This window comes from Salmo salar, chromosome ssa20, assembly GCF_905237065.1.
Source record: "Salmo salar chromosome ssa20, Ssal_v3.1, whole genome shotgun sequence".
NCBI lineage: Eukaryota > Metazoa > Chordata > Actinopteri > Salmoniformes > Salmonidae > Salmo > Salmo salar.
The window spans coordinates 8,119,729-8,191,817 of record NC_059461.1 but is presented as its reverse complement, the minus strand read 5'-3'; the positions used below and the strand labels follow the sequence as shown (position 1 = coordinate 8,191,817).

Genomic DNA, 72,089 nt, shown 5'->3' with positions numbered 1-72,089 from the left:
TGGTGACTTTTTGAGAAGGGTGCAACTGCAGCTAACAATTCGGGGCGTTCCTGTATGTGGACATTCCTGCATCTGCATAAACCCCTCTTTATACTTCCATTGGTCAGTTTGTAAGCTATGACTCCAGTACATAGGTGTGAGGCACGGGCGATCTACTACAGTAGATTGTAGTCATGCACCATAACGTTGGATGCAAACCGCCAATAAACCCCACAGAAGAAGAGGCAGGGGCTTCAACGTTAGGGGGGGCTGGAATTTTGCGGGCTGCAGTTGCACACTATTGGAGTTTTACTGCTGCTTTACCCCTGCTCTCACACACATCCTTTAACACAGTGGTTCTCAACTGGTTTTGCCTGGGGACCCAAATTTGACAATGACAATTGAGTCGCGACCCAATATTATGGACTGTTACATTTTATAATGTTGTGTTGCAGCTGCCTTCTTGGGCAGGTTTCACTTGCAAAATAGACTGTCTCAATTGTGATATTAAATAAAGTCATTACACAGCTAATTTAACTGAGAAAACATTTATTATCAATTCAGCAGAATAAGCCATTTTAATCAGGCGACCAGTTCAGGAGTGGGGTGTACTAAATGATCATACTCAGAACATGACATCAAAACCAGTCCTATTAATGTTCATGAACAGAAACACATACCAGTGTTTGAAAAAAAAAAAAACAGTTTTAATAATCATTAGCAATTTTGAATCATCAATTATCATGACAACCTTAAAGTTTTTGCCCTTGTAAAGTCAGCAACAATAAGTGGTGCAGCAGTATCCTTTCAAAATAAATTTTGGTGCGAAGGTTACCTTTTTAAAATCCTCCCGCGACCCCCCCCCCCCAGTTGAGAATCACTGCTCTAACACACACACACACAATCATACACACCCCACTCTTACATATGCAGCCTACAGTACTTTGAAGCAGTAGCCTATTCCTTTTCAGTTCTTGCAATCAAAATGTGTACATAGTCAATGGTCAAGTTATCATGTTGCTAGGTAACATGACTAGCTAAACAATGTAGTTTGTTATAAAACCCAAAAATACTGACTCCAGAGTAGTTTAAAACGACCCGCGACATGCACACAAATCCTAGGCAAAAAAAATAAATAATACCTTTGGGAATATTAAAAAAATATATATATTTTGTAGAATGGCACATGGTCTTTAGTGATGTTAAAGGCGCAAGCATTGACTGGTATGGCTGCTGTCCAAACTCATAAAAGACACTCTCGTCCACTTACCCTCGCCTTATGCCCTTGGGGGAATCCCCGTCGCCATCTTGGCGGGCGGTCCCACTAATTAGCAACGTTAGCCCCTCAACCCTCGTTTTTATTCGAGTTTGCAAGTGTACAATTATGTTCACTACGGGGCCTGAAACTCCCCTTAATTCAAATTGCAACGATTGTACATCCGCTAAGAAGTCAGCGAAAACTTAAACAACATCAATGGAGAAGTCAACATACAAGTGTAAGTAAAAACTAATGCAAATAAGTTAGAAATGGTGCAAATAATGCACATGACGGCACAAACACGTCTCGTAAAAAGTAAATATGTTTTTATTTGGTTATCTTTTGGAAATTGTAGAAATAAAGCATTTTCCTTCTACAGAAGTTCCAGCTAGGCAGGCTAACGTTAGCTAGCAAATTAATTAGCTAACTATCATATAGTAGGCGTATATTAATCATTATATATTTAAAATAAGTAGACATGCACTCATAATTGACTGTAGTGCGTTTAAAGTCCCCACAAGCTACCGGTGGCTAAAAACACAATCATCGCGGGATGAACGAGTGACGAATTTCCGGGCAAGGGCGGTCCATTTTAAAGATCATTCCTTCCTCTCTCTGCAAGTGTGTACTTGTCCTGATACGTCATCAGAAGGGTCTACTTAATTTGAGGCCAGAGGGGATAGGGTGTCTTAAGTGTTTGGACTGTAGCCTAGATTTGTTCCGTGTTGTGTTCTGCGCTTAAAAGGGGCTGTACGGATAACACGTGCTCTTGAAAGGTTCCATGCAGTGATGAAATGGAGAAGTGATTAACAGGTCACGCGTTAACATGTTATTAGGGCTTTAACGCTATTCGTGTTCATTTGTCAATATTCTTCTTTTTTGTTGTTTTTTAAATCAAAATACTACTCATGTTACCAAGTAAGCGGTAGAGCTTCATATAACACCAATTTTTGCTTTGTAGCACCTACAGATGAAATATTATAGAGTCTCAAAGGAGGCCTGGTTAATGCCAAAATGTCATAAATATACCAACTTTGATTAATTACTTCTCAAGTATGCTGAACTGTTAGTGTATTTCAGTTGAAGGATATTAGTTTGGTAACAACTTATCATGAAATGTCGAATCTCCTGAGCTGTCTTAAGCCCTTGGAGACAGTCAAGCCCCAGACAAGCGGACCACCAAACTAACAATGTAAGAAACGTTCTGTACTCACTCCATACTTTCTGGTCTCCTCTGATTGGCAGGGAAACAGGAAGGGGAAAAAGGGTTCAGAGCCTGATCTATGAAGACCGCAGAGGGATGAACATTGACTGCAAAATACAACAAAGCAAAGCACTCCTATTCTTCAGGGTCTATTTGTTTGTATGGTTATTCTCTTCTCTCTGTCTTCATGCACTATGCATGCCTTGTATACCACACACACACCAACTCCTGGATGTGCCGCACTGCAGAAGTTATTAAAAGGCTTGTAATGAAGGCTGTACTGATTTAAAGATATGTTTTCTGTTGACTGACATCGCAGCTCCTCTTTTGGTCTGGTATGGAGCTTTATTGTTCTGGTCTGCTCCCCGCCTTCTCTGGGGTGATGCCAAATGACAGTTGTGACTTTTTTTTTTCTTTTCACTGCAAGTTAAATAAACTACTTTTTCAGTGTAAAATCATGTCTCCTTTTGTGATATTACTATGTGCTAATGGTACACAAAAGATGTAAAACTGTTTTTGGTGCTGAGGAGAGTTTAGTATCTTTTAGTGGAGCCTCTTCATCACTCATGACATATCATATACAGTCGGAAGTTTACATACACCTTAGCCAAATACATTTAAACTCAGTTTTTCACAATTCCTGACGTTTAATCCTAGTAAAAATTCCCTGTCTTAGGGTCAGTTAGGATCACCACTTTATTTTAAGAATGTGAAATGTCAGAATAATAGTAGAGAATTATTATGATTTATTTCAGCTTTTATTTATTTCATCACATTCCCAGTGGGTCAGAAGTTTACATACACTCAATTAGTATTTGGTAGCATTGCCTTAAAATTGTTTAACTTGGGTCAAATGTTGCGGCTAGCCTTCCACAAGCTTCCCACAATAAGCTGGGTGAACTTTGGCCCATTCGTCCTGACAGAGCTGGTGTAACTGAGTCAGGTTTTTAGGCCTCCATGCTCGCACATGATTTCAGTTCTGCCCATACATTTTCTATAGGATTAAGGTCAGGGTTTTGTGATGGCCACTCCAATACCTTGCCTTTGTTGTCCTTAAGCCATTTTGCCACAACTTTGGAAGTATGCTTGGGGTCATTGTCCATTTGGAAGACCCATTTGCAACCAAGCTTTAACTTCCTGACTGATGTCTTGAGATGTTGCTTTAATATATCCACATAATTGTCCTACCTCATGATGCCATCTATTTTGTGAAGTGCACCAGTCCCTCCTGCAGCAAAGCACCCCACAACATGATGCTGCCACCCCCGTGCTTCACGGTTGGGATGGTGTTCTTTGGCTTGCAAGCCTCCCCCTTTTTCCTCCAAACATAATGGTCATTATGGCCAAACAGTTCTATTTTTGTTTCATCAGACCAGAGGACATTTCTCCAAAACGTATGGTCTTTGTCACCATGTGCAGTTGCAAACCGTAGTCTGGCTTTTTTGTGGCGGTTTTGGATCAGTGGCTTCTTCCTTGCTGAGCGGCCTTTCAGGTTATGTCGATATAGGACTCGTTTTACTGTGGATATAGATACTTTTGTACCCGTTTCCTCCAGCATCTTCACAAGGTCCTTTGCTGTTGTTCTGGGATTGATTCGCACTTTTCGCATGGTGTTTATACTTACGTACTACTGTTTATACCTTCAGGCGTTTGGAAATTGCTCCCAAGGATTAACCAGACTTGTGGAGGTCTACAATTGTTTTTCTGAGGTCTTGGCTGATTTCTTTTGATTTTCCCATGATGTCAAGCAAAGAGGCACTGAGTTTGAAGGTAGGTCTTGGAAATACATCCACAGGTACACCTCCAATTGACTCAAATTGTCAATTAGCCTATCAGAAGCTTCTAAAGCCATGACATCATTTTCTGGAATTTTCCGAAGCTGTTTAAAGGCACAGTCAACTTAGTGTATGTAAACTTCTGACCCACTGGAATTGTGATACAGTGAATTAAATGAAATGATCTCTCTGTAAACAATTGTTGGCAAAAATCTGTGGATACTATACGATTAGAAAGATAAATAATGTAAAACATCACAATTGAAAAATATATGGCACATGGAAACTAAACGAGGGTGGTCTATGGTGATAGGTGGGATGGGCTGAGAATGGCTGAGGGTTGGGATTGAAGAGCTTATGTTTGGTAATGTATTATGTCTCTACTTTATATAAAAAGTACCATGTATGTATATGTAACAGAAAAGCTGTAAAAAAATAAATAAAAAAATACATGTATATTTGTCCTCCGAAGAGGGGGATGGGTTAATGAAAAAAAGAGGCAGGCAAAGGGTCATAATCCAAATCAGAGTCAGGCAGGTACAGGACGGCAGGTGGGATCAGGACAAGCAGGAAGGTCAGAACTGGGAAGACTAAGAAGAGCACAGGGAGAAGGGACAAGACAAACTGACAACAGACAGACAGAACACTCAGGTATAAATACACAGGGGATAATGAGGGGAGATGGGAGACACCTGGTGTGGGGGTGGAGATAAGCACAAAGACAGGTGAAACATCAGGGTGTGACAAATCATTCCAACATTGCCTACAATGGTGAATAAGATACTGAGGTAGACCTATATAAGCAATATAACAATTGAGATGTACAAACTATGGCATAAGGGAATGATGAGCGGATAAGTGGCAAGCCATAATTTCAATTAAGACAATGAGTGAGTAGTCTAACTATTTGTTCAGCACTTTATAAATGTACAGAGAATGAATTCAGAACATGGGCTGTTCTTACAGTATTCTCCCTGTGCACCAAGTCAGAAATGTAGGATAAATAACGGGGGTAAATAAGCAGACAATGAAAGCTCTTGCAATATTCGATGATGACGTTTCACCAAAACAGGCTATATTTCTTAGTAGCCCATGTGTCTCACTAACAGATTACTACACAACATACACTTAGTAGTACTTAGCTACTGTATACATATTTCCCTGGCATATTACAATTTATGCAGCCGTATACAAGACATATTTCTAGACTCAGTTGTGCTGTGCTCACTTGAACGTGGCGCGGCAGTCCTTCTTGAAAGCAAACTTTGGTATTAAACTGGCATCAGTCTGGCATTTTCTGGGTTTCTGGTGCTTTCAAGACAACTGGGAAAAAAAAAAAACAAGGTTGAATCATGGCGTCAGTGAACTTCAGGTCGGAGCTCTTGAAAGACGCCAGAGTTCCGGACTTGGAATTCCGAGTTGGATGACCGTTCGAAACCTATTTTCCCAGCCGGAGCTAGTTTTTTTCTGAGTTCCCAGTTGTCTTGAGCGCACAGAAGTCTGAGGTTTTTTTGAACGCAGCAGAAGTCATGCTGGATTGACAGCATGGCCAATGTATTCAACCTTTTTTCTGGCCCGTGGTGTTGCGTGTATGAATGTTTATCCTTTTAAGCTTAGTAAAGAGGCCCTTTCAGACAGAAGTTTTAAATCCTTAAACCCAGACTTGGACCATACATCCTCTCCACCGAATAGCAGGCAGGGGAAGCAAATTAGTGATTGATTTGCCACACTTGCAGTTAGCTAGGACATCCGGGTTGGCAGAGTGTGATAAAGCAGTGAGTAAAACAAACTTTGGGAGGAGGCTTCTAATGTTAACATGCATGAAACCAAAACCAACATGCATGAAACCAAACCAAGGAGGAGTAGGATAAGGGTACAGCTAAAGGTTATAAGAACTGGTCATCTAGTGCGTTCGGAACAGAGAGTAAAAGGAACAGGTTTCTGGGCGCGGAAGAATAGATTCAAGGCATAATGTACAGACAAGGGTATGGTAGGATGTGAATACAGTGGAGGAATACAACCTAGGCATTGAGTAATGATGAGAGAGGTTTTGTCTCTAAAAACATCATTTAGACCAGGTGAGGTCACCGCATGTCTGGGAGGTGGAAAAAAAGGCCTAGCTAAGGAATATTGAGCAGGGCTGGAGGCCCTACAGTGAAATAAGACAATCACAAACCAAAACAGCAATGGACAAGACATATTGACATTAGGGAGAGGCATGCGTAGCCGAGTGATCATGGGGACCAGTGGGAGGTTAGGCGAGCTGGAGACAAGGCGATTCAGACAGCTAGCGGGCCGGGGATAGCAGAAGGGCCTTAGGGGGACGTTGCAACGGATGAAGTCTGTTGTAGCCCCCTCGGACAGTTACGTCGGCAGACCAGTAGTGTTGGATTGGCAGGGCTCTGTGTAGGCAGTAAAAGGGTCCAGATGTAACAGGGTTATATTGGTGATTCCCCTTGCCACTTTATTGTTAAGCCAATGGGTTTTTGGTTTTGTCTTGCCTTCACCTACTCAACATGGAATCTTATTGGCTGGTTTGCGTAGCTTTCTTACGAGGGAGGATGTTTCAGTTTGAATCGTGCCAGTGAACAAGCACCAAACCAGCGTGCGTGAGTGCAGAGTTGGATGGCGAGCCGTGCATTGCATGACATGCAATTTTGTGCTGTTTCTATCAGAATAAATCTCCATGGCTGGTGCTACAAGTTGGAGTTTGTGTCGATGATTGATTGTACACAACGCAAGAAGAGTATTGTTACACAGGCCAATTGGCAAAATAGGTATTGTAGCCCAAGAAATTGGCTGATGGTCCTCTTCAGCTAACACTCCGATATGCTCTAGACAGCTAGTGGGCCGCAGGCTAGCGGATGGGCCTTCAGGGGATGTCGCGACGGAGGATCCTGTTGAAACCCCTCGGGCTGATTACGTCGGTAGACCAGTCGTGGTGGAATCGGCGGGGCTCCGTGTCGGCAGTAAAAGGGGTCCAGGCCAATTGGCAAAATATGTATTGTAGCCCAAGGAGTGGCTGATGGACCTCTTCAGCTAGCTGGGCGATGGGCCTAGCACGAGGCTAGTTCCAGGCTCACTGGTGCTTGCTTCGGGACAGTGACGTTAGCCAGGGGGTAGCCACTCGGATAGCAGCTAGCTAGCTGCGATGATCCAGGTGAAAAGGATCAGAGTTTGCGGTAGGAAACCGGAGATGTGGAGAAAAAGCAGTCCGGTATGCTCTGGGTTGAATCGTGCTGTGCAGACTGGCAGGAGTTGACCGGGCTAAGGTTAGCTGACGACCGCTTGCAGTGGCTAACTGACTCTTAGCTAGTAGCTAGTTAGCTGGCTAGCTTCTGTTGGGGGTTCCGGTTCTAAAGTATAGAAAATAGCAGATCCATACCACATTGGGTGAGGCGGGTTGCAGGAGAGTATGTTGAAACTGAGGTTACAAATATGAATATATATATATATATATATATATATATACATACATACATACATACATACACGGGACACGACAAGACGAAGACAAAGACGTCTGAACTGCTACGCCATCTTGAAATCAAGGTGAGAAATGCAATTATTTCTTTAGCAGAACCTTTCATGTGAGAGTTTTGGTTCCTCCCCGGAAGACATGGAACGGTGCACACATCCCTGTTCATGCCGTTGGCTGTGTTGGTCAAACTCTGTCAAACTTTTGGTAAGCTAACTTCTGTGTCATTCTCTGTGAATGTTTTAACCCTTACTCGCGTAAACAACAGCCAAGAAAGACAATGATTTGTGTTTCAGTGACGTGCTTTATACGGTTTGGGAAAGGCATTCAATGCTGTCGGAGACTCTGCATTGATGCCATATGATAGTTGTGTAGGCCAGAAAAGAGTATGGCTTACCAACTGTAAAGGTACAGTGGCTTGCGAAAGTATTCACCCCCCTTGGCATTTTTCCTATTTTGTTGCCTTACAACCTGGAATTAAATTAGATTTTTGGGGTGGTTTGTATCATTTGATTAACACATCATGGCTACCACTTTGAAGATGCAAAATACTTTTTCTTGTGAAACAAACAAGAAATAAGTAAAAAAATAAAATAGAAAACTTGAGCGTGCATAACTATTCACCCCCCCAGAGTCAATACTTTGTAGAGCCACCTTTTGTAGCAATTACAGCTGCAAGTCTCTTGGGGTATGTCTCTATAAGCTTGGCACATCTAGCCACTGGGATTTTTGCCCAATCTTCAATGCAAAACTGCTCCAGCTCCTTCAAGTTGGATGGGTTCCGCTGGTGTACAGCAATCTTTAAGTCATACCACAGATTCTCAATTGGATTGAGGTCTGGGCTTTGACTAGGCCATTCCAAGACATTTAAATGTTTCCCCTTAAACCACTCGGGTGTTGCTTTAGCAGTATGCTTAGGGTCATTGTCCTGCTGGAAGGTGAACCTCCATTCTCAAATCTCTGGAAGACTGAAACAGGTTTCCCTCAAGAATTTCCCTATATTTAGCGGCATCCTTCAATTCTGACCAGTTTCCCAGTCCTTGACGATGAAAAACATCCCCACAGCATGATGCTGCCACCACCATGCTTCACTGTGGGGATGGTGTTCTCGGGGCAATGGAGGTGTTGGGTTTGCGCCAGACAGAGTTTCACTTGATGGCCAAAAAGCTACATTTTAGTCTCATCTGATCAGAGTACCTTCTTCCATATGTTTGGGGAGTCTCCCATATGCCTTTTGGTGAACACAAAATGGGTTTGCTTATTTTTTTCTTTAAGCAATGGCTTTTTTCTGGCCACTCTTCTGTAAAGCCCATCTCTGTGGAGTGTACAGCTAAAAGTGGTCCTATGGACAGGTGCTCCAATCCCCAATGTGGAGCTTTGCAGCTCCTTCAGGGTTATCTTTGGTCTCTTTGTTGCCTCTCTGGTTAATGTCCTCCTTGCCTGGTCTGTGAGTTTTAGTGGGCAGCCCTCTCTTGGCAGGTTTGTTGTGGTGCCATATTCTTTCCATTTTTTAATAATGGATTTGATGGTGCTCCGTGGGATGTTCAAAGTTTCTGATATTTTTTTTATAACCCAACCCTGATCTATACTTCTCCACAGCTTTGTCTCTGACCTGTTTGGAGAGCTCCTTGGTCTTCATGGTGCCGTTGCTTGGTGGTACCCCTTGCTTAGTTGTGTTGGAGACTCTGGGGCCTTTCAGAGACAGGTGTATATATACTGAGATCATGTGACAGATCATGTGACACTTAGATTGCACACAGGTGGACTTTATTTAACTAATTATGTGACTTCTGAAGGTAATTGGTTGCAGCAGATCTTATTTAGGGGCTTCATAGCAAAGGGGGTGAATACATGTGCACGCAGCCTTTTTCTGTTTCATTTATTTATTTATTTCACTTCACCAATTTGGACTATTTTGTGTATGTCCATTACATATCATCTAAATAAAAATCCATTTAAATTACAGGTTGTAATAATGTAAAAATAATCAGAAAGACTCATGTGAAGGCCAAATTACAGAGGAGGAACTGCTTGATGCAATTGGGGCCTTTAAGGATGGGAAAACTCCAGGGCTGGATGGCATACCAGTGGAAGTATACAAAACTTTTTTTGATATACTCAAAGGACCATTATTAGCATGTTTTAACCACTCCTATATAAATGGTAGATTATCAGACACGCAACAAGGTCTGATATCATTATTACTGAAACAGGACCCAAATGATATACACTGCAGTGCTCCTCCTGCTCCTCCTTGCACAAAGGCGGAGGTAGCGGTCCTGCTGCTGGGTTGTTGCCCTCCTACGGCCTCCTCCACGTCTCCTGATGTACTGGCCTGTCTCCTGGTAGCGCCTCCATGCTCTGGACACTACGCTGACAGACACATCAAACCTTCTTGCCACAGCTCGCATTGATGTGCCATCCTGGATGAGCTGCACTACCTGAGCCACTTGTGTGGGTTGTAGACTCCGTCTCATACTACCACTAGAGTGAAAGCACCGCCAGCATTCAAAAGTGACCAAAACATCAGCCAGGAAGCATAGGAACTGAGAAGTGGTCTGTGGTCTCCAACTGCAGAACCACTCCTTTATTGGGGGTGTCTTGCTTATTGCCTATAATTTCCACCTGTTGTCTATTCCTTTTGCACAACAGCATGTGAAATTTATTGTCAATCAGTGTTGCTTCCTAAGTGGACAGTTTGATTTCACAGAAGTGTGATTGACTTGGAGTTACATTGTGTTGTTTAAGTGTTCCCTTTATTTTTTTGAGCAGTATATATAAAGATCCAGTCCATTAAAAAAATTGGAGACCTCATACACTTCAGTGTTGTGATGCAAAAATCCTAGCAAAATGCTTGGCGCATAGAATTAAAAAAGTATTGTTAGATATTATTAATCGTAATCAGACAGGTTTTTTACATGAACGATACATTGGAGATAATATAAGACAAGTACTGGAAACAATAGAATACTATGAAATATCGGGGACACCGGGCCTGGCTTTCATAGCTGATTTTGAAAAGGCTTTTGATAAAGTATGAATGGAGTTTATATATAAATGCCTAGAATATTTGAATTTTGGGAAATCTCTTATTAAATGGGAAATCTCTTATAAAATGGGTAAAAGTTATGTGTAGTAACCCTAGGTGTAAAATAGTAAATAATGGCTACATCTCAGAAAGTTTGAAACTATCTAGAGGAGTAAAACAAGGTTGTCCACTATCGGCATATTTATTTATTTTTGCCATCTAAATGTTAGCTGTTAAGATTAGATCAAACAATAATACTATGGGATTAGAAATCGATGGCTTAAAATCTAAGGTGTCATTGTACGCCGATGATTCATGTTTTCTTTTAAAACCACAATTAGAGTCTCTCCATGGCCTTATAGAGGATCTAGATACTTTTGCTATCCTCTCTGGATTAAAACCAAATTATGATAACGTACGTATTGGATCACAAAAAAAATGCAAATTTTAACATTACCATGTAGTTTACCAATTAAATGGTCTGATGGAGATGTGGACATACCCGGTATACAAATCCCAAAAGAAATACATTTTTATAGAAAGTTAGCAAAAATAGATAAGATCTTGCTACCATGGAAAGGAAAATACCTGTCTATTTGTGGAAAAATCACCCTGATTAACTCTTTAGTCATATCACAGTTTACCTATTTGCTTATGGTTTTGCCTACACCTAGTGACCTGCTTTTTAACTTATATGAACAAAAAATATTCAATTTTATTTGGAACGGCAAGCCAGATAAAATTATAAGGGCCTATTTATATAACGAACATGAATTCGGAGGGCAGAAATTATTAAATATTAAAGCATTAGACCTCGCACTAAAGGCATCAGTCATACCAAAGTTATACTTAAATCCAAACTGGTTTTCTAGTAAATTGGTACGAATGTCTCATCCTATGTTCAAGGAGGGACTTTTTCCCTTTATTCAGATTACTCCTGCCCACTTTCAGTTGTTTGAAAAGGAAATAATCTCCAAAATATCTTTATTTTTTAAACAAGCCTAAGAAAGTTGGTTGCAATTTCAGTTTAATCCACCTGAAAAGTAGAACAAATAATACAACAAATATTGTGGTTAAATTCAAATATAGTAATTGATAAAAAAAACGGTATTTTTCAAATACATTTTTAAAAAAGGTATAATTTTAGTGAATGATATTATAAATAGGACTGGTGGAGTGATGTCACACATGCAGCTAACACAGACATATGGAAATGTCTGCTCTACCCAAAATTACAACCAATTAATTGCAGCATGACCACAAAAATGGAAGAGGCAAGTAGAAGGGGAAAAAAGTCATGAACTTGTATGTCAGCCCTATATTAAAGAACATAAATGGTTAAAGAAAAGTGTGATAAATAAAAACATATACCAATTTCATTTAAGGACCAAAAAACTGACAGCTGTGCCATATGAATTGCAAAATAGTTGGGAAGAGATTTTCGATGTACCCATTCCATGGCACATGGTTTATGAATTGATACGCAAAACAAAGCCGGATTCAAAACTTCACATTTTTCAATTTAACCTGTTATGGCTAGGGGGCAGTATTTTCACGGCCGGATAAAAAACGTACCCGATTTAATCTGATTATTACTCCTGCCCAGAAACTAGAATATGCATATAATTATTAGCTTTGGATAGAAAACACTCCAAAGTTTCTAAAACTGTTTGAATGGTGTCTGTGAGTATAACAGAACTCATTTGGCAGGCCAAAACCTGAGAAGATTCCATGCAGGAAGTGCCCTGTCTGACAATTTCTTGGCCTTCTTGATTATCTCTATCCATTACAGGGGATCTCTGCTGTTACGTGACACTTCCTACGGCTCCCATGGGCTCTCAGAAGGCGGCAAAAAGCTGAATCATGGCTTTGCAGGCTCGTGCTGAAAAAAAGTAGCGCGTTTGGATAGTGGCTGGTCACAGTACTGTGAGACTCAGGCGCGTGCACGAGGGGACTCCATGTTTTATCTTTGAACGAAAACCACCGCTCCCGGTCGGAATATTATCGCTTTTTTATGAGAAAAATGGCATAAAAATATATTTTAAACAGCGGTTGACATGCTTCGAAGTACGGTAATGGAATATTTCGAAATGCGTCATGCGTGTGACCCTTATTTACACTTCGGATAGTGTCTTGAACGCACGAACAAAACGCCGCTATTTGGATATAACTATGGATTATTTTTGAACCAAACCAACATTTGTTATTGAAGCAGCAGTCCTGGGAGTGCATTCTGACGAAGAACACCAAAGGTAATCAAACTTTTCTAATAGTAAATCTGACTTTGGTGAAGGCTAAACTTGCTGGGTGTCTAAATAGCTAGCCTGTGATGCCGGGCTATGTACTCAGACTATTGCAAAATGTGCTTTCACCGAAAAGCTATTTTAAAATCGGACACCTCGATTGCACAAAGGAGTTCTGTATCTATAATTCTTAAAATAATTGTTATGTTTTTTGTGAACGTTTATCGTGAGTAATTTAGTAAATTCACCGGAAGTGTTCGGTGGGAATGCTAGTTCTGAACGTCACATGCTAATGTAAAAAGCTGGTTTTTGATATAAATATGAACTTGATTGAACAAAACATGCATGTATTGTATAACATAATGTCCTAGGGTTGTCATCTGATGAAGATCATCAAAGGTTAGTGCTGCATTTAGCTGTGGTTTTGTTTTTTGTGACATTATATGCTAGCTTGAAAAATGGGTGTCTGATTATTTCTGGCTGGGTACTCTGCTGACATAATCTAATGTTTTGCTTTCGTTGTAAAGCCTTTTTGAAATCGGACAGTGTGGTTAGATAAAGGAGAGTCTTGTCTTTAAAATGCTGTGAAATAGTCATATGTTTGAAAAATGGAAGTTTTTGTATTTTTGAGGAATTTGTAATTCGCGCCACGCCTATCATTGGATATTGGAGCAGGTGTTCCGCTAGCGGAACGTCTAGATGTAAGTTAAATTACTATACAAAATTCTTGCAACTAATAGAATGTTACATACAGTGAGGGAAAAAAGTATTTGATCCCCTGCTGATTTTGTACGTTTGCCCACTGACAAAGAAATGATCAGTCTATAATTTTAATGGTAGGTTTATTTGAACAGTGAGAGACAGAATAACAACAACAAAAATCCAGAAAAACGCATGTCAAAAATGTTATAAATTGATTTGCATTTTAATGAGGGAAATAAATATTTGACCCCCTCTCAATCAGAAAGATTTCTGGCTCCCAGGTGTTTTTTATACAGGTAACGAGCTGAGATTAGGAGCACACTCATAAAGGGAGTGTTCCTAATCTCAGTTTGTTACCTGTATAAAAGACACCTGTCCACAGAAGCAATCAATCAATCAGATTCCAAACTCTCCACAATGACCAAGACCAAAGAGCTCTCCAAGGATGTCAGGGACAAGATTGTAGACCTACACAAAGCTGGAATGGGCTACAAGACCATCGCCAAGCATCTTGGTGAGAAGGTGACAACAGTTGGTGCGATTATTCGCAAATGGAAGAAACACAAAAGAACTGTCAATCTCCCTCGGCCTGGGGCTCCATGCAAGATCTCACCTCGTGGAGTTGCAATGATCATGAGAACGGTGAGGAATCAGCCCAGAACTACACGGGAGGATCTTGTCAATGATCTCAAGGCAGCTGGGACCATAGTCACCAAGAAAACAATTGGTAACACACTACGCCGTGAAGGACTGAAATCCTGCAGCGCCCGCAAGGTCCCCCTGCTCAAGAAAGCACATATACATGCCCGTCTGAAGTTTGCCAATGAACATCTGAATGATTCAGAGGACAACTGGGTGAAAGTGTTGTGGTCAGATGAGACCAAAATGGAGCTCTTTGGCATCAACTCAACTCGTCGTGTTTGGAGGAGGAGGAATGCTGCCTATGACCCCAAGAACACCATCCCCACCGTCAAACATGGAGGGGGAAACATTATGCTTTGGGGGTGTTTTTCTGCTAAGGGGACAGGACAACTTCACCGCATCAAAGGGGCGATGGACGGGGCCATGTACCGTCAAATCTTGGGTGAGAACCTCCTTCCCTCAGCCAGGGCATTGAAAATGGGTCGTGGATGGGTATTCCAGCATGACAATGACCCAAATCACACGGCCAAGGCAACAAAGGAGTGGCTCAAGAAGAAGCACATTAAGGTCCTGGAGTGGCCTAGCCAGTCTCCAGACCTTAATCCCATAGAAAATCTGTGGAGGGAGCTGAAGGTTCGAGTTGCCAAACGTCAGCCTCGAAACCTTAATGACTTGGAGAAGATCTGCAAAGAGGAGTGGGACAAAATCCCTCCTGAGATGTGTGCTAGCCTTGTGGCCAACTACAAGAAATGTCTGACCTCTGTGATTTCCAACAAGGGTTTTTCCACCAAGTATTAAGTCATGTTTTGCAGAGGGGTCAAATACTTATTTCCCTCATTAAAATGCAAATCAATTTATAACATTTTTTACATGCGTTTTTCTGGATTTTTTTGTTGTTATTCTGTCTCTCACTGTTCAAATAAACCTACCATTAAAATTATAGACTGATCATTTCTTTGTCAGTGGGCAAACGTACAAAAATCAGCAGGGGATCAAATACTTTTTTCCCTCACTGTATATGGGGGATACAATCTTCCCAGCTCTGCAGATTCTGCTGTGCGGAGGCAGAGTCATTAGATCATTTATTTTGGTATTGTCCATATGTAGCTCGTTTTTGGTCACAGGTCCAGGAATGGCTGAAGAATTGCAACATTTGCCTAGAACTAACGCTGCAGATAGCAATACTGGGTGATTTGAAAAGCCATAGTCAATCAATCAATAATATAATAATTATTTTAGCAAAAATGTTTATTTTTAATTTACAATCAGTAGAAGCTATGTGAATAGAAAGGTTCAATTGTTTTGTGAAGAATCACAGCACAGTTGAAAAAAATATGGCAAATAGAAATCCGAAATGGATGATGTTGAGAGATAGATAGGAGGGGTTGAATGGAGCTGAAGGGTGGGACTAATAACAAGATAAACAATGTAAAACATACGGGGTCTGTAAAATGTTTATAGATTCAGAACTTTTGTGAAATAGCACAGTAACAAATAGAAATCAAACTGGATGGACATCAGAAATAGAGGAAGGACTAAAAACAAACCAAAAATAACTATTGTAAAATAGACTGTGTCTGTAAAATGTGTATAAGATGAATAAATTGAAGGTAAAGCCGAAGTGTTTATTAGTTTACTCCAATTGGGGGAATCGGTGGTAGGGTTTGCGGGGAATAATAATAAAGGTATATTCTTTTAAAAAGTACATGTCTATATAGGTATGTGTATGTATATATGTGTATATGTATGCATGTATGGATATATATATATTTACCCCAAAAATATATGGGGGATTGGAAATGATGCAGACAATTACATTGATGGAAGCAATATTCTTTCTGCAATATTAAGCTGATCCACCCCAATTTTTTAAATTTTTATAATAATAAAAAATGACAGGTTGTAATGCAACAAAATAGGAAAAATGCCAAGGGGGATGAATACTTTTGCAAGGCACTGTATGCACTTTTAACTTTGTAATTGGAATCGAATCTGTTTGATAATGTATTTTAATAAAGTATTCAAGTTTTGATATAGCTATTGCATAAATGAACCAGGGTTGTAATTATGCTTGTGTTTTTCAGATCATTTTGGAGAAGCCTTTGCATGCTCTTTCTGTAGATTTAGTTTGCGTCCCTTACTTTAGGCAGGTAAGGTTTGGGGTTACCTTGGCGGGCAGACAAGTTTATTTTTCTTTGTTCTGCTTGTTGGTATTATTTGTCTTATTTTGTCACCCCTTCCCCCGACAGACCTCCAGGGCTGGCTGTCGTTTTGAGGGACTATTTTGAATAGAAAGCCAGAACCAGTCTTTTGAATTCATGTGTGTACTTTCACATGCCAATAATTATAGCCTAGTGGTTAGAGCGTTGGGGGCCAGTAACTGAAAGGTTGCTGGATCGAATCCCCGAGCTGACAAGGTAAAAATCTGTTGTTCTGCCCCTGAACAACGCAGTTAACTCAGTATTCCCCAGTGGGCCGTCATTGTAAATAAGAATTTGTTCTTAACTGACTTGCCTAGTTAAATGAAGGTTAAATATTTAAAGAATATATATATATATATATATTTTAGAAATTACATTTACTTTTGACAAAGTATATTTAAAACCAAATACTTTTAGACTTTTACTCAAGTAGTATTTTACTGGGTGACTCATTATTTACTTGAGTTATTTTCTATTAAAAGGTATCTTTTACTTTAAGTCAAGTATGACAATGGGGACTTTATCCACCACTGGCTATTATAAAAAGCTTAGCTTTCTGCCAGAAGAGCTTGCTAAGACTAATATGTATATGACACGTATACAATGGGAGGTGGCTGACTCTCATAGTCATGGTCCTGGGCAACCGCACCCTATTTCACAAGTGAACAGGGTTTAGGTAGGTCAGGCCTACATATGGGAGGATTGTGTTTTCTTTCCAAACCCCATCAAATGTTTCATATCTGTCCATATCAAGTTGAATTGAGATTAAGGCTATTCATTGTGTGTATCGCTGAAACTGCCTAGAGTGCACCTGGCCTGTGACAAAAACAATGTGCTCTGTCCACCACTGGAGGGCAGGGGGCACTGTTGACTAAACACTCTTCTGCCTCGAGAGAAAATTGAAAATTCAGGAGCCATTGAAGTACATGTGAAACTGGAGCAGGGATCTCAGGGCTCGGTTAAATCGGTAATGCTGAAGTTCAGATTCAATCAGTAAAGCCTAAGATCAGCGTTGTAGAGCGGTTGAAATTTAAAGGTAATTTTGGATTGAGCCAACATAGCCTATGCAGCATTTACCGTGAATGCTGTCTCCGTAAACACAGAAACATTGCCTTTAAATTTCAATCATGCCACAACGCTGATCTTCTGCGTTATGGATTAAATCCAGCCCCTAGTCAGGAAAGCACTTGTTTTGTATCAGATAGGTGTTACTTGAGGAGGATGTTTGTGTATGAGAGAGAGTCATGAGCCTTGGCGTGTTCATTCCCTCTCTGTGTCCTCCCTTACATGCTGACTACACCACTCGCATCGCGTGCGCGAGCGTTGCAAAATAAATGTAATCATGCATGTTATTAAATTATTGCTCCCACACTGCGCCAACGAGCGTCTGTGTTGCCAAGCACTAAAATAGAAGTCAGTTCTATTTGTGAAGCTGAACGCGGTGCAAGTCCTGCCTCGCCCATCTCCTCATTGGTTTATAGAAGCAGATACCCATCTCCTCGTTGGTTATACCCACGTGGGTGATTGAAAGATGAACTGAGTTCGGTCGGTCGTCGTGTTAACTATGAAAGTTATATGCCAATCGCTATATAAAGTCCAAATAAGAAAAAGCCTGGAAGGAGGAGAGATGACTAGAAATGATTCGGTTGACCGTTTTATGTGTGGATTAATTGTCGGAGTAGAGGACCTTGTGCATTTCCGGTAAAATAACTCAACGTTTATATCCCAGGACAAATTAGCTAGCAACAGCAAGCTAGCTAGCAAAATTTCCATAAATGTTTTATGCTTTTCGACCTGTCCCCAAATTAATATTATTGGTTCAGTTTGTTTTCATATTTCAACCTGCGTGTCGTAAATAAAGTTACCCCTAGATGAGGGCCTTGGGTCAGTTTTGCATTTCACCCACTAGGATTGGGGGAGGGGAAGCTCAGTAGGGCAATCTTCAGTCCAGAGCTGATTAAATGCTGCGAAACTGTCATTTAAGGACACGGTCTGAGAGTTGAGGTTTGACTTTGAGTCACAGTCCAATATTTGCATCCCCAGGTGTGCCGAAGCACATAAGAGGATTTATGTTGATACCAGCAGTCAGAGGAAAAGGGAATTTAAAAAAACACCCTACACAAAATGTTTTGGAAACTTTTATTTTTAGTTGATCAGCAAAAGAGGAACTGCAAAAGGGATAGTGTAAATTGATTTCAGCTGTGAAAGCTGCAGATTGTACCATATGTGATACAACCAGGACATCCTCAAATAAAGATGGTCCACAATTTATATAGTTAAAATCATTTGATAGTTTTCATCAAGGATCAAGCCATGCAAAACTATTACATTCAGCGAGCTGGAAACATAGGCCTATTTGGGTGTGCAAAAGCCTGTAGGCCTATTCTGAGGCACATTCATAACCCGACTCCCAGACTAAAAGGAACATAATTCTGTCTCAACAAGCACATCGGATCTAATAAGATATTTCTGATATTATTGCGGACTCCTATTTTACCAATAAAATAACATGGACTTGCCCAGATAGCATCTGTCACTGCACATGAAGCCTAATTGGCCTTTAAGAACCTGGTCCCTGGCAGTGCCTGTCCAATGTGCTTTTTTTTGTATGTTAAAATGACAATGCACTGCTCTGAAAACAGTTTGCACCCTGCAATTTCCAGAATTGACTATGCTCGCTTATTGTGTCCCCTTTAAAATGCCAGGTGATATTGTGCAATGAGATCATTTGCTCATGACTCAAGAGTATAATATCATTATGAAATCCAACCATTTTGGAACGTTAGCTGTCATTGACTAGTAGGAACGATGGTAAAAGCAGGAGACAAGGGCTGTGTCCCAAATGGAACCTTAAACATGACTGCATTGGACCTTTTTATCTCAATATCAAATCATTTATGGGTAACAATTAAGTACCGTACTGTGATTGTTTTCATTTAAAAATGGTCAAAAAATAAACAAAGATAGCTTCTTAGCAAGAATTGTGCTTGACTATCTGGGAGTGGGGAGGGGAAAACTGGAAACTAGCTGTTATTGGCAGAGAGGTTTGGAACTCTTTCAGGTGGTCTTTTCAAACTGCTCTTACACTAAAAGGGCATCATCATAATTTTGTGACACTACCATGGAGTTTAGAGTGCTTGATGAGTGTGTGACCTTTTAGCTGCTGGTCCTTGTGCATGACTATTCCGAAGGCTTTCTGATGTCAGCTTGGTGATGATAATCAGCTACAGGCTGACTACAGTGTTGTCACTGTTCTGTTTATATCTCCCTGTGATGAGAACATAGGTGTGCAAAAGCTAGACAGATATCTTACTGTATTACTGTGAGAGCACTCCTTTTCAGATAAATAATAACACACAGAAAATCCACAAAAGCTGTACCTTAAACTGTCAACAAACAATTACTGGCATCTGGAAGATGCTGTAAGAAACAGTAGTTCAATGTATACAGTTGTTAACAGTAAAACGTTCAAACGTATCAACATCATTCTAGGATTCCCAGGGGCCATCTCCCTTTATCTGTTCTTTAGCTCTGGTCCAGGTCATTAGTGAGCGTTTCTCCACAAACACTCTCCACAACTCCCTGGACCAGAGATAACTGTTCACATGCTAAGACGTGGATCTATAAATACATTCAGACCCATTTCTTTATAAGAAATACTTCCCACTAAATGGAAGATATTCGTATAATTCTAAATAGCTATTTGCTGCAGCAAGACCTACTGTATAGCTACTCACATTCGGAAGATATCTTAACAACCAAAAGGGTTTAGTTTAAAAGAGTCATTTCAACAAAAAATGTAAACAAAAATAGCTGATTGCTTTCTCTTCAACCTATTCTGCTATGGAATACCCGGGAGTTCCTCTCTCCAACCAAATGTTGATCATTTGCAGGCATTCTTGTAATGAGTACACATCGCTGCTTTGAAGAAACATAGGCCTTTCGGTTAGCTACTGTACAACGTACATTCATTTACAGCAGTGACCACACTGACAGCAGTAAATGAAGTTTTGCTACTGGTGGTATGCAGTAGCGAAACCGCCAGAAGCTTATGTTGTTCGTACAGTACCAAATGGAACTTGATCCACACCTCACGCTCCTCTTATTCTTGTAACATACAGTAAATCAGCTCTGAACATAGGAGCAGCACCACTAGTTTAAGTGAGCAGGGTTAGTTAGTGTCAAGGCAACGCTTACTTATGAAAGAAATTAAAGAAAGTCGCACACCCCAATGATTTATGGGTAAAGAAAAAAAACAACTGTACCCATTAAATCATGTGCAACTTAATTTTTTCCCTTCTACATGCGTTCACTATTCAGTCTGCCAGTGCTCTCTGCGTTAGCCTTGGACCCCAGCTCCTTTCAGGAGTTGGGAGTCTGACGTGGGGGTGGTCTGCGCTCTGGAAGCCTGGATACGCCATTGATGTTGGCCTGTTTGGCCTCGTCTGGGTTTCCACCGAGGTCCTCACTCTGACCACACAGCTTCAGGGCTGTGATGAACACATCCAGGTCAAACGGGCCCCCTTGCCCCCTGGAGGGAAGCATCTGGAAGCGCTCATGGATCGACGAAGGAATCGGAGGTGACATTGACGGAGGAGAAGAGGGCAACAGAGAGGGAGGGGAGCGGGATGAGCCAGGTGGGCTGAGTGTGTCGTCCAGTCCAGCTGAGGGCCATAGGACCGGCGAACAGCAGTGGAAGAGGGGGGCGGGGAGGAGAGTGGGAGAGAGGGGCAGTGGGGGTGAAGGCAGGGGTGAAGGCAGGGGTTCCTGGGGCAGGCTGGGGGAGTGGAGGCGAGACTGAGTGCTCTCCACCCACCGAGATATCTCCTGGAACAGGTCCCCAGGCGGCTCCTCCACAGGCGGCTTCTCCACACTGGCCCCTCTAGGCTCAGGCACCGGCAGCTGTCTGTTCCTCTTCCAGTGAGACAGGTCCAGGATCAGTTTGGGCTCGGAGTAGTGCTGCGGTTTGTCTTCCCTCCACGCAATCTTATCTAGATAGGAAGGAGAGCCCACTTTGTAGTCACAGGAACGGTCACAGTCCAGCTCAGTATAGGCCCCGCCCCCACAAGCACGCTCCAGAGAGGAGTGGGAGTGGTCCAGGAAGCGCTCGGCAGAGCTGCTGTTGGAATACTTGCGAGGGTCCACCTGGGCCTCCTCCAACAAGGGGTTAGAGCCTGCCTTGGGATCCCTCAGGACCTCCTCCTCTGGGTCACCCACCTCCGAGACCCCAGGCAAGCACTGACACCCACCCTGCTGCTGCCAGCACAAGTCTGATGACAGGCTGGTCTCATACCTGCACAGTGGAATCAAAGTGCTTGTCAATGAAACATCTAAGTTGCCATTTCGATCTATTGTTGTGAAGAAAATGTTTGTTGTCTTTATACCCATTACATTTTCTCCTAATTTGTCACCACACACACACACACACACACACACACACACACACACACACACACACACACACACACACAATGAGAGATAAATGAATACGAAACTGAAATCACCTGGTAGACACTACAACTTATATTGAACAAAAATATAAATGCAACATGTAAAGTGTTGGTCCCATGTTTCATGAGCTGAAATCAAAGATCCCAGAAATGTTCCATACGCACAAAAAGCTTATTTCTCTCATTTTGTGCACAATTTTGTTTATATCCCTGTTAGTGAGCATTTCTCCTTTGCCAAGATAATCCATCCACTTGACAGGTGTGGCATATCAAGAAGCGGATTAAACAGCATGATCATTAAAAGGTGCACATTGTCCTGGGGACAACAAAAGGCCACTCTCAAATGTGCAGTTTTCTCACACATGTGCAATTGGCATGCTGACTACAGGAATATCTACCAGAGCTGTTGCAAGATAATTGAATTTTCATTTCTCTACCATGAGCCGCCTCCATCGTTTTAGAGAATTTGGCAGTGCGTCCAACCGGCCTCAACCACAGACCACATGTAACCACGCCAGCCCAGGACCTCCACACCCGGCTTCTTTACCTGCGGGATCGTTTGAGACCAGCCACCCTGACAGCTGATGAAACTGTGGGTTTGCACAACTGAAGAATTTCTGCACAAATGGTCAGAAACCGTCTCAGGGAAACTCATCTGCATGCTTGTCGTCCTCACCAGGGTCTTGACCTGGCTGCAGTTCTGTGTCGTAACCGCCTTCTGTCGGCAAATGCGCACCTTCGATGCCCATTGGCATGTTGGACAAGTGTGATCTTCACGGCTGAATCCCAGATTCAACTGTACCGGGCAGATGGCAGACCGTGTATGGCGTCATGTGGGCGAGCAGTTCTTCCACGGCCTGCATACTCAGACATTTCACCCATTGAGCATGTTTGGGATGCTTCGGATCGACGTGTACGACAGCGTGTTGTAGTTCCACTAATATCCAGCAACTTCACACAGCCATCGATGAGGAGTGGGACATTCCACAGCCCAAAATCAACAGCCTGATCAACTCTTTGCAAAGGAGATGTGTCGCACTGCAAGAGGCAATGGTGGTCACAAAAGATACTGACAGGGGCGTGGATCAGAAAACCATTTTTTTAAAGGTATCTGTGACCAACAGATGCACATCTCTATTCACAGTCATGTGAAATCCATAGATTACTGAATTTATTTAAATTGACTGATTTCCTTATATTAACTGTAACTCAGTAAAATCGTTGAAATTGTTGCAGGTTGCGTTTACAACATATCTACAAGCCCTCAGTCCAGCTTCTCTCAGCCTATTGCGGACAGTCTGAGCACTGATGGAGGGATTGTGCATTACTGGTGTAACTCGGGCAGTTGTTGTTGCCATCCTGTACCTGTCCCGCAGGTGTGATGTTCAGATGTACCGATCCTGTGCAGGTGTTGTTACACGTGGTCTGCCACTGCGAGGACAATCAGCTGTCCGTCCTGTCTCCCTGTAGCGCTGTCTTAGGCATCTCACAGTACGGACATTGCAATTTAGTCCTCATGCTCCCTTGCAGCATGCCTAAGGCACGTTCACACAGATGAGTGGGGACCCTGGGCATCTTTCTTTTGGTGTTTTTTAGAGTCAGTAGAAAGGCCTCTTTAGTGTCCTAAGTTTTCATAAAAGTGACCTTAATTGCCTACCGTCTGTAAGCTGTTAGTGTCTTAACGACCGTTCCACAGGTGCATGTTCATTAATTGTTTGTTTCATTGAACAAGCATGGGAAACAGTGTTAAAACCCTTTACAATGAAGATCTGTGAAGTTATTTGGATTTTTACAAATTATCTTTGAAAGACAGGGTCCTGAAAAAGGGAAGTTTTTTTTGTTGTTGCTGAGATTAGATGTATCTCTATGGCTGACACACACTAGCCTGGTCCCAGATCTGTTTGTGCTATCATGTCATCTCCTTGTCACTAGTTGACATGACAGCACAAACAGATCTGGGACCAGGCTAGACACACACCTGTCCCAGTGAGAGCTAAAGGCCTGGCTGTGACTGTGGCCAGGCTCCGTGATTAGGCTATCATCCAGCTCGTCCTCTATGCGGAAGGGCTGGGGCGACATGGGCTCGTCCTGAGGAAATGAGTACTGCTGCAGGAAGGGATGGGACAGGGCCGCTTCTGCCGTCAACCGGTCCATGGGGTTAAAGGTCAAGATACGCTCCAGAAAATCAATGGCTAGTGGAGAAAGAGACGTGAACGGAGAATAGAAAATGGTTTCAAATGATGTGCATACGTGGCTGCAAGTAATGCCATATCGCATCAGGAATAAATATTTTTTTTCTCTAGGAATAGTAGGCAACAAGTCAGTTAGACACGCGTGTTCGTGATTTTTAGCATAAAACAGTTATCGTTTAAGGGAGAACAAAGGCTCCATCTAATTCTCTACCCTCCATCCCGCTCACCATCCGCCTCCACCTCAGGGATCAGCTCCCTAAATGACCTCTTGACCTTCCAGCCATGGCTGACATAAGTGGGCATGACCTGCAGAAGATCCAGGCGGTCCTCTTCCCTCAACACAGGCACTGTGTCCAGGATCAGCTGCATCTGTTCCAGTTCATGGGCTCCTGCAGAGCAGCCAGGAGGAATCAGGCAGGAAGACACAGAGTACCAGGAGTAAAGAAGCATATCAATCAAATCATGATTCCAAAACTACAAAAGGTCATTTTCATGAAGAAAAATGGAGGTGCCTTGTTTAACTGTCCGAAAGTATTTCTGTGGTAGAAGTTAAGAAATTGTTAAAGGCTAGTGTTGAAATTGAGGTTAACTTAGAAGTAGAAGTATTTTTAAAGACTGGTATTAAGATGGTTGGAGCAGGCTAGTGGGAAAAGAAAAGCTACACCCTCATGACTAACGAGCTACTGACAAGGTCATGGACCACATACTTTTATCCAGACCTAATTATTCAGTATCTGTACATGACCAAATTAATATTAAACAATGACACCAAAAGCCTAAAGAAACTGTCTTAAAATGCTTATATAATGTGAGCACAAAAAGCTTTTTTTTTTGTTTTGTTTCTGTTCAAGTCTCCAAATGAGCGGTTTTTCTTTCGACTTCAGCCAGTGCAATCGTAACAGCAGTGGGAGCTATAATGACACTGTCACTGCGAGACAGCATAAAAGCTCAGCTCTGTCCCAACTGGCACCCGATTTCCTATAGTGCACTACTTTTAACCCTGGTTAAAAAAAAAATGTGTGCACTACATAGGAAGTAGGGTGCCATTTGGGAGACACCCATATGCTGGATCATTTTGCTTCTAATAATTACTCTTATTGACACTATTAAGCAGGTCAGATAGAGAACAGACATGCAAATGGAAATGTCTGTATTATACATCCCCGTAAACAAAGTATACCATCTCTTCACAACATCAAAAAGATCCTGGACAGACAAATAGACTGTACTGCCCAACAGCATAAAAACAAAATGGGCACTACCCAGTTTATCTGAATCATTAAATCTCTCATATCATATTCACGCCTCTCCACTTCAATAGACCTCTTACCTGCAAAGAGCATGCGTCCCGTTAGCATCTCTGCGAGGATGCAGCCAGCTGCCCACATATCGATGGCCTTGGTGTAGTTGTTGGGAGAGAGCAACAGGCGTGGAGATCGGTACCATTTAGTCACCAAGCCCTCTGACAGGTAGCCCTGGCCAACACACACAGACAACAGCACACACAGGGTAAGCATAACAAGTCAATTAATACGTAGAAGGTTCTCTAACGTTGTACATTTTTAATGGCTCTTTTGCTAAGATATTTTGAGGGCATTTTTACAGCTGCCCCCAATTCTTTACGCTCACACTTTACCGGTAGGCTATAGAAGACAGTTTTCTTCTTCATGTCAGTTACAATGTTGAGAAATATATCCAAGTATGGTGGAACAGAATGTCAGAGAAAAAGCATTTGTGAAAATGTATTACTGCACCTTCCTCCTTTGAAGTGGTCCTCTTTCACTATTCTGCCTAATGACACACCGGCTTCATCTCTTTATCACTTTATCGCCTCTTTTTTTATTTAGAACATCCATTACACCCACACAAATCATTTGCTTTACTATCATTGTGGGGACTTGAAATTGATTTCCATTCAAAATCCTAACCATAAACCTAACCATAATTGTCCCCCTAACCCTAAACCTAACCCCTAAGGCTAAAATAGCCTTCGTCTTCATGGCGACCAGGGAAATGTCCCCATGAGGGAGAATTTTCATGTTTTACAATCCTTGTGGTGACTTTTCCGGTGAGATTATGAAAAACACAGCCACTGGACTGAGACCAACATCCACTGCGACCAACCTCTGCAGGATCTTGAATTGAATTTGATTATTGCGTTACACAACCCCAGTGCAAGGCAAGCATCCCCTGTCCTCTCTGTCCCTCCACTCTCTGCCAATGGTTAACGGAGCACTGTTCAATGTTTGATGAGAAGCAGCTGAGACAGCCTTAGGACCACACAACCTCCCCCTCTCTCTCCAACTCTCCTTCGTTTCACTCCTCCCTCCCTCTCACATACACCCTCCATCCTTCTCTCCTCTCTCACCTCCTCCCACTCTCCAGGTGATTAATAATTAAATAGGGTTAGCTCAGCAGGCGGAGAGATTCAGTTAGGCCTCCTCCTATACCCTTTGCTGCAGCCCCTCTTCTGTGACTAAGCAACCTGTCAAATCTCTGCTTATTGTCCAAAAGCACAGTTTAGTCAGTCACTGATGGTTCCAAAAATCAGATTTACAATTATAGGTGCATTGTTGTGCATTGTTGCCGTTACTATAGGCCCTGGTCAAAAGTAGTCCACTTAATAGGGAATACGATTCCATTTGGGACACATCCTATGTCTATATTTGACAGTAACGAAATGGTGGTAGGCGTTGTTAGCACTTCAAATCAAAGCATCTGTCATTATGACAAATTTGGCAACAAAAGAAATGGTATAGCACCATTGAGGAGAGATTGGCACTGATAATGAAAACAAACGTAATGCTTAAGGAAACCTGCCAACCCTCTGTCACAGGCTGACATGCTTACCTTCACGAGCGCAGCGGCACACTCACAGGTCAATTGAAACGATATGAACAATTCAAACAGCCTGTCAAATTCCTCTCCACGTCGGAGGCTGACGACAAATCCCTGACGTCTTTTCGTTGTTGTGTCTGCTGCTAAGGTCTTTGCAACTTTACATTTAGGATTAAATATTCTTCAAATGGTGGCACTATCATGCATCCTCCACATTTACCAAACAAGGACTATCCCAGCAGCTGTAGTGAGCATTGGCCTGTCAGCCTCTCTCTATAGAATAACTATCTTCAAAGTAATGACTCCTCTTGTCCTCTTGTAGGGAGGTCGGCTGGATTAGTTTTCCCTTCAATATGTGACCATGACTCTGGATTGGTCAAGGACTGGATCTCCGTCACTCTGTTCGCGACAAACTGTTTCCATTTCTGAGCTGAGCTGCAAATCCAATGCAGCACGATCATCGAGTCTGTCCACATCTTGATCTGTTTTTCGTCCATTTTCAGTGTGGTCATCAGGTTGTTTTGCTAGTCTCGCTCCAGTCACAGCTCCCATGAGCTCCAGGCGTGGCAGCGTCATTTTCTTGAGTGGGGCTACCCTGGACTTGGATGCGACTAGACTTGTTGTTACCCGGTCTTGTGATTCACCTTGCAAGTAAGCTACGGCACTGTAAGCCCTTTCACTTGCATCACAGAACACGTGTAGTTTCAGGGTGTGGCTGTTCTGTGGCCGCATGTCTGTTCTGTACCACCTTGGTATGGTGAGCTGGTGTAACTGGGGTAGTTCTGAACACCACTGTTGCCATTCTCGTGTCAGATCAGGTGGTAATTCTTCGTCCCAGCTGAGTCCCCTCTCCCACATCTCCTGGAACATGCACTTGATCCTGATGGTGAAGGGGGTCAGGAAACCAAGAGGGTCGAAGATACGTGCAGAGGACAGCAGAACACTTCTCTTTGTGTTTTCCCTTTGCTTTAGAATGCTCAGTAGCGGCCTGAGGTCAAACACAAAGTCATCTGTTTCCGGTCTCCAAACTAAACCTAAAACCTTCAGCACTACTCCTTGTGTTTCTAGCGTCAACGGGTGGTCAGTTGTCATACTCTCCTCCCATTTTATTTTCAATTCAGGAGAGTTGATCATCCACTTGCAGAGGTCCATGCCTGCAATCGACAGCATTCGCGTTGCAGTTGTTGTCACAAGGTAAGCCTCTTCAACATTGTGTGAACTTGCAATGAAGTCATCTACATAGAGTGACTCTCTCAGTATCTCTACAACTTCTGGTTGTTCGGTTTCATATTGTTTCAGGTGCTTCCTGATTGTAGCTGCCAGCAAGAATGGACTTGGGGAAGCTCCAAATACCACTCTTTTCATCCTCAGCACATGCAGCTCCTCTTCATCTTCTCCCTTTGGTGGGCCGGTGAGCCATAGAAATCTCACGGCGTCTCTGCTAGGGATATCTGCAGGAAAGCCTTCTTGATGTCTGCCATGAATGCGATCTCATGTAGTCTGAACTTAATCAGAACGCTGAGCAGATCCGGATTCAGGTTCGGTCCTGTGAGTAGACAGTCATTGAGGGATGGACAGCCATCTTCATGGGACGAGGCATCAAACACCACTCTCAGTTTTGTCGTCACCTTATCTTCTCGGAGTACTGCATGGTGATGTAAGTAGTATTTTACGTTGTCTGCGCTTGATGCGTTGTCCTTGGGCACGTCCTCTGCCATATCCTGTTGTAAGTAGTCCTCTACTACTTCATTGTATCTGCTGTACAACGTCACATCCTTCTTCAGTCTTTTCTTCAGACCTTCAAACCGTGTCTTGGAGTTCTGGCATTTCTCGTTTCCATGGCAACTCCACGTGGTATCGCCCATCTTTGAAGGTGGTTGTTTCCTCAAACTTCTGTAGAGCCTCGTTTTCCTCTGTTTTTTCTCGCTTATAATACCCAGAGACTCAAGCTTCCAGAATGCATGCAGTTGTTTGGAGACTAGTGTGTCTTCATCAAGTGGGATGAACATACAGGTTGCCTCGGCGACACTTGACATGGACACGGGTCCCTGCACCGACCATCCAAAAGGTGCTCTCTAAAGCAACCAGCGTCTCCGTCAGTCGCTCCACTCTGCCTGATACTATCTGCCAGTAGTAGTCTGCTCCTATCAGGACAGAGAGTTCAGGATCATTGTCATCTCCTGGAAAGTCCGCGAGCTGCAGTACCTTTCTATTGAGCTCATGTTGAATCTGTTCACCAGGAACCTTCATCACAGCTGTGCACACGTGTGGAGTTTCAATTGCCTCTCTCTCTATTCTCTGCGGTTTGTCCCAGACGTTCTCCAAGATGACTTTCACTATGTTGCGTTGGGGCGTTGCTGGAGCAGAGGGGCCAAACGTGTGAAGAGTGAGTGCCTCTTGTCTGATTACTGGTAGCTTCAAGCCCTTCACAAGGTTTTCATGTATGAAGCTTCTCTGACTGCCTCCATCTAGTAAGCAACGAGCTATCTTCCTGCCCGATGGGCCTTCTACCCATGCCTTTGCCGTTTGTAGCAACACAGTGTTCTGTCCATCTGGTTTCATCTTCACTGAATGGGGAATAACTGAGGAAACAGCAGCATCTGCAGAAACAGTAGGGGGTTGCACCGCACTCCTCTTACTGGTACACACAGCAATGTGATGTCTGCTTCCACATGTTGCACATGACACATCTTTGACTTTACAGAATTTTGCTATGTGTTTCTGTCCTAAACATACAAAGCATCTTCCCATTTTCTTTAGTTTCTCTTTGCGTGTAGCAATATTGTGGTCCGGGCAGTTTTCTGATTTGTGGTCTGCACTGTCACAGAATAGACAGTTTTGTTCCTTCTGGCTGGCTGTATGCAGTGCCGCAGCAGATGGCATGTTGGGTCTTTTTGTTTTCATTTCATTGGAGGAGCATGACTTGTTCCATGGTTTGCTCTCTTTCTGTTGGTTGCATGAACTTCCTTCTGTAGGAAACTGGCGATCTCAGCCACTTTCCATTCATCATCTACTCACCTCTGACGACTATAGTCAAGAGCTATGTCCTCTGGAATCATCTGCAGTAAGATTGGGCATAGTAGGCTTCCATAGGTTTCTGACACTACACCCAGTGATTCCAAGCTCCTAATCTGAATTTCACATTCATCATATAGCTGCCTCAATGCATTTAGGTCAGAGTATTTCTTCACAGGAGTGAGATTCAGCAGCTTTGACATGTGAGCACTAATCCCAAGATCTTTCCTTCCAAATCTGCTCTTGAGCAGAGCGATTGCGTCATCATAGTTACTGTCTGTTAACATCAGTCCTGCTACTGCCTTTGCAGCTGGTCCAGTGAGATATGTTTTCAGATAGGTAAACTTCTCTTTATTACACAGTGAATCATTGTTGTGAATAGCGGTCTCATACTGGCTCCAAAACTCCTGCCACATACTGACATCTCCATAGAATTTTTCAATAATCAACTTTGGTAGCCTTACTGATTGTGAGTTAGCATCACTCACCCGTGCTGGTAGTGGATTGAGGTCCTGTTTTTTCTTTATCACTCGTTGTGCACGGCTCTTCAGCATGATAACGCGCTCTTTGTAATCCTCCATGCATGCAATCTCCACCTCCAATCCGTCCAATGGCGTTAACTGTTCAATTCCACGATCAAGTTCAGACAAGCTGTCCTCCTTAGCTGATAGCAATTCCAACAATGTACTCAAGTGATCGGTATCCGAATTTGACTGGGTTATTTCCACGTCAATCTGATTCAAAATCCGTGTTGTGGCACCTCGAATGGTACCCTGCTTTCGTCTCATTCTTTCTGCTTCATGCCGACGTTCCTCCTCAGCCATTTCAGCCGCTTCATCCCTACAATCTTCGTCGCAGCTCATACTTTTCCCGGGTTTCGGCACCAAAATATAGAATAACTATCTTCAAAGTAATGACTCAGGACGTTGGGTTTGAAACGAAAGCTTCTTTTTGTAATAATACTGGTTCACGTTATACTTAACAACTTTAGATTGTACAAACAATAAAAGTAAGTTGCTAGCGAAAAGTCAGGATAATCACTTGTCCTAACATAACTGGCTCTCTCCTGTCGCAAGGCATTCTGGAACTTGCAGTCAAAAGCGTAATTCAATACTAACCAATACAACAAAATATGTATGTAGTTCTCAAATAACTGTAAAGAAAATATCTTTAGATACAGCTCAATGAATTAACTTCAACATTAACTCTGTAACACATTAAAGTTACACTCTCTCAGTAAGCATGGCATAGGAAGAACCGGAGACGCTACGGTTGCGAAATTGACACCCTATATAGTGCACTACTTTTGACCAGAGCCACAAAGACTCTAGTCATAAGTAATGCACTATAGGGAATAGATGTGCTGCACTAGTGCACTATAAAAGTGTTGAAGTCTAGCTTGAAATACACTTATTCATGTTAACATAATAAAACTGATTGATTCCTTTACATTCCTTCACATGTATAATGAATGTACAGTTGAAGTCGGAAGTTTACATAAACCAAATACTTTTAAACTCAGTTTTTCACACTTCCTGACATTTAATCCTGGTAAACATTCTCTGTCTTTAACAATGTAAAGGCAATACTACCAAATACAAATTGAGTGTATGTAAACTTCTGACCCACTGGGAATGTGATGAAAACTAACTGAAGAATCACCACTTTATTATAATAACGTGAAATGTCAGAATAATAGTAGAGAGAATGATTTATATCAGCTTTTATTTTTTCCATCACATTTCCAGTGGGTCAGAAGTTTACATACAGTCAATTAGTATTTGGTAGCATTGCCTTTACATTGTTTAACTTGGGTCAAACCTTTGTGGTAGCATTCCACAAGCTTCCCACAATAAGCTGGGTGAATTTTGGCCCATTCCTCCTGACAGAGCTGGTGTAACCGAGTCTGGTTTTTAGGCCTCCTTGCTCGCACACGCTTTTTCAGTTCTGCCCAGAAATGTTCTATAGGATTGAGGTCAGGGTTTTGTGATGGCCACTCCAATACCTTGACTTTGTTGTCCTTAAGCCATTTTGCCACAACTTTGGAAGTATGCTTGGGGTCATTGTCTATTTGGAAGACCCATTTGCGACCAAGCTTTAACTTCCTGACTGATGTCTTGAGATGTTGCTTTAATATAACCACATAATTTTCCTACCTCATGATGCCATCTATTTTGTGAAATGCACCAGTCCCTCCTGCAGCAAAGCACCCCCATAACATAATGCTGCCACCCCCGTGCTTCACGTTTGGAATGGTGCTCTTCGGCTTGCAAGCCTCCCCCTTTTTCTTCCAAACATAGCGATGGTCATTATGGCCAAACAGTTCTATTTTTATTTCATCAGACCAGAGGACATTTCTCCAAAAAGTACAATTTTTGTCCTCATGAGCAGTTGCAAACCGTAGTCTGGCTTTTTTATGGCGGTTTTGGAGCAGTGGCTTCTTCCTTGCTGAGCGGCCTTTCAGGTTGTGTCAATATAGGACTCGTTTTACTGTGGATATAGATACTTTTGTACCCGTTTCCTCCAGCATCTTAACAACAGCAAAGGACCTTGTGCTGGGATTGATTTGCACCAAAGTACGTTCATCTCTAGGAGACAGAATGCGTCTCCTTCCTGAGCGGTGTGACGGCTGCGTGGTCCCATGGTTTTTAAACTTGCGTACTATTGTTTGTACAGATGAACATGGTACCTTCAGGCACTTGGAAATTTCTCCCAATGATGAAGCGGACTTGTGGAGGTCAGTAATTGTTTTCTGAGGTCTTCGCTGATTTCTTTTTATTTTCCAATAATGTCAAGCAAAGAGGCACTGAGTTTGAAGGTAGGGGTTGAAATATATCCACAGGTAAACATCCAATTGACTGAAATTATGTCAATTAGCCTATCAGAAGCTTCTAAAGCCATGACATCATTTTCTGGAATTTTCCAAGCTGTTTAAAAGGCACAGTCAACTTTGTGTATGTAAACTTCTGACCCACTGGAATTGTGATACAGTGTGAATTAATATGTCTGTAAACAATTGTGTCATGCACAAAGTAGATATCCTAACCGACATGCCAAAACTATAGTTTTAACAATAAATGTGTGGAGTGGTTGAAAAACGAGTTTTAATGACTCCAAGCTAAGTGTATGTAAACTTCTGACTTCAACTGTATATGTTGGGGTCAATGGAGGGTGGATAAGAAGTAGGTGTATGGAAAGTTACTGAGTGAGGAAGGGGGAGTGCAGAAAGTTTACAATCTGTTAAAACATGGTATTGTTAAATCTCATGGCTCCTAAGGAGGGGGGCAAAGGGCAACAGTTTGGTTTCAGTCACTGATAAGGTAGGACAGCCGTGGAGTAGGGAGGAGTGAGGAATTTGGGCCAAGGTCAGGACAGATGCAGTGAGGAGGAACAGTCAGTCCTGTCACACACATACATTTCCACACCCATGAATGTTCTAGCAGGAGGCTATACCAATGAGAGGAATCAATTAAGTTCCTGACTAGCAACAGAGATGTATTGGCTGTGTAGAAGTGCAAGGAGTTGACTCCGGCTCGTAGGAGGGTATAAATATATGTGTTTGTGTAAACATGTCTTTGTATTTGCAGCTGTTTGACCCAGTGGGGGAATACACTTGGTTTGAGCTTTTCCTAGTCATCTGTTTGAATTTTTACACTGTTTGTTTAGAACCTAACAAAGGGAATAGGGTGCCATTTAGGACACACCCTGTATCGCTCTCCTCTGAATCAACACAGGCCTGTCAGAGGAGTTCAGTACTGAACATTCTGTTCCACTCAGAGAGAGGTAGCTAGGTACACATTATGTACATGGCTGTCTGGACTGAGGAGTAGCGACAGTGCATTCAGAAAGTAATGACCCCTTGACTTTTCAACATTTTGTTACATTACAGCGTTATTCTAAAATGTTTTTAAAATGTTTTTTTCCATCATCAATCTACAAACAATACCCCACAACAATGAAGCAAAAATAAACCACTTTTTAGAACTCTTTGCAAAATTTGAAATCACATTAACCTAAAGATTCAGACCATTTACTCAGTACTTTGTTGAAGCACCTTTGGCAGCGATTACAGCCTAGAATATTCTTGTGTATGACGCTACAAGCTTGGCACACCTGTATTTGGGGAGTTTTAATATTTTAAAAACATTTTAGAATAACGCTGTAACGTAACAAAATGGTGAAAAAGTCAAGGGGTCATTACTTTCTGAATGCACTGTCGCTACTCCTCAGTCCTCAGAGCCAGTCAAGCTCTGTCAGGTTGGATGGGGAGCGTCGCTGCACAGCCATTTTCAGGTCTCTCCAGAGATGTTAGATCGGGTTCAAGTCCGGGCTCTGGCTGGGCAACTCAGGGACATTCAGAGACTTGTCCCGAAGCCACTCCTGCGTTGTCTTGGCTGTGTGCTTAGGGTTCTTGTCCTGTTGGAAGGTAAACCTTCGCCTGAGGTCCTGAGTGCTGTGGAGCAGGTTGTAATCAAGGATCTCTTTACTTTGCTCCGTTCATCTTTCCCTCGATCCTGACTAGTCTCTCAGTCCCTGCCGCTGAAAAACATCCCCACAGCATGATGCTACCACCACCACCATGCTTCACCATAGGGATGGTGTCAGGTTTCCTCCAGACGTGATTCTTGGCATTCAGGCCAAAGAGTTCAATCTTGGTTTCATCAGACCAGAGAATCTTGTTTTTCATGGTCTCAGAGTCATTGTGCCTTTTGGCAAATTCCAAGTGGACTGTCATGTGCCTTTTACTGAGGAGTGGCATCTGTCTGGCTACTCTATCATAAAGGCCTGATTGGTGGAGTGCTGCAGAGATGGTTGTCCTTCTGGTAGGTTCTCTCATCTTCACAGAGGAATTCTGGAGCTCTGTCAGAGTGCCAATTGTGTTCTTGGTCACCTCCCTGACCAAGGCCCTTCTCCCCCAATTACTTATTTTGGGCAGGCTGCCAGCTCTAGGAAGAGTCTTGGTGATTCCAAACTGCTTCCATTTAAGAATGATTGAGGCCACTGTGTTTTGGGGGACCTTCAATGCTGCAGAAATGTTTTTGTACCCTTCCCCAAACCTGTGCCTCGACACAATCCTGTCTCGGAGCTCTATGGACAATTCCTTCGACCTCACGGCTTGGTTTTTGCTCTGACATGCACTGTCAACTGTGGGACCTCATACAGTGCCTTGCAATTGTATTCACCCCCCTTGGTATTTTCCCTATTTTGTTGCATTACAACCTGCAATTTAAATTGATTTTTATTTGGATATCATGTACTGGACATACAGAAAATAGTCCAAATTAATGAAGTGATATGATTTTTTTTATTGTTTCAAAAAATTAAAAAGATATTAGACTGAAAAGTGGTGCATGCATATGCATTCACCCCCTTTGCTATGAAGCCCCTAAATAAGATCTGCTGCAACCAATTACCTTCAGAAGTCACATAATTAGTTAAATAAAGTCCACCTGTGCGCAATCTAAGTGTCACATGATCTGTCACATGATCTTAGTATATATGCACCTGTTCTGAAAAGCCCCAGAGTCTGCAACACCACTAAGCAAGGGGTACCACCAAGCAAGCGGCACCATGAAGACCAAGGAGCTCTCCAAACCGGTCAGGGACAAAGTTGTGGAGATGTACAGATCAGGGTTGGGTTATAAAAAAATATCTGAAACTTTGAACATCCCACGGAGCACCATTAAATCCATTATTAAAAAATTGAAAGAATATGGCACCACAACAAACCTGCCAAGAGAGGGCCGCCCACCAAAACTCACAGACCAGGCAAGGAGGGCATTAATCAGAGAGGCAACAAAGAGACCAAAGATAACCCTGAAGGAGCTGCAAAGCTCCACAGCGGATATTGGAGTATCTGTCCATAGGACCACTTTAAGCTGTACACTCCAGTGCTGGGCTTTATGGAAGAGTGGCCAGAAAAAGCCATTGCTTAACTTCACTAGGGTAGGGAGCAGTATTTTCACGGCCGGATGAAAAACATACCCAAATTAAACGGCCTACTACTCGAGCCCAGGAACTGGAATATGCATATTATTAGTAGATTTGGTTAGAAAACACTCTGAAGTTTCTAAAACTATTTGAATGATGTCTGAGTATAACAGAACTCATATGGCAGGCAAAAAACTGAGAAAAATCTAAGCAGGAAGTGAGAATTCTGGTGCTTGTAGTCCTTTCAAGTCTTGCCAATCGAACACACAGTGACTAAGGATTCATTTTGCACTTCCTAAGGCTTCCACTAGATGTCAACAGTCTTTAGAACCTTGTTTGAGGTGTCTACGATGAACAGAGACCCGACTGGAAGGCTGGGAAGTTGGTAACCCAAGGAATGACATTACTTCATTGGTGCGCGTTCATTAGAGTGTTAGCTCTGTTCCAAAACCTTTTTCAAGACACAGGAACCGTCCGGTTGAAATATTACTGAATCTTCACGTTCTATAGGCCCTAAAGATTGATGTTTTACAACGTTTGAACGAACGTAAATACAATTTTTTAAACTTTGCCGTGTCATTTCCCTCGCGCGCCCTACATTTGGAGTACCTTACTGAACGCGCAAACAACATGGAGTTATTTGGACATAAATTATGGATTTTATCAAACAAAACAACATTTTGAGTACCTGGGATCCCTGGAAGTACCTTCTGATGAAGATCATCAAAGGTAAGTGAATATTTCTAATACTATTTATTAATTTAGATGACTCCAACATGGCGGCTATCTGAATCGCCTAGTGTTTTTTTCTGAGCTCAGTACTCAAGATTATTGAAAAGTGTGATTTCCCAGTAAAGCTATTTTGAAATCTGGCAATGCGGTTGCATTCAGGAGATGTTAATCTATAATTCTTTGAATGACAGTTTAATATTTTATCAATGTTTTTGACAAGTATTTTTGTAAATTGTGGTGCCGATTCACCGGCAGTATTGGAGGCAAAATATTTTCTGAACGTCACGCTGCAATGTAAAATGCTGTTTTTATATATAAATATGAACTTTATCGAACAAAAAAAATGCATGTATTGTATAACATAATGTCCTAGGAGAGTCATCTGATGAAGATCGTCAAAGGTTAGTGCTTCATTTAGCTGTGTTTTGTGTATTTGTGATGCATGCTAGTTGCTTAGAAAATGGCTGTGTGATTATTGTGTCGATGTACTCTCCTAACATAATCTAATGTTTTGCTTTCGCTGTAAAGCCTTTTGGAAATCGGACAACGTGGTTTGATTCAGGAGAAGTGTATCTATAAAATGGTGTAAAATAGTCCTATGTTTGAGAACTTTGAATTATGACATTTTGTGGTTTTAAATCTGGCGCTCTGATTTTTCACTGGCTGTTGAATAGGGTGGGACGATTTTGTTTCCTTCCCTAGAGAGGTTAAAGAAAGAAATAAGCAAACACGTTTGGTGTTCACCAAAAAGCATGTGGGAGACTCCCCAAACATATGGAAGAAGGTACTCTGATCAGATGAGACTAAAATTGAGCTTTTGGCCATCAAGGAAAACGCTTTGCTTGCCGCAAACCCAACACCTCTCATCACCCCGAGAACTTCATCCCCACAGTGAAGCATGGTGGTGGCAGCATCATGCTGTGGGGATGTTTTTCATCGTCAGGGACTGGGAAACTGGTCAGAATTGAAGGAATGATGGATGGCGCTAATTCTTGAGGGAAACCTGTTTCAGTCTTCCAGAGATTTGAGACTGGGACAGAGGTTCACCTTCCAGCAGAACAATGACCCTAAGCATACTGCTAAAGCAACACTCGAGTGGTTTAAGGGGAAACATTTAAAAAGCCCAGACCTCAATCCAATTGAGAATCTGTGGTATGACTTAAAGATTGCTGTACACCAGCAGGAACCCATCCAACTTGAAGGAGCTGGAGCAGTTTTGCCTTGAAGAATGGGCAAAAATCCCAGTGGCTAGATGTGCCAAGCTTATAGAGACATATCCCAAGAACTGTAATTGCTACAAAAGGTGGCTCTACAAAGTATTGACTTTGTCTTATTTATTGTTTGCTTCACAATAAAAAATATTTAGCATCTTCAAAGTGGTAGGCATGTTGTGTAAATGAAATGGTACAAACCCCCCAAAATATATTTTAATTCCAGGTTGTAAGGCAACAAAATAGGAAAAATGCCAAGGGGGGTGAATACTTTCGCAAGGCACTGTATAGACAGGTGTGTGCCTTTCCAAATCATGTCCAATCAATTGAATTTACCACAGGTGGACTCCAACCAAGTTGTAGAAACATCTCAAGGATGATCAATGGAAACAGGATGCACCTGAGCTCAATTTTGAGTCTCAAAGCAAAGGGTCTAAATACTTTCCAAATGCACTGTATGTGAATAGACGTTGTTCGAACATGATGGAACGAGGGCAGGCTGAATGAAACAGGGAGAACAAGGTTGTGTCCCAAATGACACCCCATTCCCTATACAGTGCATTACTTTGGACCAGGATCCAAAGAGCATTATGTAGGTATTAGGGTGCCATTTGGAACACAACCTTGCTCTTCCTGTTCCATTCAGCCTCCCCTCGTTCCCTTATGTCCGAACAACGTCTATTCACATAGCTACTCTGAACTCCTCTGACAGGCCTGTGTTGATTCAGAGGAGACATAAAAGGTTATTTTCCTGCTTCCTAATAGGAATAGTCCCAGGTTATTCCTTCTTTTCACTCTAGCATCCATACAACCTGATTTTTATCCTGACAAAGGCGTAAGGGTTTGATGTCCTAATCAGCTGTTGCAACTAACACATTTCACCCATACTCTGATAATGGGTAAGCGAGGCCAGGCCAGATGTGTAGTTGATACACTGACTGCTCTATAGCTGGCCTGTCTCAGCCCAACTATGCACAATCCACTGCATAAGAGCAGCATAGATGCTTTTTTCTGCTCGACTTCACGCAGAGCACAGCACTGCCCATTGTTATTTTGGCTACAATCCTGCTCACAGCCTGAGCCATCTCTTTCCCCTGTCTACACCGTGCTGCCCCGAGATCAGATCACTGGGTCTGGGCCCGGCGAGGACAAAGCTTCCCTTCCACTGGGCCCTCGCTGGGCTACTAGTGTTACAGTGTTCCACCACAATAATAAAGCAGTACAATAGATCAGTACATTGTCACATGAATCTCCCAGAAGCTTATCCCCAAAAAACAGACAGGGAAATCATTCTATTTGATTACTGGGTAACTTAAAATCGGGTTACGTTATGAAAGCGCATCTCTAGCACTAGCTATAGACGGATGATAATGCAGTCATTTCCATTTATGCAAGGCAGAGAATCATTAAAGTCTACACAAGGCAACAGAGTTGATGCATGTGACTTGGTGCTAGGATATATTCATACACGCACCACGACCACACAGAAACGTGCACAACGAGGCATCTTAATATGGGTAGAACGCTGTATCGTTTGGAAATGCAGTACAATTGTGTTTTTTTATGTCTCTGCCTTACATGTTTTTCCCTAGCTTTTTCTGGTCAGGTCACATGGTTAGGAAAAACTCCTGGGCCCTAATTCATGAAGCGTCTTAGAGTGCTGATCTAGGATACATTTTGCATTTCAGATAATGAATACAACATGGACAGCTGGGACCTGATCCTAGACCAAAACTCCTACTCTGAGGCTTTATGAATACTGACCCCGAGCTAGCTGTTCCCTTCTAACTGCAGCCCACTTTAACTATAGTCTCACCTTATGGGAGTAGTGTGGGTCAACGATTCTGGCCAGGCCAAAGTCGCCGATCTTGAGCAGTAACTGGTCTGTGTTGAGGAAGATGTTCGCTGGTTTGAGGTCGCGGTGCAGCACGTTGGCTGAGTGGATGAACTTGAGGCCTCGAAGGAGCTGGTAGAAGAGCAGAGTGGTGTGCCCGCTAGGAAGTGGCCCCTGCTCCAGCAGGTGAGCTAGGTCCATCTCCATGCACTCCTGGACGATGTACAGGGCGCTCAGCTGGGCTGGGTCGCGATGAAGCGGGCGGCCGTGGGGGCCCAACACCTCGTGCACGCGCACCACGTTCTCGTGCTGCAGGCGCCGCGTGATCTTGACCTCCCGCAGGGCGTGCTTCACGCTGACCACGTCACGCATCACCAGCTTCTTCACAGCCACCCGTTGGCCGCTGCGCTTGTCCACAGCGGACAGAACCAGACCAGTGGTCCCGCTGCCCAGGGGCCGGGGGTCTATGAAGACGTCCCCCAGGTCAAAGCCGTGGAGGAACAGTGGGGAGTCCTGTTTGGCCATGGCTCAGGTGACCTCCACCAGTTATTGCATGACGAGGTAAAAAAATCTGAAAGGATGGTACATGATTTGACAAAGCAAATAAAAGGAACTGGAGTCATACATACACATAAGAAAAATAATCCCATCTGTAAAATGGTCATTATTTCAAATAGAAATGTGTTTTATAATAGCATAGATCAACATGCATGGATTGAATTGCTTTTCCTGCAATAAGCTCCATAGAATTTCAAGTGTATCACTCTTGAACAAAGTGAATATAACAACGTGTACAGTAGTCAAGCTTGTTCCATCTTCCTCAGATATCAGAGATAGTAGAGCAAGTGATGAGACTCTACACCCCGGTGCAGGGCACGTGTTGCCATAGCAACGCCCCAACTGTGCCTGCTACAGATAGAAGCATGGGATGGCAGAGGCAGACACTCGGTACTGGTCTCTAATCCTAGCTGAGCGATCCCAGCTCAACTCCCCCTGGGGAAATGAGCCGAGAGTTACATTCACAGAGATTGTAGTGGATCCCGCTCCTTCCATAGCAGTCTATCAGTCAATTAGTAACTTGCCCATTCCAACCACCCCTGGCCGATATTCCCAAACTTCCCACTCAATCCCGGTTTTGTGGCATTGAGTTAATGAGTGTCCATGGAATCCCTCAGCCTGTGGCTAGAGCTGTAGCATGGCCCTGCCTCCCTCTGGACTCTGGATACTGCTGTTTGCCACCATTACCACCTGCTGCTTCTGCAACAGAGGGGGGAGATAAAGCAAGTTATGCATGAAAAACAAAGATGATATCCTATGTGCCGCATTTTAATGTAGACTGCCTGGTGATAACGCACAATTCACTTCTTTGCCTCTCATTCACACAGAACTCCTACTTGGTGTCATGTTATCCCTACCTAATATAATAGATGCAAGGAACAGATAGCATAGCTTATGTATAGGCCTACCTGATGTTTATATGGGATGTCAGAGCCCATCTACTGCATAGCATAGTCTAGTGGAAGAACAAATCTAGACATCACCACATTCTAATTATTATTTTTAACATTGAAATTACTTAATGGTTAGATATATTATATAATTATAACAAGGGGTAGTAGGCAATTACTGGGGTACAAATATCACAACTCAATAACAGATCATGTTTGGCCTATTAAATTCATTGACATCTGAAGCCCAGATCATTTATAAAATGAATGTGCTCCATTTGTATATTTTTGTATATAGACCTACTCAGTTCAAACCTGACAAATGTGCTCAAGAAAACGATTTTATGCCATAGCCCATCAGTAGAAAATACAATGCTCTTGTTCTATTTTAAAATAGGCTTTTCCCTCAATGGAAACAAAGATAGGCCTATTGACACTGGATCTATTTCAAAGGTATAGAGCAGGGTACCCCAACTGGCAGCCAATGGGCCGAATTTGGCCTGCGGGTGATTTTATTTGGCCCCCTCAAGTTTTCTGAGCAAAACATAATATTTGTAAAAATGTTGACATAAAATACTGGAAAAACAGCTCCAAGTTATTAAACATTTGGAAATCTGTTACAAAATATTCCCAAACATAGAGATATGATTCTATACAAATGTAAGCAAGATTTGAAATTATTACATTTAAGTCAAATATTATATCTGTTTGGGCTTCTTGCGGTCCATTTTCTTTCCCATTTTTTGCCTTTTGTAACACAGGCATAAAGTCTATAGGCTTATTACATAGTTGATTAAGGTATTTGTATCACAGGAGTTTGGTGGCACCTTAATTGGAGAGGATGGGCTTGTGGTAATGGCTGGAGCGGAATCAGTGGAACGGTATCAAACACATCGTTTGATGCCATTCCATTATCTCCGTTACATCCATTATCATTAGTCGTCCTCCCCTCAGCAGCCTCCACTGATTTGTATGTTTATTAACCAGTCTAGCCTGTAGATCCACAAGTAATAGAAGTTGTAATATATGCCAAAGAAACACTAGGCCTATGACAGAAAATATGGGATCAATTTCAGTTACCTGTTGTTATTCTATATGTTATTTATTATGGCCATTTTATAGGCTAATATTACAGTCATTAAAAATATACACTATATATACACACAAAAGTATGTGGACACCCCTTCAAATTAGTGGATTCAGCTATTTCAGCCACACCCGTTGCTGACAGGTGTATAAAAATCAAGCATACAGCCACGCAATCTCCATAGACAAACATTGGCTGTAGAATGGCTTTACTGAAGAGCTCAGTGACTTTCAACGTGGCACCGTCATAGGATGCCACCTTACCAACAAGTCAGTTTGTCAAATTTCTGCTATGCTAGAGCTGCACCGGTCAACTGTAAGTGCTGTTATTGTGAAGTGGAAACATCTAGGAGCATCAACGGCTCAGCTGCGAAGTGGTAGGCCACACAAGCTCACAGAATGGGACCATCGAGCGCTGAAGCATGTAAAAAAAAAAGTCTGTCCTCGGTTGCAACACTCACTACCGAGTTCCAAACTTCCCTCTGGAAGCAACATCAGCATAAGAACTGTTTGTCGGGAGCTTCATGAAATATGTTTCCATGGCTGAGCAGCTGCACACAAGCCTAAGATCACCATGCGCAATTGGAGTGGTGTAAAGCTCGCCGCCATTGGACTCTGGAGCAGTGGAAACACCTTCTCTGGAGTGATGAATCACGCTTCACCATCTGGCAGTCCGACGGACAAATCTGGGTTTGGCGGATGCCAGGAGAACGCTACCTGCCCCAATGCATAGCGCCAACTGTAAAGTTTGATGGAGGAGGAATAATGGTCTGGGGCTGTTTTTCATGGTTCGGGCTAAGCCCCTTAGTTCATTCTAGACGATTCTGTGCTTCCAACTTTATGGCAACAGTTTGGGGAAGCCCCTTTACTGTTTCAGCATGACAACGCCAGGGGCGGAAATCCCGGGGGGATGGGGGGGACACGACCCCCCCCATCCTGGGAAAAATATGATTTGTCCCCCCCAATATATCACTGAAACATAACTATGTAATTTAAGTAATATTAATAATACGCAATGAAAGCAATTGTGCTGATTATAGACACTTAATAGCGTGTTTTTAAGTTTCAAAAGATTGCGACCCCCCCGCCCTTTGCCTCACAATGGTTTGATCCACTGCCAGTTCCTTAGCTTGCTACGTAACTGCCGTGAGGTTCATCCAGTCAATCGCGCACACACACACTAGCTGAATATGCAGAGCTAGCGCGCAAATATTAACTATTAAGCTAGCTAGTACCTATTCCATTTATGTGGCGTCATCAAAGATGGAATCAGCATGCAGATGATGTAAGTTAGTGCTTCAAAGTCCCTGTGATAAGGTTAGCAATAAACTGAAGTCCAAACTGAACAGAACTACACTCTCTTCTACCATTGTCTTAAATATATTTAATGGTCTCGTTGCAAAAGCTAAATTGTCGCAAGGGAACTTTTATTTATTTATTTTATTTCACCTTTATTTAACCCGGGTAGCAAAGATTATAGCAAACACCACTGAAACTGAATTGGTGCTTGCTAGCTTTGCAAATTCAGCTATTGTTGGAAGCCAGCCAATATGAAACAAACTATTAAAATTACAAAAGGTTGCAGCATATGTTGTGTAAATGGTAAAGTCATACAGCTGTCAACTCTTGTCATTTTAATCCGTTTCACATTTGCTAGCTACCTTTTAGATCGAAGCCCATATAGAATGATTGAAGATGATAGAAGCCCATCTCCTACTGTAAATAACCTACACACTGTGTGTGTGTAGCCAGCCAGCCAGCCAGGTAGAAAAATGGCAGAAAAATAAAAGACGGACATCAGAGTATTTTTCAATACACCAAAACGCATAGTAAGAACCCTAGTAGCCTAATATCTCAAAGACTAGTTGATAAAATGTTCATAAGAAAGAAATTAAATTCTAATGGAAATGTTTCACAATGATGTCATTAGGCAGAGCAGGCAACAGATGGCACACAGACAGCAGAGTTGGGGACAGATATGCAGGGACAGACTGGCAGAGACAGGGAGTCTCAGGTAAGTTTGTTGAGTCTTTGTTTGGCAACATTATGAAAGGTTCTCAATTTTTTTGACTTGTAAAATAGGAACATAATTGGAAAATGCCATGGATACCCCCACTCTCAACTTAAACTGGTGACTGAACTAAGATTTGTTAAAGGCAATGGTATTGCTGTTGTGATTAGTTGTGTAGTTTTGGGTACCGGTAGTTAGGAGTACGGCAAACAGCTTATTTCTTTGGTTCCTCAATATACATTTACCATATTACAATGTAGGCTATGTGTTACAGCACTACTTTTGGTGTCCCCCTCAGGAATTGTTCTTGAGAAAATTTCATGTAATTGTCCCCTCCAAAGTGGATATCAGATTTTCGCCCCTGGACAACGCCCCCGTGCACAACGCCAGGTCCATACAGAAATGACCTCAACTCCATCGAACACCTTTGGGATGAATTGGAACCGACTGCGAGCCAGGCCCAACATCAGTGCCCGACCTCACTAATGCGCTTGTGGCTGAACGGAAGCAAGTCTCCGCAGCAATGATCCAACATTTAGTTGAAAGCCTTCCCAGAAGAGTGGAAGCTGTTGGCAGCAAATGGGGGGGACCAACTGTCAATCAATGCCCATTTTGGAATGAGATGTTCGACGAGCAGGTGTCCACATACTTTTGGTCATGTAGTGTTTTTTTGTTGTTGGTTATAGGCTAGGCTACTGTAGCACAATGCATCGGGCTGCATCATTGTGTGTGGTGGTGGCTACATTGTAACGCCCTTATCGCAACAAGAAACATTCAAAACCTCGAAAAGGTAAAAAAAAAAGGAAAAGATGCAGTAAAAGTGTCATTCCCGAATTTCTTGGGACGTGAAAACCTCTGATGGACATGGGCCAGTAGCCAGCCTTTTGCTCAGCGAGCGTAGCGTTATCTTTATCTATCGGCCCATCCATTGAAAACTACAAAATGCACAAGCAAGAGAGCACTCACCATATAGCATATGCTAGGATGAACATCGCAGCCTGTCGCAAGAGGTGGGAGGAAAAAAAACATCTGTGGATGTTTTCGCCAATTATCCTAGTCTATTTGACTGTCAAAAATAAAGTATGGAATCAGTCAGCGGGACTGTGACCAAGATTGTGGTTACCGTAGGTATCCGCTAATTGCACAAAAGTATTTATTTAGGAATAGGATACAACCATTTTTTTTAATCTGCTCCGGTAGTCTGCGCACAGGCTGGTGAAGGCTGCACTATGAATTATTGAGTGGTGCTCTCTTTCTTTCGGTACTTCCCACACCGAGCGTTGTAACCTCTTCTAAAACACAAACTCCACCACGGCGCCCCCCGATATGACGTCACGTTCGCAGCTGTCAATCAATGTCTCTGACACCTGCTGAAGCGCCCGCCATCCCATAGCCCTAGCAGAAGAAAAAAAAACTATTCTCTGATATAGCCTAGCTATATCTAACAAAATATAATTATGAAATGGTCTATGTTTGCACGCAATGCAATGGCTATGTGTATCCTTAATCCAAAACCAATTCCACCAAGAATAGAAGTGTCACTCATGATTCTCATATGATCTCACTTAGACCACAGCCCTTCAGTCAACCATTCAGTTATACCAGGAAGGAACACAAGTCCAGAATGTAACTGATTAACTTTCCTAATATTGAGTTGCACCCCCTTTTGCTCTCAGAACAGCCTCAATACGTTGGGGCATGGACTCTACAAAGTGTTGAAAGCATTCTACAGGGATGCTGGCCCATGTTGACTCCAACGCTTACCACAGTTTACATGGGAAACTGTTGAGCATGAAAAACCAGCAGCGTTGCAGTTCTTGACACACTTAAGCCAGTGCGCCTGTCACCTATATCTTTTGTCAAATCAATTCAAATGTATTTATATAGTCCTTCTTACATCAGCTGATATCTCAAAGTGCTGTAGCGAAACCCAGCCTAGAACCCCAAACAGCAAGCAATGCAGGTGTAGAAGCACGGTGGCTAGGAAAAACTCCCTAGAAAGGCCAGAACCTAGGAAGAAACCTAGAGAACAACCAGGCTATGAGGGGTGGCCAGTCCTCTAGCTGTGCCGGGTGGAGGTTATAACAGAACATGGCCAAGATGTTCAAATGTTCATAAATGACCAGCATGGTCAAATAATACAAATCACAGTAGTTGTCGAGGGTGCAACAGGTCAGCACCTCAGGAGTAAATGTCAGTTGGCTTTTCATAGCCGATCATTGAGAGTATCTCTACCGCTCCTGCTGTCTCTAGAGAGTTGAAAACAGCAGGTCTGGGACAGGTAGCACGTCCGATGAACAGGTCAGGGTTCCATAGCCGCAGGCAGAACAGTTGAAACTGGAGCAGCAGCACGTCCAGATGGACTGTGGACAGCAAGGAGTCATCATGCCAGCTAGTCCTGAGGCATGGTCCTAGGGCTCAGGTCCTCTAAGAGAGAGAAAGAAAGAGAGAAAGAGAGAATTAGAGAGAGCATACTTAAATTCACACAGGACACCGGATAAGACAGTAGAAATACTCCGGATATAACAGACTAACCCTAGCCCCCCGACACATAAACTACTGCAGCATAAATACTGGAGGCTGAGACAGGAGGGGTCAGGAGACACTGCGGCCCCATCCGATGATACCCCCGGACAGGGCCAAACAGGCAGGATATAACCCCACCCACTTTGCCAAAAGCACAGCCCCCACACCACTAGAGGGATATCTTCAACCACCAACTTACCATCCTGAGACAAGGCCGGGTATAGCCCACAAAGATCTCCGCCACGGCACAACCCAAGGGGGGGCGCCAACCCAGACAGGAAGACCACATCAGTGACTCAACCCACTCAAGTGATGCACCCCTCCTAGGGATGGCATGGAAGAGCACCAGTAGGCCAGTGACTCAGCCCCTGTAATAGGGTTAGAGGCAGAGAATCCCAGTGGAGAGAGGGGAACCGGCCAGGCAGACAGCAAGGGCGGTTTGTTGCTCCAGTGCCTTTCTGTTCACCTTCACACTCCTGGGCCAAACTACACTCAATCATAGGACCTACTGAAGAGATGAGTCTTCAATAAAGAATTAAAGGTTGAGACCGAGTCTGCGTCTCTCACATGGGTAGGCAGACCATTCCATAAAAATGGAGCTCTATAGGAGAATGCCCTGCCTCCAGCTGTTTGCTTAGAAATTCTAAATTCTTCTTGTCTTGCCCATTAACCCTCTGAATGGCACACACACACAGTCCATGTATCAAGGCTTAAAAATCCTTCTTTAACTGGCCTCCTCCTCTTCATTTACAAAGTGGATTTAACAAGAGACATCAATGTGGGATCATAGCTTTCAGCTGGTCAGTCTCATTGAAAGAGCAGGTGTTCCTAATGTTTTGTACACCGGATTTCATCTTAAGGACATCATGAGTTGAGCAACTAGGGTGACCTACTGGTCTCATAAGGACAAGAAATAGAGGCCCTAGCCCCATCCACTCTGTCAAGGGTGGATGGGGGCAGGGGGGGGGGAGTTTTCCCTAGGTACAGATTTAGAATCAGCTTCCCCTCCCCAATCCTACTCTAAACATTAGTCAAGAAAACACTTAACTGACCCAAGATGGGCGTCAAGGGACAACTTCACCCTCCACCTGTTCCTTGGGCTGCCGAACCTCCTCAACAGCTGCTTCACAGTGGACGTTGGGAGCCCAGATTATCAATGGGGTGGGGAGGAGCTCTCGGACACTGAACATCTCGCTCCCCTTAAAACATATATGTCATATAGGGAAATATGAATAATATGTCATAGGCCTGTAGGATACACTCCTTATTAGATTGTAGGGCCACCCAGACTGTATACCTACAAGAGTTACCTTAAACTATGTAGCTTAAAAAAAGAAAAAAAAGTGCAATTAACTTTGAGTACTTACCACTTTCCTTGGAAAACACTGGTAAGAACTTTAACATTTTATATAGCTACATATGTTACAACGTAATTAGTGTGCTTTCTAAAGGCAATAACATTTCTTTAAGACAGCTAAAGCAAGTACACATTTTCTTCAGGAAACATACTTTTTCTCGTTACCTTATTGCCCTACCTTGGAGTAATGCCTATGTAATGTTAAGTTTTGCCAAACGTACACAGGTCCTGTTGTACAACAGTATCCTACTAGTGTGGTGTGCCTTTTTTGTGGGCTTTTGCATTTACAACGAATTAAAGTGAAACATTTTCATGTCGCCTCTCTCTCTCTCTCTCTCTCTCTCTCTCTCTCTCTCTCTCTCTCTCTCTCCTGGTCTCTGAGCAGGATCCCCTTCCTAATGATGTCCAATCACTGTTTTTTTTCTGGTGTGTGGATGAGCTTAAAAGGGGCTGAGAAATCACTTGCTCCAACTGAATCACAAAAAAATGTCCAACTGCTCATGAGCATATAGACAAAAGCAGGATTGTGCATGCACAATTGATGGTTCCCAACATTTCATCCAGTATAGTTTTTTATATTACACATTCCATTTCTGCGGTATAGTTGATGACCATTGCTATGCACACTAAGAAGCCAACCTTACTGAATCACTAGTTGCCCTATCCGTCTGCGCTGGCACAAATCTACTACTCAACTGGGATCCTCTCAGGATCCTTCACTCTTGACCCATCCTCTATTTTCTTTACTGCCTCAGCATATGACACCGAATGCACAACTCTGACTCTGGCCACTTCATCCTGCCTCTCTTGCACCGGACACTTCCAATCCCCAGCAACATGGGCACCCCTACAGTTGACACACACAACTTTATACACAATCCTCTGTCCAATGCCCTCCTGCACTCTTCCCACATCTTGGAATCTCCCCCCTAAACACTATGGCAACATGACCATAAACGTTGCACCTGAAACAGAACAGTGGAGTCTGCACAAAAGCTCTAACAGGATAACTGATATATACTAACATGACATAGTCCTTTTGAGTCAGAGACTCTACCAGACAAAACAGTGACACCTCTGTTTCACCACGCTCCCCCCCGGGTCTGCGTCGCACCAAACGGCGGGCGTCACAAACACCAGGAATTTTACATTTCAATCACTCCACCTCCACACTACCCTAGAAATCACTCCATTCAATGGTGCACTGTTCCTAAGAGCAAAGCAAGAAACAGATCTTGACCCAAGTTACATGACGCCTGCTCCCTCAGGTCCGAAGAAACAAACATCACATGTCCACTACAGTTACCGTCACTGATTCAACTGCACCAAACTCCTTTCCCACACACCCTGAAACCACAAATGGATCCATCAAAAGGCAAGGCTCCACTTTCTCCAAAAATGTCACTCCTATTTGCCCAGATTTTTCTTCATCATGTCTGTTGCCATTCTTCCTCAACACACATCTTCCCACTACACTAGACTCTTCTTCCTCGCGGCCCATAACCACGTCTATCTGTTCACCCCGCTCTGGACGCGCCTTCATCCACTGCATTGCTTGCAGAGCACGTACTGCTGGCATTTCTCCAAAACCCAACTTCTGTTCCTTGGCCCAATTTACAAGTCTGGCTATCCCTGACATTTCCATACTTCCTTCACCACGCCTCAATCTCTATGAACAGTGGCCACTCCAGTGTGGCTCGATCCACGACACCATCTTTACCCATAACCCCTTAAAATGTTGTCCTACAAGTAAACCCAAATGGTGGCCACCAGGTGTCACAACAGCAGTAAAGGGATGTTCCATGCAAATAAACAGCTTCTCTAGAACAAACAATTATAGATTTTATTTTATACTTCATATGCAAGTGCATGTATTGATCTTCATCTACAAATGAGTGCATGAGTGTCTCTTCGTGTACATGTGTATGATTGATCTTTATGTAAAAACGTGTGCAAGGTATAAGTGTGTTCTTGAGTTGAAAGGAAAGGGAAAAAGAAAGGTTAAGACTGGAACTGTCATGCCTGCTCCCGCTCTCCCTCCCTGGCGCTCAAGGGCGCCAGGCTACCCAGCATTACGCACTCCTGCCACCATCCTTACGCACACCTGCCTCCCTAGTCGCGTTCATCAGCGATTCATTGGACTCACCTGGACTCAATCCCCTGTGTTGTTACCTCCCCTATATCGGTCTGTTCCCCAGCTCTGTTCTCCGCTTCAGCATTATTGTCGTCATGTCGTTTTGTTCCCCCTGTTCTGACGCTAATCCTGTCTTGTTCCATGTCCATTCATTAAATGTTCAACTCCCTGTACCTGCTTCTCATCTCTAGTGTCGGTTCTTACAGGAACAGACAAACTGGTGTGCCAGGTCAGTCATGTAGTTGTTCAGTGTCTTAAAGTCTTTCAGTCAAGTCTTAGTTCTAGTAAGTGTTCTTTGGAAACAGGATGGTTGCTTCTTCTGGCATTAACTTCCTGTTCCTGTTCCATCTTTCATTCTCTCTTATTCTAAGACTTTCCTTGTTTTTGCTTTGGGTTTGACTTGTATGTGGAGCTGTCTCTTCTGACATTCACATTCCTGCTTCTCTTTAGCAATTGAACTCCTTTGTCCTGGTTAGTTCAGTGTTATTTTTCCATTCCTTACCCAGCTTAGGTGGGTTATTTTTGTTTTCGTGGATGTCCGTGTGAAATGAGGTGAAATTGTGTTTGACTGAAGGTCTAGGTCGTTCCTTCTCCTGTGAGGAAGACTAGACCAATGCTCTGAGCTTTGGGTTTCAGTAAAACAGCGTCTGTCAGACTTCTGTTACATTGACTCCATTGCTTGACATCAGAAGTTTCTTTGCTGGTACCAACACTGCTTGCCCGCATCTTTTTAATGCACCCTTGAACTCCCAGGGCACTGTCAGTGGGAGGGTGTTCTTTGCCCAAAGATACATCCTTGGTTCCTTCTGTCTCAGTAATGGAGGCCAATACAGTTTGGTTGTTACATCCAATGTTCACTAGGGACATCTCTGTCCTTACCACGTCTTCCATTCTGCAGAGTGTTAGGCCAGTGTCAATGGTGCTGCTGAACGGTTTCTCCCTGTCAGAGCTTCCTGCATGATGAAAAGTGTGTGTGAACAACTGTGTTTGAGTGTGTGTGACTGTCACCGGCCCTTTTTGCCGTTCCATTGCCAACTTTTCCTTCCTTGCTTGCAATTCGGCTTGCTCCTTTTCCAATGCGTGTTTTTGCTTCAGCTTACATTTGAGATATAAACTCAGCAAAAAAGAAACATCCTCTCAGTCAACTGCGTTTTTTTCCCAGCAAATTTAACATGTGTAAATATTTGTATGAACATAAGATTCACCAACTAAACAAGTACCACAGACATGTGACTAACAGAAATGAATGTGTGAACAAGGGAGGGGAGTGGGGTCAAAAGTAACAGTCAATGCAGCTGGTGGCCACACCAGATGCTAAGTACTGCAGTACATCTCCTCACGGACTGCACCAGATTTGCCAGTTCTTGCTGTGAGAATTTACCCCACTCGCTCACCAAGGTACCTGCAAATTTCTGGGGGGAATGGCCCTAGCCCTCACCCTCCGATCCAACAGGTCCCAGACGTGCTCAATGAGATTGAGATACGGGCTCTTCGCTGGCCATGGCAGAACACTGACATTCCTGTCTTGCAGGAAATCACACACAGAATGAGCGGTATGGCTGGTGGCATTGTCATGCTGGAGGGTCATGTCAGGATGAGCCTGCAGGAAGGGTACCACATGTAACGCACAGCGTTGAGATTTCCTGCAACAAGCTCAGTCCGATGATGCTGTGACACACCGCCCCAGACCATGATGGACCCTCCACCTCCAAATCGATCCCGCTCCAGAGTACAGGCCTCGGTGTAACGCTCATTCCTTCGAAGATAAACGCGAATCCGACCATCACCCCTGGTGAGACAAAACTGCGTCTCGTCAGTGAAGAGCAGTTTTTGCCAGTCCTGTCTGGTCCAGCGACGGTAAGTTTGTGCCCATAGGCAACGTTGTTGCCGGTGATGTCTGGTGATGACCTGCCTTACAACAGACTTACAAGCCCTCAGTCCAGCCTCTCTCAGCCTATTGCGGACAGTCTGAGCACTGATGGAGAGATTGTGCATTCCTGGTGTACCTCGGGCAGTTGTTGTTGCCATCCTGTACCTGTACCGCAGGTGCGACGTTCAGATGTACTGATCCTGTGCAGGTGTTGTTACACGTGGTCTGCCACTGCGAGGATGATCAGCTGTCCGTCCTGCCTCCCTGTAGCGCTGTCTTAGGCGTCTCACAGTACGGACATTGCAATTTATTGCCCTGGCCACATCTGCAGTAATCATGCCTCCTTGCAGCATGCCTACGGCACGTTTTCAAACCACGGTAATCAAACACGGTTTTAATGATTATTAAAATTTGATACTAACAGTCGGGAATTTTACCATGGTTTATCGTGAAACCGGTAACTGTTTCATCCCTACCCGAAATGAATACACTTTCCACGGCTTTCAAACCACAATCTACCCCACAATGAAAGTTCTAATATGCAAAGCATTCAACCATGAAACAAATCTTCACAGCAATTCCATAAAGTAAAAAAATGCAATACATTAAAATATTGCTCACGAAGCCACTCTTCCAAAGTCACACAGTTCCAATAGCCTATAGCAGGGGTATTCAACTCTTACCCAACGAGGTCTGGAGCCTGCTGGTTATCTGTTCTACCTGATAATTATTTGTACCCACCTGTTGTCCCAGGTCTAAATCAGTTTCTGATTAGAGGGCAACAATGAAAACAAGCAGTGGAACTGACTTCGAGGTCCAGAGTTGAGTTTGAAGGCCCTATAGCATTCAGTGGTGTAAAGTACTACTTAAGTCGATTTTGTGGTGTATCTGTACTATACTGAACAGAAATATGAACGTAATATGCAACAATTTAAAAGATTTTACTGTTACAGTTCATATAAAGAAATCAGTCAATTGAAATAAAATCATTAGGCCCTAATCTATCGATTTCACATGACTGGGAATATTGGCCACAGATAAATAAAAAAAAGGCATGGATCAGAAAACCAGTCAGTATCTGGTGTGACCACCATTTATCTCATGCAGCACGACAGAGCTTCTTCGCATAGAGTTGATCAGACTGTTGATTGGGGCCTGTGGAATGTTGTCCCACTCCGCACACTCCGAGAAGTTGCTAGATATTGGCGGGAATTGGAACAACGCTGTCGTACACATCGATCCAGAGCATCCCAAACATACTCAATGGGTGACATGTCTGTTGACATGCAGGCCAAGGAAGAAAAGGGACATTTTCAGCTTCCAGGAATTGTGTACAGATCCTGCTGAGACATGAGCTAATGGGGGCAGATGACTGGCATGACAATGGGCCTCAGGATCTCATCACGGTATCTCTGTGTATTCAAATTGCCATTGATATAAATGCAATTGTGTTCGTAGCTTATATCTTCCCATACCATAATCAGACCACCACGGGTGAGCCATCTGCTCACCCACATGACGCCATACATATGGTCTGTGTTGTGAGGCCAGTTGGACGTACTGCCGAATTCTCTAAAACAATGTTGGAGGCGGCTTATGGTAGAGAAATTAACAATAAATTATATTTTAAAAGCTCTGGTTGACATTCCTGCAGTCAGCATGCCAGTTGCACGCTCCCTTAAAACTTTAGACATCTGTAGCATTGTGTTTTGTGACAAAACTGCAATTTTAAAGGACTATTATTGTCCCCAACACGAAGTGCACCCGTGTAATGATCATGCTGTTTAATCAGCTACTTGATATGCCACACCTGTCAGCTGGATGGATTATCTTGGCAATGGAGAAATGCTCACTAACAGGAATGTAAACAAATTTGTGAACAAATTGACAGAAATAAGCTTGTTGTGCGTATAGAACATTTCTGGGTTCTTTAATTTCAGCTCATGAAATGATGTCCGTTGGTGCATGTGAGTACCTGTGCTGTGTGTTTTGGCTTTGGTGCCATTGTGGATTGCCCCGATGATTACAGGTCTCGTCCTGTGAGTTAATCATTGTGCGCTTGTGTTATTTATTCCAGGGTACGTCGCTCTTTTGTTTGGGTTTCAACCCTGTGTTTTGATTAGTGTTTGTTTGGTCTTCGTCCCCGTGCCTTTACATGGCATGCCGTAATTTGGGTGCAATAAAAAAAACTATTACGCATTCCTGCGTCTGTCTCCCGAATCAATGATAGCAGTGTGACATTATGGGAGTTCGGTCAACTAGTCTAAAGGAGGAGGTCATAACGCCCCCCCATATCCTTACCAGGCACAGGCAGGAACCAAGGATTGTTTATTTCTTTGTTTATGTCACCAAAGACAAGATGCACAAAGTAAAATGTCCTTTACATTCAATCCTTTTATCACTTGTATGATAATAATAATTATATTTTAAAGTAAGCATTAGATTTGAGCGTCTATCAGGTTCTATCAAATTACATCATTAGAATAAATCATAATAAAGGTTATTAACTACATCATTATAATGAATCATAATAAAGCTAAAATCTACAATCAAAAGGTTATAATCAACAGGAGTGAGTATCTGTAAATTCAGAGGTGAATACATCTCTCAACGTTAACCATTTCTTCCCACATCTCTTACCATAATCGGGTTGGATTGACCTATGTTTTTCACTAACTGTCCCTGGGACAGCAACTTAGTCAAAATATAAAACCCTGTTGTTTAACAAATCTGCAAATACCTTCAAAAGGTTAGTGCTGTCTCATCAGCTCAGTGTTCCATATAATGGAAACAGATTAAGGGTTTAGATGACCTTACCCTCAATTTATGAAACGAAAACAGCTTAGGGGGAAATGGGAACTCATCCAGAGTTGGCAACTCATAAGTTTCACCATCCTCTGGAGGAGCAGAAAGCATGATAGCTGCTGAAATCTTACCAGCCGCAGAGGCACAGATCGCCTTACAGCATGTTAATAACACAATTAAGCAAACTAAACAAAAAACACACGCTGCAGCCCATTGGGCAATTTGGGATCCCCAACTTCAAAACAGGGATTCCAACCAAGTTGCAAGCGTCCAATCTGGTTTTTGGGGGATTATTCTTAGCAACAGTGGCAATGTATTCAGCAAGATCAGTCACATTAAAAGAGTGATCTGGGACAAAAGTACTACATTCATCGCCAATGATTGCACAAGTGCCTCCTTGACTTACCAAAAGGTAGTCAAGAATCTCTCTGTTTTGCAGAGCCAATTTATGCAATTCTTTTAGCATTTCCAATTTTCTCTACGTCTCTAAAGATCTCCCGGTCTAGGGCACATGCATGTTGACTTTCACAGGGAAGAGAAAGAACACATGTTATAATAGTTTCACACCAACCTTGATAATAATGAGATTGGGGCAAGGTTAGCCCAAGCTACAATCTAGTGTATCTCCTCACATTTTAGGGGCATAGCTCTGTCTCTAGAAGCCTTCACGTTGGTTCTATCACTTTAATTTAAGACCCTCAACTTAGCACACACATATACTGGCAGAATGTACATTTACATTGATACACAGTATATTCATCTTATATTTCTAGCATTAACTATTCTTATCACTTGTAGTAATGACAGATCTGTATCTCAATGCATTCTTAGTCTAAATTACTATACATTTCACAGTGTGCCGACCTCTACAATCAACCCGATATCCCAAATAAACAATTTTGGATAAGTCTAAATCAACTTTGGGCACGGTTGACCACCCCCGTCCCTCCCAGAACTCATCCTTCTGCTGTTTCTTCATGTTCTTCTTCAGATAGTGTTTCAGTTCGTCCTCCCAATAGCACATGTTCAAAGTGGATGGCCCTTGATAATGTCTCTCACATGATCCGCCACTGTCCTTTACAGTCCATTATGTCTTGTCCATTTTCCTACCAGTATACCAGCAAGTTTGGATGGGATCTCTCTCCATTCTCACTCCACGTGGACCCATGTCGCACTCCTGAGAGAAATATGCATGAGAGAAATGGCAGTTGATAGATTCGACTGGATGCTGTGTACAGGTTTCTGGCTTGGACTCAGGTCTCACAGTAGAAGTGGAGAAGGACCACACTGAAATCCATGTTTGCCATTGCTTCAGCCGGTTAGGGGGGAGGGTGTTGAGGTTCACACTGTTCTTGGTCAAATTATCCCTTCCATGCATCTAGACACCATCTGTGGTCACCTTCGCCATAACCTCGAGAGAGTATAGACCAGAACAACAGTTTAGTTTAGGTTATTTCTGATTCAGGAAATCCAGACAAATTATTTGGTGTATGACAAATTATTACTACGACCTGATTCTTCACTTCTTGAGGGCCGGTGGCAGTATTCGGTATTTCAGATGACTGACGTGCCCAAAGTAAACTGCCTGTTACTCAGGCCCAGAAGCTAGGATATGCATATAATTGGTAGTATAGGATAGATAGAAGTTTCTAAAACTGTTAAAATAATGTCTGTGAGTATATCAGAACTGATATGGCAGGCGAAAACCTGAGGAGAAGGTTTTTTTTTTTTAGGTGTCTGCCCATCCAAATCCTTATGGGAAAATCAAAGGAATACCTCCCAGATTGCAGTTCCTAGGGCTTCCACTAGATGTCAATAGTCTTTAGAAAGTGAGCTAGAATTCGTAGTTTTTCTTGGTGGCTCCCATTTTGGCTGTAGTATTGTGGCGCGCGTGGATGAGAGCGCACACTTCGTTATTTATCTCCGGTAAATTAACATACTATTCTCCATCTTAAATGTTATTGTTTACTTACATATCAGGGTACCTGAGGATTGATTAGAAATGTTGTTTGACAAAAGTTTATAGGTAACTTTTGAGATTCATTTGAATGCATTTTGAACGAGGAAAACCGGTGGATTACTGAATCAAGCGCGCCAACTAAACTGACTTTTTTGGGATATAAAGAAGAACTTTATTGAACAAAAGGACCATTTGTTTTGTAGCTGGGACCCTTGGGATTGCAAACAGAGGAAGATCTTCAAAGGTAAGTGATTGATTTTATCGCTATTTCTGACTTTCGTGACGCCTCTGCTTGTTTGGAAAATGTTTAATGCTTTTGTATACGGGGTGCTGTCCTCAGATAATTGCATGATATGCTTTCACCGTAAAGCCTTTTTGAAATCTGACAAAGCGGCTGGATTAACAAGAAATTAAGCTTTTAAATGATGTAGGACACTTGTATTTTCATGAATGTTTAATATTACGATTTTGTATTTCAAATTTGGCGCGCTCCGATTTCTCCGGATGTTGTCGAATTTGATCCCGCTAGAGGGATTTCCACACTAAGAGGTTATTAATACAGATTTCTAAAACAAATGTCAAAGAGAATAACAACACAAACTTGAAAACATCCCCCCCCCAAATTGGCATATAATCCCCTATCATTTTGGCAATCTCACTGCAGAGTTACAGGTCAGGGAGTTAGAGGGCTAATCCTTAGGGAGAAATTCCAACCATCCAGCAGACCCAATCTGGTGAGATTTGTTATTGAAGCAAGACCACAATAGCAATACACATATATCACTTGATGTGGGGAGAACTTCAATCCATTTGGAGTAACTGTCAACCATTACCAACATATATGTTTTTATTTTACAAGCAGGCAAATCAATCAAGAAGAACATCAATTTGCCTATTTTCCAAAGGGCCCCAGGGGACTGGTAATTCCCCCCTTGGACACATGACTCACATTGTGATTCGTGAGTCCAAAAAAACAACAACACTGCCTGTTAAAAAAACACAAATTAGAATAACAAATCAAATTAGAATTACCACTCTTGATAACTCCATAAGGAAATAATTGTATCCCATAAGGTAATGGTAAAATAGACTAGAGACAGGTGTCGCTCATTCAGGGGCAGCGCTCTCTCTCTCTGTCCTTCTTCATGGTCCGAATCACACATGGGACTATTGATAAACTTCTTCTAATTATTAGTGTTTACATACCCCATTTAAATCTCACCCAATGTCTCCAGTCTTTCTAGTGAGGGTGATCAGGCCACACCAGGAAGTCAGAACAGAGTTCAGAGGTCAGTCAGCCCTATTAAGTGAGTGTTTGTTTGCCTGTACCTCAGACATTATTTCAAGATATTTCAATTATTTCTAATATTTTGTGTATCAGGTTTACATTGGATTGTTCAGTACATTTCTTCTAATCAAGAGAATTTACATGTGTGCACCCAAAACTCTGAAAATAGAAACTTCAGAAAATGTCATTTGTGTACAGTATTCTAAAACCAAAATAAAAAGACCCCACACAATAAATCAAACAGAGTGGGTTGTGTGCGGGTGCTGGCATGTGTAAAAACAAACAAAATGGCCAGCCCTTACTTCATTTGGGAGCTTCCTTAACAGCTGGATCGGGGTGCTTTTAACTGCTCTCCCAAGGCACTTGCCTTAGGAAGCCTTTCAAAGGGAGAGATACTGAATCCTTGATAAATAATTAAAATCTCCTCCAACCACAGCATTATCTGAGTTCAATTCTGAGAAGTCTAGCGATACCTTAGTGAGGAAATGAGGGGGGTGGACAGGGAGGAAGTAAATATTCATTATGAAAATGTTTTGCCCTTTTAAAGTAGCTTTAATTATAACAAAATGACCAAATTAATCTTTCACACATTTCAACACCTTAAGTGGTAGGTTATTTTTCACAAGATTTTCCACACCTTTACTTCTGGATGTAAATGTTGAGAAAAACACTTTTCCAAACCCCCCTTGTTGCAATTTCAGATGCTCCTTGTCATCCAAATTAGTTTCTTTCAACAAAGCAATATCAATTTATATATAATCTGTTTTCCTTTTAATGGGATTATGACTCCCTCTAATGTTCCATATACATGTACGTACATAAACAGTCTCTCACCTGCCATTGCACTTCAACCAACCACTATGCAGACTGAAGATAGGGCGGTACCTTTCCCAATGTGTTGAACTCTCCCCATTCTCACCGAACATAAGCAAACTATAATACACTCAAATAATAAACATGTAAAGTTCCACTAGCTAGCTAACATGCAGGGGATTTCAACTCTCCAGTGTAGATTCTTAAGTCTACATAACCACTATATAGCCTCATCATGTATACAAATGAAAATGAATAAAATAACATTGAGGCGCTTCCAACTAAGACCAAGCCTGGGCACCAATACACATTCACACAGATCTCAGTCTGAGCTATGGTGGCAGTTACTGAAAAATTATAAAAATTAAAATGTTACTGAACAAGAGCGCTAGAGAACTCAAATCACTGCTTCATGACCAGATTTGAATAAAGTTATCTAATGCTGCAAAAGCGCAGCGTAAAGTTATTTACCTTAGAGAGGCAATAAATGCAGCAGCCTCTTCAGGTGTAAAGCTTAAAGCTTCATGGGCGTTCTGTTAACCATAATCTTCAATGTGGCTGGGTACAGCAGTGCGAGGTCCATCTTCATTCTCTTGAGTCGAGCCTTCACCGCATCAAACGCCTTGCATCTTCGTACAACCGCCGTGGAGTAGTCATTGAAGAATAAGACCCTTGAACCTTGGTGCTGAATACCGTCAGATCCGATGCCTCTGGCCGCGTCCGTGACGCACTGCTTGTCGGTGAAGTTGTGGAACTTAATAACCACTGGTCGTGGGCACTTGTTGGGACTGGGTAATGATGTTTGAGAGCGATGGGCTCTATCCAGCTTCACACATCCAGCCTTAGTATCCATCTGTAGGAAGCCAGGAATCCATTCCTCTAAGAATTTTACTGAGCGTGCCCCTTCAGTATTTTCCGGGAGACCCACCACACGGATATTGCATCTGCGTCCTTGATTATCCAAGTCATCATGAGCTCAGCCATTTCGCACACCTGTTTCTCAAGTACCTTCATCTTAGTGTCCATTGATGTAGTTGAAGTTTCCACAGTAGCAATTCTTCCTTCCGCCTCATCCACACGTTTGACAACCTTCTGTAGTTTGGCTGAATGGCCTGCTATTGCTTCCAAGACCGTTCCTATCTTGACATCAATCACTTTAGTAATGTTGTCAGTCATCTTTTGGATCACCAGATCCATTGTGTCTGGATCCGCAATGATGTAAGCTTCGCTAACGTTAGCTAGCTCATCCTGCACATCTACAGGGGTGGTGGTTTTGGTTGAGTTCTTAGTAGTTCTGCTGGGCATGTTGTCGGAAACTTCCGAGAAATAGCCATCAAGACTCATTATAAGGTAACTTATTTCACAAATTCTACCACTTTTTCAAGCTAAGAAATGTACACTGCTCAAAAAAATAAAGGGAACACTTAAACAACACAATGTAACTCCAAGTCAATCACACTTCTGTGAAATCAACCTGTCCACTTAGGAAGCAACACTGATTGACAATAAATGTCACATGCTGTTGTGCAAATGGAATAGACAACAGGTGGAAATTATAGGCAATTAGCAAGACACCCCCAATAAAGGAGTGGTTCTGCAGGTGGGGACCACAGACCACTTCTCAGTTCCTATGCTTCCTGGATGATGTTTTGGTCACTTTTGAATGCTGGCGGTGCTTTCACTCTAGTGGTAGCATGAGACGGAGTCTACAACCCACACAAGTGGCTCAGGTAGTGCAGCTCATCCAGGATGGCACATCAATACGAGCTGTGGCAAGAAGGTTTGCTGTGTCTGTCAGCGTAGTGTCCAGAGCATGGAGGCGCTACCAGGAGACAGGCCAGTACATCAGGAGATGCGGAGGAGGCCGTAGGAGGGCAACAACCCAGCAGCAGGACCGCTACCTCCGCCTTTGTGCAAGGAGGAGCAGGAGGAGCACTGCCAGAGCCCTGCAAAATGACCTCCAGCAGGCCACAAATGTGCATGTGTCTGCTCAAACGGTCAGAAACAGACTCCATGAGGGTGGTATGAGGGCCCGACGTCCACAGGTGGGGGTTGTGCTTACAGCCCAACACCGTGCAGGACGTTTGGCATTTGCCAGAGAACACCAAGATTGGCAAATTCGCCACTGGCGCCCTGTGCTCTTCACAGATGAAAGCAGGTTCACACTGAGCACATGTGACAGACGTGACAGAGTCTGGAGACGCCGTGGAGAACGTTCTGCTGCCTGCAACATCCTCCAGCATGACCGGTTTGGCGGTGGGTCAGTCATGGTGTAGGGTGGCATTTCTTTGGGGGGCCACACAGCCCTCCATGTGCTCGCCAGAGGTAGCCTGACTGCCATTAGGTACCGAGATGAGATCCTCCTACCCCTTGTGAGACCATATGCTGGTGCGGTTGGCCCTGGGTTCCTCCTAATGCAAGACAATGCTAGACCTCATGTGGCTGGAGTGTGTCAGCAGTTCCTGCAAGAGGAAGGCATTGATGCTATGGACTGGCCCGCCCGTTCCCCAGACCTGAAACCAATTGAGCACATCTGGGACATCATGTCTCGCTCCATCCACCAACGCCACGTTGCGCCACAGACTGTCCAGGAGTTGGCGGATGCTTTAGTCCAGGTCTGGGAGGAGATCCCTCAGGAGACCATCCGCCACCTCATCAGGAGCATGCCCAGGCGTTGTAGGGAGGTCATACAGGCACGTGGAGGCCACACACACTACTGAGCCTCATTTTGACTTGTTTTAAGGACATTACATCAAAGTAGGATCAACCTGTAGTGTGGTTTTCCACTCTAATTTTGAGTGTGACTCCAAATCCAGACCTCCATGGGTTGATAAACTGGATTTCCATTGATTATTTTTGTGTGATTTTGTTGTCAGCACATTCAACTATGTAAAGAAAAAAGTATTTAATAAGATTATTTCTTTCATTCAGATCTAGGATGTGTTGTTTAAGTGTTCCCTTTATTTTTTTGAGCAGTATATATATAAAGAGAAATTAACTAATGCCACGGGAGCTCGCTGAAACACGTGTTTACTCTACGGTGCCATTTTGTCCCTCGGGGTCTTTTTAATATCAGGAATATTTCACTTTCTCTATTCATAGGAGTAACATGAATTTGTGCATGAAGCAGAAATAATGGTATAAGACTTGAGTTATTTAAATGTATGCTCACTCAGCTGTGCTTCCCAAGTAATACAGCGGATCTAATACAGGTGTGATCATATAGCCTTCATTTTAATTAAAAAAATTATTGGGAAAAAATGGCCCGAACAAAAATGCATTGGCAGGAAATTTGCTGGCTGAAGTCTTTAACAATTTTTTGGGCCTTCCTCTGACACGCCTAGTATAGAGGTCCTGGTTGGTAGGGAGCTCGACCTCAGCGATGCAGTCGGGTGCCTTACAGTTGCCGTACCAAGCCGTGATGCAGCCAGTAAAGATGCTCTCAATGGTGAAGTTGTAGAACATTTTGAAGATCTGAGGGCCCATGTCAAATCTTTTCAGCCTCCTGAAGGGGAAGAGACGCTGTCTTCACAACTGTGTGAGTGTGTGTGGACCATGTTAATTCCTTAGTGATGTGTACACCGAGGAACTAGAAGTCCTCGACCCGCTCCACGTCAGCCCCATAGATGTGAACGGGGGCATGCTCGCCCCTCCGTTTCCTGTAGTCCATGATCAACTCCTTTGACTTTCTGACGTTGAGGTGTTCAGTCCCAGGGTCCTGAGCTTGGTGATGAACTTGGAGGGGACTATGGTGTTGAATGCTGAGCCTGTTGTCAATTAACAGAATTCTTACATTCCTTTTGTCCAGGTGGGTGAGGGCAGTGTGGAGTGCAATAGAGATTGCTTCATCTGTGGATCTGTTGGCGTGGTATGCGAATTGGAGTGGACCCAGGGTGACTGGGATGATGGTGTTGATGTGAGCCATGACCAGCCTTTCAAAGCATTTCATGGCTATAGATGTCAGTGCTATGGGCAATAGTCATTTAGGTAAGTTACCTTGGCAGTTTTTTATTTAGACAGGTCCACTGGGCTGAAGATGGACCAGCCCATCTGGCATTTGCCAGAACTGCCCAATTGCCAGTCCGTCTCTGATTGTAATTGATGACTGTTTCATAAATATCAGCTGATCAGCTCTGTTCAGCTCTGCTAGAACTTATGTTGCATGATATTCTAATATTGGCGGTGATACTCCTTTCATTCCCAATGAAAATGTATGGATTGCTATAAATGTTGTGTCGTTCTTGAATTGTTTTGTTTATATTGAACTGTTTACCAATGATACAACATAATTTTTATGCATTGCTTAAAGTACTTAGGGTTTGCAAATTGTCTTGTCCCAGTAGTGATGTGTAGAGCTGTATTGAGATCTTTTGGCGATTTAGAAATAGCTATTATTTTGAATACTAGAAAGTGAACCAAAGTAGTTCATGTACAGTATAGATAAATAAAAACAAACAAGGCTATTCAAATTAAAATAAATTATATGTTTTGCTAAGTTGTATGTATTGGTGTTACCGCCTTGAAAATCAATAATTACAAAGAAATACAGTGGCACTGCTATCGCAGGAGGGTTCTATAGAAATAAATAATTAGCTATTCACACCTACATTTGAGGATTCCATTGATCATTTTGTGTGTCTAAATCCAATGTGTCATTGGTGTTACTCAATTTAAATGACGGGAATTTACATTGTGAACAGTGGTTAATCATATCCCTTTAGTAAATTATCTTTAAAGGGTTTAATGACCTTAGAATTGAGCTTCTGTGGCCTCCATTTAAGATAATCCTCAGTAACCTAAAAGATGTCATTGGTGTTACCATCATTGGTGTTACCACTATACAATTACTTAAAGTCATTAAGCTGCCATATAAGTTGATTTAGAAAGGGAAGAGGTACCCAAATACATTATATATAAAAAAATGATGTGTATAGGAACACCAGCCCTTTCCATGACATAGACTTGACTTGGCGAATCCAGGTGAAATAATCCCTTATTGATGTCAACTGTTAAAATCCACTTTAATAATTTGTAGATGAAGGGGAAGAGACCGGTTAAAGAATGATTTTCAAGCCTAGAGACAATTGAGACATGGACCCCTGCTGTTTTCACATAATATGTTGCGTTGGTGCTGGAGATGCGAACGAACATGCCAGGTCACCCTCAAAAGAGGTCTCCAATACTGTGTTCATAACCATGTGGGAAGGTGGTAATTACCAGTTGTGAAGTAGTAAATACCAGTTGGATGCTTTCGCGTGCTTTGAACCTTTTGTGAAATGCAGATTGGCTAATGGATAACAAGTTGCGTCAACCATAAACTAAAAGTACAGCTATCATGCTTGTAAAGAAATGATGGTGTTTTAAAAACATAATAGCTTTTTATAAATAATGTTTTGTTACATTTAACTGCCGAAAATGCTGTTATCGAGGTAATTTCCTTAGTAGGTGACGTCAGAAGTCAGCATGTTGGAAAAGTTGGACTCAGGGATGATAGACAAGTTGTTGTACAGTAAATACCACCTCCCCACTTGGTTATGAATGCAATATAACCTCAAGGGTCTTTCGTGGTTAAATAAAGGTTAAATAAATACATAAAACATTTTAACATACAGAATGATGCATGGGGCCCTATCTTTGTATATACTCTACTTAGAAGTGCATAGGGAATTATTGTCAAATATTAACATCCTATCTTGAGCATTTAAACCACAGGAGGTTGGTGGCACTTTAATTGGGGAGGACGGGCTCGTGGTAATGGCTGGAGTGGAATCAGTGGAATGGTATCAAATATTAAACACATGGTTTCCATGTGTGTGATACCATTCCATTTGCTCTGTTCCAGTCATTATTATGAGCTGTCCTCCCTTCAACAGCCTCCACTGATTTGCATGCGTCTTTTTCAAATATGTTCCTAAACAAGTGTAGCCTTTCTTCTGAGTGACCTAGGTTCCTATCAGTTTGGACCTAAGAACTAGGTGTGTGCCAATAATAAACTATATGGAACAAAAATATAAATGCAACATGAAACAATTTCAGTAACAGTTCAGATAAGGAAATCAGTCAACTGAAATAAATTAATTTGGCCCTAATCTATAGATTTCACATAACTGGGCAGGGGCGCAGCCATGGGTGGGCATAGGCCCACCACTGGGGATCCAGGCCCAGCCAATCAGAATATATTTTTCCCCACAAAAAGGCTTTATTAGACAGAAATACTCCTCAGTTTCATCAGCTGTCCGGGTGGCTGGTCTCAGACGATCCCGCAGGTGAAGAAGCTGTTTGTGGAGATCCTGGGATGGCGTGGTTAAACGTGTGAGGCCGATTTGTTCTTATGGAACATTTCTGGGACATTTTATTTTAGCTCATGAAACATTGGAACAACACTTTACATCTTGCATTTGTATTTTTGTTCAGTGCATATACTCTACTTAGCAAATTAATATTTGACAGGAATTCCAATTCTATCTTGTGCATTCACCAACGTCTTAAAAAAAAATTACATTCACTATTTTGCAGGTCTTACTAGCCTACTAGCCTACAATTTCCTCATCTGCTTGCATGCGCCTACCCTATATCAAGGTGTTTTGGTACTTCCCTAAAGCACTACGCTTTTCCAGTTGCTAACTTTTACTATACCACAGGTCAATATAGTTAGTCTAACTGTCTATCCTGCCCTCTAGCCACCATTCAGTGGCAATAGTGGTAGGTGGATCGTTTGTCCAGATTTGCAATAGTCTTAACTAGCAATCATACCACACATAAGAGGCCAGCTGCATCATTGCACATGAAAGAACAGGGAAGACATGAGACACGCATCTCAGAAAGCTCCCCTATTGATCTTGTTTAGGGACAATACAATTATCCTACCTAGACTAGCCAGCAACACTACAATGCAATGCATAATTGCTTTATTGTTTTCAGGTGAGTACAAAATTCAACTGTAGGCTGCAGTGGAAATGTCATTTGAATAACGGTGCAAAAGCCGTGAGATATGAATGTTTCACGTGATCCTGGCAGGCCCAGTTATTCAGGAAAGCGCAATGCAAGCTTAATGCGGCTATTCTTCGCTCACCTAGAACCTGAAGCTTCATTATAGTCAAAATATTTGTCATTCAACTTTTAAAATGTATTTCCTTTTATATGTGGTATAAACACAACCAGTCACAATGTTTTAATCTGATTAGGCTAGTTCAAACGTCTCCTGTCGTAAATTCTAATTCCAGCATCCTCAACATTAACCAGGTTTTCATCCAACCTTTTTACGCAAGTAAAATACATGTTGGATAAAAATGTAGACAAAATAAAATACACTAGACGAGGTGGGATCTGTTTGTGTGTGTAAAATGTGTAAACGAGGAATGGCGTTAGAAACTCTTATGCACAAATATTGATATAATAACCCTCATATTGAAGTAAACTTGGGAGTCACATGATAATATGTTGAGTGGTCTTCCACTACGACTCGGGAAAGCATGCAGTTTATTAGTCTACAGTTTAAATAAATTATGATGAACTTCACAGGGTGGTGAAAGTGCACGGTGATGAGTCTTTCTCTGGTGACAATATGATGATCGATTTCTGACTGCCATTTGACAAATAACAATTCTCACACTTTCGTGCATAATAATCTCATGTGGGCTATACCCTGAATGTATCTGTGAGCTGTTGGCTAGAGCGCATGTGCCAATACCAGTGGGCACATTCGCTATACCGATGCAAAGAAATTGTGACGGAACAATCAGTAAGCCTAAAGTTAAAAATGCGAATCCATTTAACTTCTAGTTTTTTATTTTTGGTACATGGGAGTTTAACCGCAACATTTACTTTTATGTGCACTATGTATTTACGCAAAGACTTATCAGCAACAAGTCAATTAGATAGAAACACAACTGATGGGAAAATGCGCATATTGTTTTGATGCAGATTTTCGAATATTCGCATGACAATCTTTCCCCAATTGGATGGAATTTATTTAACCCCCCCCCCCCATACTCATGTGGAGGTCAAGCATTTTAAGCAGCTAGGCAGGTTATCTGTGATAATTTTGGGGGGGATTAATTCTACCTGGTCTGGACCACAGAATTATCACAGACTCTGCCCCCCCAGGTAACACATTTCTCATTTGTTAGAGATGTCCACCAGCATAATACCAGAGCCCGACACTCTAATATTCATTGTTTTAAATATAAGTCTATCTGGTAAGAATACATTTTTATATACCGCAACGCAAAGCCATACCAACCATAAACACTTATAAAAAATAAAAATAATGTCAAAAGTATAACCTTTTGCCTGAATCTATGTAAGTGTATATGTAGTTATGTAAAAATAGGGACCACATTGGAAATAAGTCCCTGACTTTATTGTGCAACCCAGGTCACTTTTTTACTGCCAAATAAAATCAATGAATCCAAAATGTGCAACAGCCAATTGATGAATGGAAAGAGACATGTTACAAAACACCACAATGTTGAATGACATTCTGAGATTGTCAAGCCAAGTCTTTGATACTCCGTAGGACTACAAGGTAGGGAGGGATTTATTTCCTGTTTGTCGAGATTGACAGTCTATTTATTGTGATGTTGAAGTCGGAATGCCCAAAGTCGGAATGCATTGTTTATTGGTTGTGTGGTGCATTGGCACAGAAACCTGTCGGTGGAAAATTCATTCCATATATTTTATATAATGAGAAATATGGCATCAAAATGTAAAAAATCTGAGTCCTCTTGTTGCTCACTGTCTGCAGCCGGCTCCGATCATAGTGTAAGCCCTAATGAAACAGGCAGGGAGCTAGTCCGTGGTGGCCGACAAACACTCAACCTTCTGGCCCGTAGCCCTGTGTGGCATCGACAGTGCCACAAAAGCATGCTGAAGTGGCAAAGTCAATATCCACGTTTATAAACACAGGGTCACTACAGCTATTATTTGTGGTCATAAACATTATTTTTGAGTTAACTCTATGAGTAGGGAGAGCGTGCAATGTTTTTTTTACAGTACAAGAGGAAGGTCATTTGAAAATATTTTTACTTTTGGGGGGGGGCATTTTCTTTATGACACCACCCCACCCTCCCGTACATTTCAAACTGTCCCTTAGATTGATCAAATAATTTACCAAATAATCTTGACAGTTCTTTCATAATGTAATACTGTATATCCTAGACAATCCAGTCTTGATTAAACAGAGCCTACTACCCTGATGTGTTGAAGTCTTAAAAAGTCCTTGGTCATTTCAACATAACACTTCAATACCTTAAAAAAAGGGTTCATCTGGGAGTGGCACATACATTTTTGGTCAATAAATGAATGATATATAGCAATTGATTATTGAAAAATAATACTTAAAAGCCTCATGTGCTTAGTTAAACTGTCTTACCCCATCAGAATCCAAAATATAAGCCTTTTTACTCCATTGTTTGTAAACAATGCAATTGTAAACAAACACTGTCCCACTTTAAAAAAAAAAGGAAAACATTCATTTTGATCTAATATATGGTAAGTCTTTGTATCCATAGATCCGTCTATGAATTTGAGAATGGTTACACTTCTCCAGCACCAGCAATCAGCTGTTTACCAAAATAACTGCGGGGTCAGCCGCTTTGTTATTGTTTGAGTCCCAGATTGCCTCTTCAAAATGAAGTGTACCCCATATACTGATATGTCACTGAGCAAACCCTTTCTTATTTTTTCAGTATGCACAGCAGGAAATTACAAAACCAACTTCCATTGTTTAAAAGTTTGAGTGGTAATTCCTATATGCAAACATCTTAAAAAAAAGAATTAAAAAAAAAAAAGGCATCTTGTGGTTTGCAATGCTTCAAATGTTGACAATGGTTTGCCCACTGGTGGGCTGACAACTACATAGGAAAGCTGAATGAAAACTCTAAGAATGTTCCTGAAAGGATGCTAAAATCTTGGAGTGGGGAACATAAGTCCTAAAGCTCTATAGTCTCAGTGCTGGAGAAAGGGGAGAGGAGTCAAGGCAAAGGAGATCGTGCAAGACAAGCCTCAGAAGTATCCTTCAAGCCAACAGCATCAGGCATTCAGGGACTGGTAGCCATCTCGCCTGGCAACTTTACATGTGATCACGCACACACTGAGCGACCCAAAAACCTGAAAGGAAAAGACAAAGAAATGCAGTAAAATTCAGTACAGAGTAAATTGTCTGGCACCAAAGATTAAAGTAGGTACACACATCTCAAAGAAGTCCCACTATCCCCATTCTGGCCCCAAGACATTCACAGCCCAAGAATTCTGGGGTGGAGGGGGTTGTGCCTGGCCTCAGAGGTGGAAACACAAAAGCATGCAGCTTTAGGCCAAACACCGGTGCAAAGTCTGATATTGGAAATGCGACATAACATTTCATTTATTAAGTCAGAGGACAGCCAGGTACAGTACCTTGAAGGTGGAAAATCCAAGGATGACCAGCATGGCATAACTCATCACATCCTGAAGGAGCTTTTCCAGCATACCCTCACAACCCTACAGTTACACACACACAAATTCAAGTCAGAGAGTAAGGACTAGCAAATATAAATACAGAAAAATTGTAAAAATGATTACGCTCTCTGCAGCCGATGTGAGTAAGACCTTTAAACAGGTCAACATTCACAAGGCCACAGGGCCAGATGAATTACTACACATACTTTGAGCATGCGATGACCAACTGGCAAGTGTCTTCACTGACATTTTCAACCTCTCCCTGTCTGAGTCTGTAATACCAACATGTTCCAAGCAGACCACCCTAGTCCCTGTGCCCAAGAACATTAAGGTAACCTGCCTAAATGACTATCGACCCGTAGCACAAACAAGGTGCTTTGAAAGGCTGGTCATGGCTCACATCAACACCATTATCCCAGAAACCCTAGACTGTTCTCTCTGCTACCGCACGGCAAGCGGTACCGGAGCACCAAGTCTAGGTCCAAGAGGCTTCTAAACAGCTTCTACCCCCAAGCCATAAGACTCCTGAACATCTAAACAAATGGCTACCCAGACTATTTGCATTGCCCCCCCCATCCCTCTTTTACACTGCTGCTACTCTGTTATTATCTATGCATAGTCACTTTAATAACTCTACCTACATGTACATATTACCTCAATTACCTTGACACCGGCGCCCCCGCACAGTGAATCTGTACCGGTACCCCCTGTATACAGCCTCGCTATTGTCATTTTACTGCTGCTCTTTAATTATTTGTTACTTTTATAACTTTTTTTTTTTTTTAAAGGTATTTTTTATTATTATTTTTAACTGCATTGTTGGTTAAGGGCTTGTAAGTAAGCATTTCACTTTAAGGTCTACACCTGTTGTATTCGGCGCATGTGACAAATACAATTTTATATGAATAAGACAGACTATCAAAAACTGATCAAAGGCCAGTCATGCTTTTAATTTTTGTAAAGTAAGGTTTTGGGGAGGGCAAACTGATCCTAGATCTCTGCCTAAAGGCTATGTCTCCCCAGCCAGTTTAGATAGCTTGAGAGGTAGCATTAGTTAGACGTTTACTGAATTGATCCATACCAGGGTATTGAGCAGGTCTAGCTGGTCCAGTTTGCCTGTACACTCGGTGTGGTTCTCTTTACAACAGGAGACGGGCACAGTGTTCTTAATGCTGCTGAACCAGGGGGTGGTGGTCCAGTTCAGGTAGGTCTGCACTCCACAGCACTGCAACTGTATACAGAGAGAGGAAGAATGCTTGGTAGTTTCATATCATAGCGACTTAATGTGGTTCATGTGTAGGCTTATTTATAGGTCCTAAACCAGCTCCAAACTAGCAAAAGCCTAGTTTCCTGTATCATGTAATCTTTGTGCAAGCCAATTATTTATACAGTATATAGACACACAGTTTCAAAGCCACTGAACTTCCATTTTAGTGCTCCCCTACCATTATAAAAAAGCTACAGAAATGCCTTTATTAATGTCACATTCGCTTTTGCCACATTTATTCTATTACAGGCACCTTAATGCATAATTTTAAATTATATTATGAGAGCTAAAAATACAAATATATATATTTTTAAAGCATTTTCCTTAAAGTATCATTTTTAGAGAGTACTAATGTTACCGTCAACAACAACAAAAAATACTTAACCTGTTGGGGCTACAGGTTAGCAATGAACCCCGAGCCGGGATTGCTAACAAGGCTGGAAATTCAAAACATCAAAAATCTAATAATTTCAATTTCTCAAACAATCAACTATTTTACACAATTTAAATGATAAACATCTCCTTAATCTAACCACATTGTTCGATTTTCAAAGAGGCTTTACGGCAAAAGCATAAAGTTAGATTATGTTAGGACAGTACATAGCCACAAAAGTACAAACATCCATTTTCAATTCAAGGTCAGGCGTCACCAAAAGCAGAAACCAGCTTGAATTATGCACTAACTTTTGTCAATCTCCATCAGATGACACTCCTAGGACATTATGTTATACAATACATGAATTTTTTTTCCATCAAGTTCATATTTATATCCAAAAACAGCATTTTACAGTAGCGTGAAATTCAGATTTTTTCTTCTCTGAAATGCTTCCGGTGAACATAACAAAATTACTATTCGAAAACATTGGTAAATTATAATATTGTCATTCAAAGAATAATATATTATCATCTCGTAATTGCTACCGAATGGCCAGATCTCAAAATAACTTTACTGGGAAATCACATTTTGCAATAAACGGGGTGCTATGCTAAGAACAACAGGCTATGCTATACAGTTAGCATCATCTAAAATCGATAATAACATTGTAAATATCCCCTTACCTTTGATTATCTCCATCAGAAGACAGGCATCCCAGGTCCGGAAGGCATCCCAGGTCCGGAACAAATGTGGTTTCTTTTGACAAAGTTCATAATTTATGTCCAAATAACACCAAGTACTTAGCGTTCATTATGCTCCCACAAAACGTGGTGGGGGACTGTAAAATCACGCCGAAAAGCTAAAAAAACCTAGTAAATAATCTATTTATGTTCGTTCAAACATGTCAAATGTTGTTTAGCATTAATCTTTTGGTCCATTTTTAACGTTAAACATCAGTAATATTTTCACACAACCTATCCTATGTCGAGATAAACAAT

The 72,089-nt window shown here is 42.3% G+C and overlaps 3 protein-coding genes across 12 annotated transcripts in view; 1 reads left to right on the top strand and 2 right to left on the bottom strand.

The window, feature by feature from the left end:
• Window positions 1-2,896, top strand: part of LOC106580166 (G kinase-anchoring protein 1) — a 22,212-nt gene extending 19,316 nt beyond the window's left edge. For all 6 annotated transcript variants that reach the window (XM_014160921.2, XM_045704301.1, XM_045704302.1 and 3 more), the window contains one exon: window positions 2,483-2,896. In XM_014160921.2, the coding sequence (XP_014016396.1) occupies window positions 2,483-2,524 (42 nt within the window). In that variant the 3' untranslated portion in view covers window positions 2,525-2,896. The remainder of the gene's footprint in view (window positions 1-2,482) is intronic.
• Window positions 2,897-18,635: 15,739 nt separating this feature from the next.
• Window positions 18,636-45,924, bottom strand: LOC106580168 (mitogen-activated protein kinase 4). 3 transcript variants are annotated; one of them, XM_014160925.2, is made up of 7 exons: window positions 45,225-45,924; window positions 40,509-40,970; window positions 39,696-40,284; window positions 25,483-25,627; window positions 24,380-24,541; window positions 23,939-24,152; window positions 18,636-21,803 (listed from the first exon to the last, which is right to left on the bottom strand). In XM_014160925.2, exons 3-7 carry the CDS (start codon window positions 40,236-40,238, stop codon window positions 20,873-20,875), a joined length of 1,995 nt encoding a protein of 664 aa, XP_014016400.1. In that variant the 5' UTR covers window positions 40,239-40,284; window positions 40,509-40,970; window positions 45,225-45,924; the 3' UTR covers window positions 18,636-20,872. The 3 variants fall into 3 exon arrangements, with proteins under 3 accessions (XP_014016400.1, XP_014016402.2, XP_014016403.1); XM_014160927.2 differs by lacking the exons at window positions 39,696-40,284; window positions 40,509-40,970; window positions 45,225-45,924 and adding an exon at window positions 30,494-31,512; XM_014160928.2 differs by lacking the exon at window positions 23,939-24,152 and having other exon boundaries at window positions 21,463-21,803; window positions 39,696-40,970.
• Window positions 45,925-67,351: 21,427 nt separating this feature from the next.
• The window catches only part of LOC106580169 (tetraspanin-36), a 10,211-nt gene continuing 5,473 nt past the window's right edge, over window positions 67,352-72,089 (bottom strand). For 2 of the 3 annotated variants that reach the window (XM_014160930.2, XM_014160931.2), the window contains exons 5-7: window positions 70,530-70,679; window positions 69,407-69,490; window positions 67,352-69,121 (exon numbers count right to left, since the gene is read on the bottom strand). In XM_014160930.2, the coding sequence (XP_014016405.1) occupies window positions 69,044-69,121; window positions 69,407-69,490; window positions 70,530-70,679 (312 nt within the window). In that variant the 3' untranslated portion in view covers window positions 67,352-69,043. Of the gene's footprint in view, window positions 69,122-69,203; window positions 69,491-70,529; window positions 70,680-72,089 lie in introns of all 3 variants that reach the window. The other variant, XR_006761133.1, reaches the window with a different exon arrangement.

What these genes read in the sequence shown, in the direction of transcription:
- LOC106580168 (XM_014160925.2), bottom strand. Translation starts at nt 40,238, where the DNA reads ATGGCCAAACAGGACTCCCCACTGTTCCTCCACGGCTTTGACCTGGGG. An exon ending in CCCTGAGGTGGAGGCGGATG is followed by an intron (nt 24,153 to 24,379) that starts GTGAGCGGGATG and finishes TTTCTCCACTAG; the next exon opens with CCATTGATTTTCTGGAGCGT. An exon ending in TTTAGCTCTCACTGGGACAG is followed by an intron (nt 21,804 to 23,938) that starts GTGTGTGTCTAG and finishes TCCACTGTGCAG; the next exon opens with GTATGAGACCAGCCTGTCAT.